This window comes from Miscanthus floridulus, chromosome 10, assembly GCF_019320115.1.
Source record: "Miscanthus floridulus cultivar M001 chromosome 10, ASM1932011v1, whole genome shotgun sequence".
Taxonomy (NCBI): Eukaryota; Viridiplantae; Streptophyta; class Magnoliopsida; order Poales; family Poaceae; genus Miscanthus; species Miscanthus floridulus.
Genome location: NC_089589.1, coordinates 17,971,944 through 18,029,997, shown reverse-complemented (window position 1 = coordinate 18,029,997; position 58,054 = coordinate 17,971,944). Strand labels below are relative to the sequence as shown.

Here is a 58,054-nt window from a genome sequence, read left to right as displayed (position 1 = left end):
GCGCGGCGACGGCGAAGCCCGGTCCAGCATACATGGCCCGCGGCTTCCATAGTATCTCCTCCTCCTCCGCGCCCATGTCGTTGCTGCCACTGCCAGTACTGCTGCTCTCGCCATCGTCGAGCAACTCGGCCTGCTGCTGGCAGCGCTTCTTGTGCACGTCCCAGCGCTCTCCAGACGATGATGAGTGGCTGATCGGCCACTTGCTGCTACTTACGAGGGAAGAGGTGCCTGAAGACGACGACGCTGGGATTGCCGCCTTTTTGTGCGCGTCCCATCGCTCAGCGGAGTCGGCCCGGCCGGGCTTGGGCGGCGAGATCTCGCTATTGCGGGAGGATCCACGTCCGGCGCTGCTCCCGCTGTCGGCGGAACGAAGGCTTGATGGGGCTGAGGATTCTGTGCTGGCCGGTTTGGCCTTGTGGGCGTCCCACCTCTCGTCGGAGTCGGCGCGGCTGGGCTTGGTGAACGGCTTTAGGATTGGGAGGATGGCGACGAGGCACGGCATCGGGAGTAGCGGTAGCATCTTCCACTTGGGCGGGGTCGGGTGCAGCGTCGGGAGAGCTGCGTGTACCAGCTTGAGGTGCACGCGGGCAACCGGTACGGCCATGGTGGATCCAAGACGTACGGAGACGCACACGATCGGGAAGCGCCTCAAGTGAAAAGAGGAGACGAAGCGAAGAGGCGATGATGAGATGATCGCCGGTAGCAGCAGCAGCAGATATATATAGGCTAGGCCCCAGGGACGACGGACGCTAGTCGGTGGTATCATCAGGTGAGTCCGATCGGAGTCATACGAATTCGATCATGTACCAACATGCATGCCGCGTGGGCGCGACGCCATCTCTGTTCGACTCGGTTTCGGTGCTCGATCCGACGCTGTGGCGCTGTGCACAGGAGATGGCGGCAGCGCTAGCGGCCTGTTCGAGAATCAAGCAAGCCTCCGCGGCGCCGCCGACTGTGCCGTGGTCCGCGAGTGTGCGCGGTTGCTCCAAGCGCGGACGCCACTCTCTCCCCTTACGATCACGAAGTGTTCGACGCCGCGCTCCGTCCGCGACAACAGTGTGGCATCAGCTTCCAAACACGCGGCCGCCGCCCGTGTGCTGTGTGCAGGACGCCAACTTGCTGGCTCATCCACATCACCTACTGCCTTCATGGCTCCATGCTTGAGATGGCAAAATCTTAACACGTGCGTGGAAAAAAATTGGTAATGTGCCCCGTAGGGCGTCCGTCTGTCCTGCCGACTCACCCCGCCCGCGCGCGCCCACGCTCATACGGATTCGCCCCGCCCGCCGTGCGTCCCGCCCACGTCACCCGTGCGGAGTTGCCCCGCCCACCGCGATCGTCTCCATCCGCTTGCCGCCCGCTTGCCCGGACTTGTTCCGTGGGGCCGCCTCCATGCGGATTCGCCTAGACTCATCCCGCCTGCCGTGGGCACACTACGACAGTATTAGTTTTCCTAGGCGGGTGTTTTACATTTGTGTAGGTGGGTATTGTGCCCGCTTGCTTCCAAAGGACCACGTAAATAAAAAACTATGCAGGCGGTCAAATAGTCCGCCTCCGTAAATGACTGCTCCTAAGGGGGGGCACGGTACAACGCGCCTGCCTCCGTAAATGCCTACTCTTGAGGCGGGCAGAGTAAAAAGTGGTCACCTGCCGTGCTAGTTTGCCTGCTCCGTAAATGCTTACCTCCATCCGCCTGCTGCGGTCGCCTCCACCACACCAGTTTGTTGCGCCGCCGGACCGTACTCGTCCTGCCTATCACGGGGCACCTCCATCCGCCTGCCGCGGTCATCTCCACCATGCTAGTTCTCCGTGCCGCCCGCCTAGGTTACGCTGAAAGCACATGTTGCAAACGTATGTTCAAGTGTTTCAAAACTTTTAGAGGTATATATGTCACAAGTGTTTCATATGGATGTTGCAAAAGTAGGTCCAGATGTTGCATATGTTGCAATGGCTATACACGTATGTTTCACGTGGCCGATCAAAATGTGTTTCATCTGTTTCAGACGTATGTTGCAAGTGTTTTATCTGGATGTTGCATATGTTTCACACATATATTGTAGTGGCTACACACATGATTCATGTGTATGTTCTAAATATTTCAGCTATTTCAGATGTATGTTGCAGCAAGTGTTTCATGTTTTCAAGCGTATACTGTTGGATGGGATGCCAGAGTCATGCGACGCCCATCCGCAGGCGAGGCGCGTGGATTCACGTGTGCGGGCGCCATACGGAGTAGGCGCGGGCAGTCCTCGTGTGCGCACGAAAACGATGCGCGGGAAACGAAGTGGACGTAGGCGGTCCCCACATTCACGAGTGAAACAGAGCAGGCGCGATGGTTCCCACGTGCATGCGTGAAACAGAGCAGGCACGGGCATCCGGACACGGGCATCGGTCCGGACATCTGGGCGCTAGCTCTACCGAAGTACAATATTCTATACAGTCTCCTGTATCCTTTTAACCCATAGCAATCAGAAACATAATAAACCACCGTTCCTTGCAGAAATAGATTATAGTTTTGGAACCACCTGAACAGGAATCTATTCTTTAAGATGTGCCATAGTGCCTGGATACTGGTCGACGTTATGTGATCGCTACTAAAGATAGAGTTTCATTGGAAAAAAGCTACTAAAGATAGAGTTTCATTGGAAAAAGCAAGGCGAGTTCAAAGAAGTCTTTCTGTGATATGCACAACATCCCTGCGTGCAGCACCACTCAGGAGCAATCGATTGATGTGTTGATGGGCTGTGCTGCGTGCCGTGAAAACACTGGCCTAGAAGATGGGCCAAGGCCTGCGTGTTGCTTGCAAGGATTAGGAAACATCAATGAGGATGAATCGACGGAAATAGAGCCGGCTATGCATCACGAGTGCATAGAAAAAATTTTCCCACGTTTGTAGTGACTGCAAGAGGTGCATAGCGACATGTGTCAACGCACGATTGGACCAAACTTTCGTCCACGTCTTCTTCTTTCTCCCATTTGGGTTAAGGATTTAGAGGACCTCCATGCCCAACGGCCTTAGAAGGGGAAGGGGCATTGTAGCGGTGCCCGGACTGGTGGTAAAGACGGTTCGACGAGCGGTGAGCGGCAAGGTGGAGGGGGCTAACCGACCACAACATTTTGGATGGACAGAGGCTACGTCGGGGTAGTAGGATGTGGACGGTGTGGACATCGGTGACCTGAGCGGCGATCGAGGTGGCGACGGTAGAGCATCATGGTGGGAAGAGAGAAAGGAGCATACGTTAGGGAAGTGCAAGCTGAGGCGGCGGTGGGAGGTGAGTGATGGAGATGTGGATGGGCCATCGTGTGACTTTGAACACTACGGGAGAGGCAAAATTCCCCGAGTGTCTCTGGCTTCCCCGAGTGTCAAAAATCGGGCACTCGGGAAAGAGAATCTTCCCCGAGTGTTGCACTCGGGGAATAATTACACTCGGGGAAGAGAGGTTTTTCCGAGTGCCAAAGAGGTCCTGGCACTCGGTAAGAGAAGCACTCGGCAAAGGTCATCTTCCCCGAGTGCAACACTCGGGGAAGATCGGCACTCGGCAAAGAAACATGTTACTTGACGGTTCACCCCGCCCACGCCGTTAAAACTTAAAAAAAAATTTCTTCCCCGAGTGCCCTATCCTGGCACTCGGGAAAGGGCCTCTTCCCCGAGTGCCAGGGAAGGCACTCGGGGAAGAATTTTTGTTTTTTTGGGTTTTTTTTGCCTCATTTTTTTTTGTGAGGCCTTCCCACATTATTTAAAACTCCCCGTTCAAATTTGGGACAATTTTGACTTTTTTTGTTATATTTCGTTAGTTTTTTACGTTTCGTTGAATTTTTTTGCATACTTCGAATTTGAACTGCAGGTGAATGAAATAATGGAATTTGGTGATTCCAAAAATTATATTAATGATATTTGGTGTATGTTGAGGCCTTATCTAGTAACTCGCATGAAATGTCGAGCATCTTGTTGACGTAACATGACGAAGAACTTGCGGGAAAAGTGTTTTTAAATTATATAAAATCCGAACGAAGTCCGAAAATCACGAAACTTGTCTGGGCATCGTGTTATCGCATGTAGAGGCTATGATAAAAAATCGAGAAGGTTTCGAGCAAGTTGCGATGTCGGATGCCTAAAATCCAGACATCTCTGCATGCCTCTACAAGTGATCACATGCGGAGATGTCTGGGTTTTAGGCATCCGACGTCGCAACTTGCTCGAAACCTTCTCAATTTTTTATCATAGCCTCTACATGCGATAACACGACGCCCAGACATGTTTCATGATTTTCGGACTTCGTTCGGATTTTATATAATTTAAATACACTTTTCCCGCAAGTTGTTCGTCATGTTACGTCAACAAGATGCTCGACATTTCATGCGAGTTACTGGATAAGGCCTCAACATACACCAAATATCATTAATATAATTTTTTGAATCACCAAATTCCATTATTTCATGCACCTGCAGTTCAAATTCGAAGTATGCAAAAAAAATTCAACGAAACGAAAAAAACTAACGAAATATAAAAAAAAAGTCAAAATTGTCCCAAATTTGAACAGAGAGTTTTAAATAATGTGGAAAGTCCTCACAAAAAAAATGAGGCAAAAAAACAAAAAAAAAAACAAAAATTCTTCCCCGAGTGCCTTCTCTGACACTCGGGGAAGAGGCCCTTTCCCGAGTGCCAGGACAGGGCACTCGGGGAAGACTTAAAAAAAAGGCCCACCAGGCCTTATCTAAACCTAACCGGCCACCCCACACCCGCCAGCCCGCCCGCCCGTGCGCTACCTCGCCGCCGCCAGCCCTCTTCGCCGCTGCCGCTCGCCGCGCCCGCGCCACCGCCACGCCGCTCGCCGGCCCAGCGCCACCGCGCCCCCGCAGCCCTCGCCGCGCGCCCCCAGCCCCCGCGCCGCGCGCCCCCACAGGCCCCGCCGGCGCGCCCCCGCAGCCCGAGACGGCGGCGCGGCCCCGCCAGCGCGCCCCTGTCCCTGCGCGTCGGGGCCCGTCCGGCCGGCGCGCCCCCTCCGCGGCCCTTGCGGCCTGCCCCCGCCGCCTCTCCCGACCTCGCCTCCCGCCCCGCGATGCCTCCGCCTCCCCCACGCCAGTTCCTCCTCTTCAGATCTCTCTTGCTCCTCTCGCATGGCGCATCGGCGGAGGAGCCACCGGCGCAGCAGGGCAGCAGCGCGGGCGGCCCTCATCGCGGCTTCTCGGGTGCAGGGGTCCCCGGCACAGCTTCCCAACCACGGGCGGCCCTGACGCGAGCAGCCGTCCCGGTGGCGGGCTTGGCCATGGACGTCCCGTCGGCGACCACCACGGCCCCAGCACGAGCAGGCCTCCGCCGCGGATGCCCCGGCGACGAGCGCGGGTGTGGGGCCAGTGCCCTCCGTCGGCGACCACATCAGCCGTTCTCGGCGTTCCTTCGGACATTGTCGCCTTCGATGTTGGAATATCGATGTCGGCCGCCCACCCTGGGTTAAGTTTTCTCCGTTTCCCGTCTTTTCATCTTCCTTACCTGCAGATCCTGGATTACATTTTTATTTACTAATAAAATGCCTGATGTTTTCATTCAGTCGTGCTTCGTCAGCTGCAGATCCGTGATTCGATTTACTAATGCCATCTTAGTCTTGCTTACTCAGCTGCAGATCCGTGCTTCGATTTACCAATTCATTTTACTTTCTATAATAGTTTGTTACATGATTATGAGGTGCTATGTCTGCATCTTGGCCTATGCTTACAATCCTGATATTGTGTGGGTTCCATAATTGATATATGATGGACACTGCAAATTAACATTAATCGTCTAAGTTATATTGAAAAATTATGCCTGTGTTATATTTGTTAAAATTAGCCTCATCACCTCTTCCTGTTAAGTACAGAAATGGATGCAACCTGAGAGAGTACTGCATGTTTTTTCTTCTAAAAACTAAATGTCACTGCATTGTTTGAAAATGGATGCAGCCTGTCATTTTACTTGTCTGAATGTCATTGTGCAACCTGTGAGAGAAAGAGAGAGCTCTGCACAGTTTTTCTTTAACAATTTAACTGAGTCAGAGTTGTCCTTTCTTTCATTCCAGAACAAAGATGGAATCACTGTAGCAGAGAGTAGAATATGATACTGTGAGATTTGTGTGCCTGCAGTCAGTGCAATAATTGATAAGTATGCTTTGCAAGCTATTTTTTGTTAAGTTGATATGCATTATATTTGCTAGCAGGAACATTGGAGATGTGCCTTCGTAAGATGATTAGAGCAGATGATTTGAGGCTTAATGGAGATTGGTCCACTCAAAGTTGATAGGTTGGATTTCAGTGATCATCATTTCTTCAGTGCTCATGTAAGTGCAGCCATCTCTTCTTTTTTTCTCACCACTGTTTTGCTGAGTGCTAGTTTGCTGTTTGGCTGAGAATATATGAATCTGGAACATAGGAGTAGGTCACAAGCTTTTGTAATGTTGAATCAGCATGGTGAATTTTGAAACATATGCAAATATATGAATGTGAAATTAAGGTAACTGTTTGGCTGAGTGCAAGTGTTTGGCTAAGAATATATATATCTGGAACATAGGAGCATGGTGAATTTTGTAACTATGAATCAGTTTTCACATTGCTAATCAACTCTTGTTCACATGTAGGTGTTCTTCTCAAGTGGCTCGGATTTGACTCTTCTTCACATTGCTAAATGTGATTTTGGTCATCTTTTGAATAGTGACTCACAAAATGTTGTGAAACTTTGATCTATTTATTTTTATCTTTATAACTTTGACTTTGATATTGGTACTGTGGAGTCGTTTTTATGTATTGAACTTGTGAACTTGGAATAGTATGTACTTTTGAACGTGTGGTTTGTAATATATTGTGGATTTCGGACAAATTTGGTTGTTTGTGATATATAAATGTGGTTTGTGACATATTGATGTTGATTTGTGGTTTGTGATATATATATGTGCTTTGTTGTTTACATGAAAAAGCAAAAAAAAAAGAATTTTAGATGTGGCTTCCCCGAGTGCCTGTGCTGTGGCACTCGGGAAAGAGGGATTTTTTTTAAAAAAAAACAAATTTCTTTGCCGAGTGCCTGAGCTGCGGCACTCGGCAAAGAGTATTTTAAAAAAAAATTCAAAAATCTTTCCCGAGTGTTGCACTCGGGGAAGAAAATAAAAAAAAAACGACGTCGGCCAACGGCGTAAGTCTTCCCCGAGTGCCAGCACGGCACTCGGCAAAGCCTTCCCCGAGTGCACGATTTTCGACACTCGGGGAAGGCGCCTTTCCCGTGAGAGGATTAGCCGGAGGCTCTTCCCCGAGTGTTGCACTCGGGGAAGGCTTCCCCGAGTGTTGCACTCGGGGAAGGCTTCCCCGAGTGCAACTGGGCCTTCCCCGAGTGCAACTGGCACTCGGGGAAGCCAGCAGTTCCTGTAGTGGAAGCTCTTTTTACCTTCAACTATCGTCATGATCTAATCTTCCTACTCGAACTCTAAAATCGAATATCTCCCCATCAACTCCAAATTGTTTAAATTTCCTCTCTACCATTTAGATGTCATAAGGCGGTTCCATCCTTTTTAGTTAAAAAATGGGTAAATACCGTTTTAAATTAAAATATATGTATATATGAGCTTCTAAAATTTTGAGAAAAATCTTATATGTATTAGAACACGACAAACCCAAATAATAAAATATTTAGAGTTCATGAAAAATATCTCTACAAGCTTCCAAACATCATATTCTGCTCTAGAAAAAATCTAAAAAGTTCCCAAAATGTTCTAATCGATGTTCAAATGCATTTTCAAAAATTTCTACAACAAAAACACGAGACCAACATGAATGCGCTTAACATCAAATGTGTGTTGCATTCATGCTAGTTGCATCTCATATTTTTTATGGAATATTTTTAAAACACATTAAGACATCAATTAGAATAATGTTCTAAGAATTTTCTAGATACTAGTGGAAATGCACGTGCGACACGCACGTGTTTATAAAAATATTTGTTTTGAAAAGTTAGAGATGTTTTATATCAAAGGATAAAATTGGTAAATAGTTGCTCTACAGTACAAATTAAATACACTAATTTATTGAGTTGAACATATCCATCAGTAACTATATCTCATGCTAACAAGCCTCCAAGGGTATCAGATCTGAATTCATGAAAGCCATCATACCGACAAGGTTAGGATGTGCTCCATATCCAGAAGGTCATCATACAAAAGGACCAAGGTCCATTGCTCTGCTCTCTAGGTTTCGAGCCTCAAGTAAATTCTGCATGTGTCAATTGTCAAATGAGAAGAATGCCATGTCAATATGTGCTTCCATGATATATCAAGATTCATGAATGAATTTATTTTTTTTTATCACGAGGAATTTATCTAGTCCACACTGAACCAATCTAACCACATATGTACATTCTCAAAAAACTGAACTGCTTGTCTTCATCCTATCTTTGCTCCGTAAAATGAGCTGAGCTTCATATGTAATGTAAGACTGAACCTAGATTGCACAGGGCCATACCCAAGATACAGACAACATGTCAGTAACAATATCATTATACTGAGCATAATAATTTATTCAATGTTTTGAACTCTCTAGGTGATTACTATTTTCATAGTTGCTTTGGCATCTATTTGCGCTCAACATCTATCAATGTCAACAGTTGACTCATCCTGAAGAGTTTACAAATGTAAACCATGTCAACAATACTACTGCTTCCTGCATCAATAATCTTTTTACAAGATATTAGAGCAACTCCATCCCAAGGTTCCATAAGTGTATTAAACAATCACTGCATAAGAGGCTATGACAATCACTGCATAAATATCATAAGAGCTTTCAGTTTTTGTTGCATAACAAACAAACACTAACCAGATCATGCGTGTGAACCTTGACAGATTGCTACCTGAAAATCTCATCAATTTTTTCTTTGTTATGCTTGCTCTTCTAAAACCCATTTTTTCCCAAATGAAGCCATTTAAATAATCACAGTGCATGCAAAATAGCATAAAGGTTTCAGTTTTCCCAATGTTGCATAGCAAACAAACACTAACCAGATCGTGCATGTGGACCGAAACCATTTCCCCCCCCAAATGAAGCCATTTCAATAATTGCAGTCATGCAAATATAATATTGATGTCTATTGATTTGAGAGAAGATAATCCAAACATTTGTAGAGAACACACCAATCGATCTGCTGTGATTTCATCATCCCTGTGAATCTGATGGCTTTCCTCTGACACGTTGCCATCCTGGCACCATTATTCAGAAGGTTTTTCAGAGAGATAAGGTCACTACAACGACAGAACACACACAGGTAATACCCCAATGAAATAAGTATGCATACAGAGCAGAAGCACTAACCAATGTACCGGATCCAATATCCGTGTGCTGCCTGCGCTCTAAGTTCTCATCGGACTGATTAAGCTTCTGCACCAATGAGCTACCCTGAACCTCTAAATTTGAACAGATTTTGCATGTAAAATTTCACCTGAAAAGGGAAGAATCTAAGAACTCACTTTCCATCAATGAATGCGATAGATGACAACTCACCTCCCCATCCTCTAAAACTTTGCCATCCAAACCCTCTTCTTTCCTGCAAATAATTCTTTTCAGCTCCAACGCCCAGGAAACTTTACAGATCATATTCAATTTAATAAATTATAATCGATAAAACTTAACACATTTCAAAGCGGATCTGAACAGATGTGAGACGTACGCTGGCAGCCGGCGATCAGGCTTGTCCACGGCATCCTTCTTGTCCAGGCAACCACCTGAGATGTAACTTTCAAAAGATCATCTTAACACTCATGTTTTGTTAGATAAGGTAACGCCCTGAGAATCATGGGCAGTTGCAAAGCGACGCTAAGATAGATATACTACAAAGTATAAAAATGAAACTATTTTCGAGATAATAATGTGTGGCTTCATATTACTATATGAATGGATACCATGCCTAAAAATGACAAGAACTGGTTCAAGAAAAAAAAAAGTAGACCATAGGAATCAGATTAATCTGTAGTGTAAAACACTGGCAAGTGATGGAGACAAAGAGCCATGCATTGTTTACCTGAAAAGGGCAGGGAACCAGATCGCCCAACAATGAACAATTCATCCCTTGCATCCGCTGCATCAATGGAATAGTACACTGACAATTCAAAGATTAATTTATCTAGCAGTTCACTAAACATTTATCGATCTCTAGTCCAAACTTAGCAGCCAGCCATAAACAAACACGAGACGATGAGATCAAACCGTGATTGAATCCCATTCACAAACACAAAACGGAAATTCATGCTGCCATGAGGCAGGCGACTTGGGCAGTGGCGGTGGCGCCATGACCTACGTGAGGTTAACTGACCTTGATCTGGAAGATGGCGTCACGGAGACAACCCTCCGGCTTCAGCCTTCGCGGCAGTCGGACGCTCGGTGATTGCGGCAGTCGTACGCTAGCACGGGATGGGGATGGAGCCAGCCATCGGCGGCGCTGCAACTGCCGGTGATGACCGTCGTGTCGCGCCCTCGCCGACCAGGCCGACGTTCCGGAACCTCCACGTTCTCCTAAAAAAAAAGCACTCACGTTTAGGTTTCCTGGTGACGGTGGAAGCGGCGGCGGGGGCAGTACCAGTCGCCGGCGGGGACGCGCGGCAGAAGATGTGGAACCCGCGGTCGCACCAGTCGCACAGCATCAGCTCCGTGGCCGCATCCCCGGACCAGCATGCCGCCGCGCCATGGCCCAATGGCCCATGCCTCGATCTGTGTCCGCGCCGCCTCAGAGCCGCGGACGGGCGATCACCGTCGCGGCGGCGTCGCCTCGCCGGTCGGGTGGACGAAGCCGCGGCAGGCCCCACCGGGTTAATTCGCTGTCCACGTCGCATTGCTGTCTCCGTCTCCGTGACTGGTGACCGGTGTGCGGCGTGATACGGTGCCGCCGACGCGTGGGGGAGGGAGGGAAGCGGTTGCAGTGGCGTCGCAGATCAGGAGAGGGAGCGCGCTTTCGGGACGGGCGCCCGCCCGAGTTCGCAGATGGGGAGGCCGAGGCGGCGTCTGCGTCCCGGCGATTCGGGAAGAGGGGTGGGTGTGGGTACGCGGCGGGTATGGAATCATCGTCGGTGATAAAAAATCGAGGGAAGTCCGGCACAGGAAGAGAGAAACATTTATCATTATTTCTAGAGGTGTGAGTACAATTTTTTGAAGCTTCTAAAGATATTTTCATGAGATATTTTAGTTCGATTTATATATCTCTGTGATTCTTTAAATTTTTAGAAGCCTAGATACAATTTTTGTGGTTTAAAAACTTAACTAGGTATTTTCTAGACTTTTTTAACTAAAGAAGGATGAGTTCAAAACTATTTCTATGTAAGGCATTTATGTAATTTAACAGGTTATGAGAGTTGAGGGAGATGTCCAGTTTTAGAGTTGGTGAAGAAAATCAGACCACAGTGATAGTTCAAGAGGTAAATGGAACTTTTTCCGTGCGACCATTTGGTAGAAATATTTGGTCTCATTTTTTTTTTAAATGGTCTTATGGGTTTACGTTTTGTACAACTTGTGAACTTGTTTATGTTTATGTGGTGGTAGCAGCGTGCAACCTCTCCCATGTAACAGCCTCGTTCGGATCAGAAAGTGTTCTTCTTTGTCATGCTTCTATCCATTCTTCTCCACCGGCCGTGTACGTCAGTACTTGTGCCAATGTTCCTCTTTAAGTAGGCAAAGACGCGAGTAATTCATTTTGAACAGGACACACGAGTGGAGTGCTGAAATTGAAGCATAATCAATCAAGAATTCAAGATGACACTTGCAGATGGATGCATCCATTTACAGTTTGAGCTTGCAAAAGGCACCAAATTCAGATGAAATCTAAGACTTACACAAACACACAAAGGATTCAAATTCTAACGCCATAAGCAATTAGTCGAAGTTGCACCCCTACATGATCACACATGCTTAGGTAGCTGAAGGAACCAGCAGCGACCTGAGTCCTGACTCCTGAACCGATCGATGAGTTCGTGCAGTACAGCGCTATGCAACGGGAACCAAGAACGATGTCGGCATGGGAAGCATGCTGGGTTCCGGCGCGGCGACGACGAAGCCCGGTCCAGCGTACATGGTCCGCGGCTTCCATACTATCTCCTCCTCCTCCATGTCGATGTCGTTGCTGCAAGTACTGCTGCTCTCGCCGTCGTCGAGCAACTCGTCCTGCGGCGGGCAGCGCTTCTTGTGCACGTCCCAGCGCTCGGCGGATGATGCGCGGCTGATCGAGCACTTGCTGCTTACGAGGGAAGGCATGCCTGACGACGACGACGAAGAAGCTAGGATCGTCGCCGCCTTCTTGTGCGCGTCCCATCGCTCAGCGGAGTCGGGCCGGCCGGGCTTGGGCGGCGGCGATGTCGCGATCTTGTGGGACGAGGGCTTGATGAAGCTGAGGTAGCTGACTTGTCTTGTGCGCGTCCCATCTCTCGTCGGAGTCGGCGCGGCTGGGCTTGGCGAGCGGCTTTGGGAGGATGGCGACGATGCATTGCGTGGATCGAAGACGAGACGTACGGAGGCGCACACGATAGAGAAGCGCCTCAGGTGAGCCGAGGAGATGATGCAGAGAGGCGATGGCGAGACGATCGCCGGTGGCAACATCTAATATAAATAGGCCCCAGCTGGGGCGCCGGACGAGTCAATCGGAATCGACAGATCAGAAATCATTCACCGACGTGCCTGCCGCGTGGGCGCCACGCCACGCCATGTTTGTTTTGTTCGATTCGGTTTCGGTGCTGGTTCCGACACAGTGCACACGCACCGCACAGGAGTCAGGAGATGGCGGCGGCAGCCTGTTCGAGAATCAAGCAAGCCCAAGCCTCCGCGGGCACCTGGTCCTCCAGCTTCGGTGACACCGCTACCTGATGATCAAGCTCTGCAATGGAGTATTCCAGAGAAAATTCTTCAGCGTCGCCCGGTGCCACGAGCCACGAGGTACGTCGTCCATTCAACAGGGGTTGATTAAGTGGTCTCTGTTGCTAGATTCGTTGTCTTCTTGGGAAGATCTGTCTACTCTTCGTCAGAGGATCCCCCGTGCTGCTGAATCCTGTCCTCCTCGCTACTATCTCTGTTCTTCCCGTTCGATTCTATCGTCTTCTTCGTTCGATTCTCTCTCTCCCGACTCGAGTGCTAACTAACACAGCGTTCTTGGTTCCCGTTGCATAGCTGCACGCCAGCAAAGCACGCACTCATGGGTTTCCGGCTGCTTGTTTCTTCAGTCAGCAAATTAATGTCCCGTTTGCTTGGCTGATAAGTCATGACTGAAAGTACTGTTGGCTGATTTGTTGTAAGAGAAAAATAATGTTCGTTGACTGAAAAGGTACGGTTATAAGCCAAACGAACAGGGCGTAAAAGTTGTGATCTTGTAGCAGACTACAGTACTACACTCATGGACTACAGTACAGTGCTATGATATGATTTATGTTCTGTGCTGCTAGTGCAGGCCCGTAGCTATGTCCCTAGCGATGCTGTACTGGGTGTGCCATTGCCAAAGAATTGTGTCGTCTTCTTGTTGCTGCCTGCAGGGTTGCAGGTGCTGCACCTTCTGAAAAGATGCTGATCCAAGCCCACCTTTGTTGTAGGACCAGCCTGAAAGTTGTGCACAACATAATCTGAGATTTCCTTGTACAAAATACTATAATCTCGTTAAAGGTGTATTCTGAAGTTGTATGCTTTTTAGCATCACTGACTTCATTCCTACAGGGTATCTCATCTATAGCTACATGAATAAAAATCTAGTGGGGTTTGCCATAAATAAAAATCACTAAAAATTTGAATTTGCTTACATATCTGCTCCCTCCATCACTAATATTTACGACATTAAATTAGCACACTGGATACATCATAAAATATATTTCATAATTTACCTTTTTGGTGTAGTAGATGCTATTTTTTTTATAAACTTGTCAATGACGAGTACCCTGCCATCGGTAACCTTACTGACCAGGAAACTGGACCATAGTTGCACCGAGTCCCCGCGCCGATTGCCCTTGGTTGGAGGGCAACTTGGAGGTCGTACCAGCAGAGCGCTTGCGCATGACCCTAAACTCAGGACATGGGGCCCAATGACCCACTGAGAGGCGCTCTGCCTGGTAGCCCGACCCCCTCCGATTGACACTCGAGTAAATCTGGGACCAGGCAATGTCTCGACCTCTGACTTAAGAGCCGGAGGCCTCGCCTCCAAGTTCACCTATACCACTCAGGGCCTCTTGGAGGGCTCGACCGGGTGGCTCTGATGTCGAGAGGGAAGGAGGGGGATGGACCCTTCCATCACAAGTCAAAATAACGATCGACACAGTGCCTCCTATGAGACCTCTATGCCTTGGGGTATGGCAAAACTGCCCAAACATGGCACATGACACATCTACTCCGCACTATGATGATCCTTTGCGAAATAGGCGACTAAGACAGCCCTTTCGAACAACTGTGTAGGGCTGTTCATGTTGCATGGTGAATGATCTCCCCCATCCAAGGATCAAAAGGGACTTCTCCACACAATCGTGGCCACGATTCAGGTACGAATGCCAATAATGGTCAAGATGGACAAGATAACGCCAACGAGGGCCCCTATCAATAAGGTCGACTGACGTGTAGGATCCCACCATCTTTTTTAAACTCAGCCCCCTCCCCATATATAGGGGGGGCTTCTTTCTCACACAGGAGACATCCTAGACACTCCCACACACTTCGCACCCTCACTTCAAGAACCACGCTCACCCGTTTGTAACCCTACTAGAGACATGAGTGCTTCAATAATCATGCTTACTTTCGCCATGAGCTTGGAGCGCCGGCTCCTAGTCTTCCTCGTCAGCTTGGGTGAGATGTGTCTGCATCTTCTTTGGCTTGCGAAAATTCTTCAAACGACTTCGGATGGAGAAATGACCAAAACCAAAGTTGTAGATCTCGAAAAGTTATGAAACTTTGTAGTTGACAACTCTTTGATTTGAAATCATCTATCCAAAGAAAATTACGTTTGAATTTCTCATATTTGAAATTTGAATTTTTCAAACGACTTCGGATGGCAAAATAACAAAACCAAAGCTGTAGATCTCAAAAAGTTATAAAAGTTTGTAGCCGATAACTTTTTCATTTGAATTCATTAAGGGTTCCAAATACTCATTTTAATAGGAGATGAAGATCGAGTATCCCAAATAAACATAATTGTCTTATGGATGGAGTGGTTAGTGAAGAACCGCTTAAGGGTAGAGGTTGCGGGTTCGAAACCCCTGGCCACACAACGCATTTCTTGCAAGATTCTATTTTGGCCTATTTTTCGGTCTACACAAGATTTGCGACTTCTGAATTAAGGTCATGTTTGGTTTCCCATGACTAAAATTTAGCTATTAAAATCAATGACTAAACTTTAGTCACCCCTGTTTGGTTTTAGTGACTAAAAGTGACTAAAGGCCATTAAAATAGTTCAACCAAGACCAAACTACCCCTAATGAATGCACAAATCAGGGTGGGGGGCTAGCAATATAATGAGGGGTAGACCCTGTCCACTGGGCACTTTAGCCCACTTTAGCACCTCCTTAGGGTACTAATGTGACTAAACTACTTTAATTCATTTTTAGTCAGTTTGTTTGACAGTTTAGTAGCTACAAGATTTGCGACTTCTGAATTAAGGTCATGTTTGGTTTCCCATGACTAAAATTTAGCTATTAAAATCAATGACTAAACTTTAGTCACCCCTGTTTGGTTTTAGTGACTAAAAGTGACTAAAGGCCATTAAAATAGTTCAACCAAGACCAAACTACCCCTAATGAATGCACAAATCAGGGTGGGGGGCTAGCAATATAATGAGGGGTAGACCCTGTCCACTGGGCACTTTAGCCCACTTTAGCACCTCCTTAGGGTACTAATGTGACTAAACTACTTTAATTCATTTTTAGTCAGTTTGTTTGACAGTTTAGTAGCTACTGTGACTATTTAGCATGGGGAAACCAAACAGGCCCTAAGAACGATTTGTAGAGACGATTCATTTTTCAGCCGTTCCTAATAATGTGTAGCCATCTCTAAAAATCATTGATTTTTAGCGACGGGTGGCTAGGGGCGGCTGGCCAGACTGCCCCTGAGGGTCAGCAGCCGCCCCTAATAATGCTGGTTGGCGTAGTGTCTGTGCCCCTGATCCCTTGGCGGATTGGGAGCATCAGTGGACCTCTTTGTGAGGCGTAATCCATGGTCGTGGCATGAGCCATGAATAATGATGATTGAACTCTAGCTCGTGCCTTTGTTCCTAAGCTCCACCAGGGCCGATGACGCAATTATGTTTGTATTTGTGTCTGTGTGGTTCCCACTTGACGGGAGCGGCGCATGCTGAACTAGGAGGTCGGGGGCCACATGTCAGGTGAGGCAAGAACGCGACGAATGAAGAATTCCTCGTGTTTTTAATGTTTGATTTGAATAGAGATTGACAAATACAGTTCGATTGCAAGGTGTTCTAGTCTTGACATGAAAAATAAATCTGTTGAAACGTACAAAAGTAGCATATAGTATAGTAGCAACAAAGGTCTTCCGGAAGGTGAGACCTGTCAGCCGGATCACCTCCGGCCAAGACTCAATAAACTCAAGAACATATGAACACGAGAGAATTTTTGGTGCTGTGCAACTGCCACAGCTTTTCGTTTATAGCTTCCTCCTATTTATATGATTACATTACATGGAGAAAACTTGAAAGAAGAAACAAGCGGCCACAACCTGCAGCATGCGCCATCCCACATGCCCAGATCATGCCGCGCCAACTACACACGACGCACGACGCCACAAACTCAACACCAGACCGATTCAAATAAAAGGTTTGAGCGGGAACTCAGGATTACAAATATGCCAACAAGACCCAATGTAAAAGACATGAAGCATGCATGGCACATGCGAATTCAAAGCAACTGACAAATGACAAATAATTGATAATGCAACGACTCATCAGGACCTGTTGATACGACACGGCAAACCAAATTGAAACAACACCTACACGACTTATAAGTATACTCTTGATCAGATGCGCAGCTCCAGACCATGAGGCATCTTCTGGTTCATTTTGTTCTTCTCCCAGTCAGCTATGAAGTCATTATGTAAATCGAGCAGAAATAGCTTCTTCAGAGAGCTAAGAGATTCAATGCCCTGAGGTACCTTATCTAGGTTGGGCAGTGCCGTGATGTATATACCTTCAATGCACTGGAGGGCGCCATCTCCAACCTCCATCTGGCAGACATCAGGCATGCGCTCCAACACAAAATTCTTGAGGTCCCGAAAGCATCCTTTCGGAAGAACCAAGGAGATTGCGCTCTGCACCCTATGGAGACACAAGTATTGGAGATGTCGACAGTGTGACCCAAGGAAATGGAGTGGATCTCCCCCAACGTCACACCAGCTAAGGGATAGATATGAGAGATTTCGCCCATGCTCCTTAAAAATTGGGTAATCCAGTGTCTTCCCGGACCAGCTTCCTCTTACAGTTAACCTGCTTAGATAGCTTGACTTTGGCATGAGATTCTGGAAACTGAGTACCTCGTTCTCATCTGTTGCAGAGAGAAGTAGGCTGGTAAGGAACTGCAACTCTGAGAGGGAAGCAAAAAGCTCTGCACAAAGGTTAGAGCTTATGTTGTCAATTGATACACTTCTCAGTTGCAGCATCCTCACCAGCTTCCCTGCTATGTCCTTGTTAGCCTGCACAGTCTCGAGAGTTTGCAATTCTCCAAACTCTGTTAGACCTTTTGGGGGCTCTAATGCAATGAAGCTTCGAAAGTCTGATTGATTGCCATCGGGAGAACTGTCTGCCAAAATGTGCCGTAGCTTCCTGGCCTTTCTAATACCTTGTGGTAGCTTCTGTATTTTAGTTTGCCTGACGTCCAGCGTGTGAAGATGTGAGAGCTTCTGAATAGATTCCGGGAGGGATTTGACTTGGGTACACCGTAAGCTGATGTAGCGCAGATTGAACAAATTCCCGATAGATGCGGGCACTTCAGTGACATCAGAGTCTTGTAGCACAAGAACAGTAAGGAAGTTCGATCCAGAGAAAATTGCGGGTAGCAATTTGGTCAAGCATGAATTTGCTCCAAGTGCCACTAGACGTCGAAGACGTTGGAATTTGACTTGTGGTGTATTTGTGTCTTTCCACCCATGCAATGACAGGTGACGAACATCCTTAGCAGTGTATGACAGTGTGCTGTAATTGATTGCAGAAGCAAACTTCTCCTCTTCGGCTACCAAAAGGATCATTTTACGCACGATGTCATGCATTTTGCAGGTACTCACCCTGCCAAGCATGTCATTGTCTACTACTTGCAGCATGTTCCGGCGGATCAGTTCCATAAAATATTCTTCAGCAATGGTTTCTGGTGTGGCACTGTTGGCTGCCAGCACAGAGCCTTCTGCAATCCACATCCGCACAAGGCTCTCCCGTGACATGTGGTAATCTTCAGGGAACATGCTGCAATACAGTAAACAGTTCCTGAGATGTCCTGGCATGTCATGGTAGCTCAGGTTCAGGATTACTTGGACATGATCCGTATTCCACTTCAGCCCATCTTGAAGCCGATCACACATTTGATTCCATATCTGCTCTAATGGTGGCTTCGAGGACATCATGCCTCCTATAGTTACAATTGCTAGGGGCAGGCCCTTACACTTCTCTACTATAGAAGTAGCGAAGTCTTCGAGCTTAGGGGGGCACTTGCTGTCATTCGTCTTGAAAAAGGCCTTCCTGCAGAACAGATTTAATGCATCGGTGGGGCTCAACGGCTGGAGTTCCAGGAAACGTGATGAGAGATCACGAGCAGCTGCGACTTGTGTCTTCCGAGTCGTCACGATGATACGAATTCCTGGGAGATTGCTCATCACATCACGTATTTCAATGTAAATTTTTTTGTCGCGGACATTGTCCAAGACAATCAAACAACTTCCATCTTTGAGCTTGCTGATCCTCCTCTTCACTTCTTCCTTCAATTCGTTGGCAGGAATATTGTCAGTGCTTGCCAAGAGCGGTTGTTCCATGCTGCTTCCAATATTGAACAGTATCTTCCTCAACAAAGAATCCATGGTGGAGTCCCTCTCCACAACAATGAAACCATGGCCACGGAATTTGGTCTTCTCGCACTTGTACACGTCCATGGCAAGGGTGGTACTTCCCAAACCTCCGTCGCCCAACAATGTAATGAACGTGCTGTGAGAATCACTAGAGCGCAGCCATTCAGTCATCAATCTTCTATTATGGTCCATCCTGACAAAATCTTGGTCCCAATTTGGCTCAGCAGGGATGTAGTCCAAGGAAAGCACACCTTGCCCTATTTGCTGGGGAAGGTGGCCGTACTTTTCCAACCATTCTTGTTTCAGTTTTGTGGCATACTCGAAATTCTCCTCTATCTTCATAATCTCTTCATAGATACTTCTGAAAGGTCCGAGGTATTCTTGAGTCAGCTTCCACCAAAACCCTCTGTTCTCCAGTTGATGAGCATGATATGAATATGTATCGATCATATCCTCCACTTGGTAGGCCAGATCCCTCATGTACGAGATCCATTCCATGTAGGCTTTGTCGTTGAGATAGGCTAAATCTTGCTGCTGTAAGGCACCATTTATTACTGACAGCTTTGCTTCTATTCGCCGCACCTTCCCTGGAAGTTCCTTGATTATAGAAGCCTGTTCCCTGAGACTGGAAATGGCAGACCCTGCCAAGGATATGCTTATCTTTCCAAGAGCAAGCACCACGGCTTCTGCCATCTTTTATGCCCCTTCGAAATTTAGTGTGCTCGCAGCGATCCTCCTCGCGTGCACTATCCTGTCTTCTTTTTTTTCATTACTTTACATTCTGCACCAAGAACTCCGTGTTAAATTTTTACTACCCGTGTATGTAGATACTATATATATAGCAAAAATCCCAAATACCATAACTTTACACAAAATACAACGATGAGAAAAACATAAAAATGCCTTTGGCTGGCTCTTGTTGCAACACAACTTATGACGTTACGAATCTAAGTTTTAATTTTTAAATATTGGTCTTAGATTGCTACATATATTTTTATCCTTAAATTAACTTTGAGAGCCTTGTGCTTACTGTATTTTTTTGTTAACACTCCTTTAATACTTTTTGGGTCTTGTACTTACTGTATTTTTTATTAACACTCCTTTTATACTTTTTAAAAATGAGGCTTTAGGTCATAGACTACACTAGCTCTTAAGTACTATAATATCATAAACAGTCATTTAAAAATCTACACCACGTTGCTTAATTAAGGTCAGTTGTAGAGCTTAAAGGGAGATCTCGGATGGATAGCGGTGCTAACATCTAAAGGGTATTAATATTTTAGTCTTGTAATGATGATTACCCAAAGGAATCCCAAAGGCTAGGAAGAAAGCCGCTAAAGACACCAGGATTTTGCATGGATATATGGCGTTCAAGCCAACATTGGAGCATTCACAATTCCCATGTCCGATCATTTGTAGATAGACCAATATTATGTTCCATCTTTGGTAGACCATGTGCTCATCAGACTTGTGAATCAAAAGAGAGTGTACTACTATAATAGCTTCATCACCTCAGGGGCTTGAACCCCCATCGCCACCGGTTTTGCTCGGCAGTGGTGAAAGTAGGCGATCAAGAGGATTTTCATCACCATCAGCGAGGGAAACCGACAGTGAAAATCGAATAAAATATTAACCAAGCTGGCCATCAACCATGGCATCCAGTTATCTGCATCTTCAAGCTTGCTGCGTTGTCTTTGAATCAGGGCAGATCAAGACTGCCATCAGCACCCTCGTGTAGATCCGCCGACACCACATCATCACCTGACTAAAATCGTGCCGCCCAGATCTACCACATCTTGCTGCCACCCTAGCCTAGGTCCATGGCTCCTCGCCATCTCCCTAGGCTGCACGTGCATTGCTTGGATGGGGGAGGAGGAGTGCCGCAGGCAGGGGAGGCAGGAGGGGGTGGAAACGGCAACGGCGGTGGACTAGTGGTTCTAATGACTGTGTTGATTTACTTAAATGATGTGCTTGTGTCGCGGGTTCATAACCGCGGCAAGCATCGTTGTTCATCGTATGTCAGAAGTGTGGGTCTCTGGTGGCTCGAGTACTCAAGAACACGAGAGACACGGCGATGTATCCCGGTTCGGGCTATTGAGGCCCTACATCTAGCAGTGAGATATGTTAGATTTGTGAATAAATTTACTTTCACTTTGTCATATGAAGAAAAGACCAAAACAAACATTGTACATCTTGATGAGTTATACAACTTTGTAGTTGAAAACTTTTTCATTTGAATTAATTTACTACTTCAAAATGTGCTTTGAAATTTTCTTTGCCTTGTGTAAAAAAAAACACTCGGCAAAGAGCTTCTTTGCCGAGTATCAAAAAAAAAAACACTCGGCAAAGAAGCTTCTTTGCCGAGTGTCAAAAAAAACACTCAACAAAGAGCTTCTTTGCCGAGTGTCAAAAAAAACACTCGGCAAAGAAGCTTCTTTGTCGAGTGTCAAAAAAACACTTGGCAAAGAACTTTTTTGCCGAGTGTTTTTTTTTTGCCGAGTGTTTTTTTTCCGCACTTGGCAAAGAAGCTCTTTGCCGAGTGCCCAAAAAAAAAACACTCGGCAAAGAGCCGGTCTCCGGTAGTGGGTGGTCCTCGTGTGCGGGGATCTAGGAGGATGTTGTTGCACCGTGGATGGACCCTGGCGTTGTCATGGAGTCGGGGGAGCTGCGAGCACCGCCTGACGTCGCTAAGGACGCTGACAGTTGACCGTAGGGGCTGTCTACTGCAGTTTGGCCTCCACCGGGTGAACCCTCTGGAGGTTTCCTTAGCGGTGAAGGCACCTCGGCTCGGGGGGCTGATGAGCAGGCCTAGGAACCCTCCACTCCTGGAGCCAGTGAAGCTGTTTGTCTTGTTGTGTCACACCATCGGTGTGACCCTATCGAGAGAGTGGTTGACAACGTCTCATGCCCGTTGAATGGGCTGGCGCCATGGAATCCCCGTACCTGCCGGGGCCTTGAACACCCGGTGGGTTGGCAGATGCTTGGGATGTCGGGCTGCCATCGTTCGTGAGCCCAGGACCTTGGTGAGCCCCGAGCAGTGGCCATGGGCATGCTCGGGCTCTGCCCAACTCTGACCGAAGGGTGCGCGCGAGCGTACCGAATGGCTATAGCCCTCGAGCGATCCTAGGGCGATTGGTCAGGGGATCTGACGATCGAGAGCCGTTCTCCCGGGAAGTTAACATAGCCCTATGTTTGACTCTTTTCACTCAGTTACACAATCAGAGATGTTCACTACATGGGCAATGCCATGAAATGTAACAACCAATAGTAGTGGGTGTGCCCCACATGTTTTTTATTAACAAGAATATCTTGCCTAATTACATTTTTAAGGATTTTGATTATACTTTATTAAGCATCTTCGAAGTGATTTAATTGTAATATATACATTATCATAGCATGTGATGAAGATTTGAACTCGTTGTAATCGTAGTATAATCCTGATGACAATGGGATATATAATGCATTGCTAATATCAAATGTAAGATATTAGACAATAAGATCAATTTAAATATAATAATAAAATATATCAGTAAAAAAATTGGAAAATGAAGGCCACTGGCCAAATGCCAGATTCAAGTCACTGACCCAGCAGCGATTATCATACGCTGATGTGGCAGTGACTATCATTGCCAGGTCTAGCTTTGATGACATTCTGATTTTCAGCAAGCCCTTTGGGGATCATTTGCTCCATCTTCAGCGGGTGTTTGAGTTGCTGGCTCGTGATCAGTGGGTGCTGAAGCGCTCCAAGTGTGTCTTTGCTCAGCGGAGGCTTAAGTATCTTGGTCATATTGTCTCTGAAGAAGGTGTTGCCACTGATACGATAAGGTGTCGTGTCATACACCTAATGAAGGGTTCAGGAGGGGGGCCAGCCCACCCAGGACAGCCACGCGGTGGCTAGCCGCGCCACCCAGGTGGGGGCGCGCACGCACAGCAAGGGCGGGCTCCAGCCACGCCGCCGACACCCTATCCGGAGGATCCCAAATAGAAGAAATGAAATAAATAAAATAGGAACAATGTCGGTTTAGATTAGATAGGATTTAGAGGAGTCCAAATCTATAAGGACCTTCCTCATTAGATTACTTGAGATGCAAGTCTATTAGGGACTATAAATATAGGGTCATTGTAATCATCTGGAATCAAGAAAAGAATAGCCTCAGGCTTCCCCTATCTTCCTCCCTCTCCCCCTGCGCCTCCCTCCTCTCCCTGCCACCCTCCCCTCCCTAGTCGACGCCCACAGCCCCCTCCCTAACCCTAGACACCACCCCCCAAGTCACCCCTCCCTGCCAGGCTCTTACATTGGTATCCGGAGACTAGACGGTCCATGGCTTCCACCACCTCCTCCAGACCTTTGCCGACAATCTCTGCAAGAACTTTGATGAGATGCATCAACAGCTTGTCAACCTAGACACGCGTCTCCACGCCATAGAGTAGGGATGCACCCATGGCAACGCCGTCATTACTAGCGTCCAAACTAGATTGGATCGGAGGGATGCCATAAGTAGTCTTGAAGCGGAGACCAAGCGAGCCATGATCACCGCTGGCAAATCCTTCCTCAACAACAAGATGGAGGAACCTCACTCCTCCAACACCCGGGAGATCATCATGGACGGAGGTGTTGAATGCCTTGTTCGTAGCACCGCCAGCACCGCAGCAGCCACTGCCGCCATGCCTCCCCCTGCTTGGCCAGCCCCACGGCTTCACAACCAGCCCCAACCAGCCGCCATCCACCTCAGCTAACCACCTAGCCACCAGCACAGCAGATGCTTGCACTACTACCACCGCATGCTCCTATCTCATCAACATCGCCAGCTCCACCTCCATGATAGCCACCCATCATGGCCTGGTTGACAACCCCGACGTACGATGGCTCCACTATCATGGGTCTATAGGATGCAGCTTCTCTTTGACCTGCTGAAAGGTCCTTGTTTGGTTTTGGTAATTGAGTGACAACCTAGGTGGACTAATTGTGTTTATGTGAGATACACAGGTGATTAGTCCACAGATACATGTATGTGAGCAACATGTGCCACGGAGGTGAAGATGGCTCGGAGATGTTACAAAGCTCACACATGTGATTATGAAGGAGCTCATTGCACATGAGACATGACATTGAGTCATGTGATCAAGGTGGAGAAGATCAAGACATGACTTGGCTTGATGGACCAGTTGCAAGCATGAAGGGCAAGTTGGAGGCTTTGGAGAGATGGACCACATGGCGGTGAAGCTTGAGCAAGACTTGGCGCTGATGGACGAAGGCAACGATGAAAAGCAAGTGAAGTCAAGATCGATGAACCAATACGGTCATGTGATGATATGAAGTACATCATATCATTGTTGATCATGTTGGTGCATGTGCTGCATCAATAATGGAGATGGAATGGAATGCGCAAGGCAAAGGTATAACCGAGGGCATTTTATTTCACCGGTCATAGGTGTGTAGAGAAGTTTATGACTGGGTTTAGGATAGATGGCCGTACTATCAAGAGGGGCAAACTTGTTTGCATATCGGTCATCTAGTGCCACTCGAGTGATATAACTTTGCATCGTTGCTAGGATCAAGTGGCTTGACAAGTTGAATGGCTAATCCTTTGAAAAATGTTTGTGAAAACCTAACACACGTACACATGGTGGTACACATGGTGGTGTTGGCACATTTGCAAAGGAGAAAGAAGTTGGAGTCGAAACGGATCAACTCGGTGAAGAAACGGAGGCGAAACAGGTCACTGGAAGTGACCGGACTCTGCGCAGCGCAGCGACCGGACGCTGGCTGGCGAGTCCGGTCATGTGTTCCAGTGAAGGCGTAGGCGTCGGTCTTTGACCGAACACTGGGCGAAGAAGTAATCGGACTCGGGCTTTGCGTGCGGTCAACTATGATCGGACGCGTCCGGTCGCGAAAAAGCGTCTCTCGAACATTACTGGAAATGATCGGACTCAGGCGGTGGCGCGTCCGGTCTTAGCACTGTGCTGCGTCCGGTCATCACTTGACCGTTGGCGCGTGGTAGCCGACCGTTGAGATTAAGCGACTGAGGTTGAACGGAGGTGACACGTGGCGTGCATCCATTGAACGGACGCTGGACCGGGTGCGTCCGGTGGATCTGACCAGCGCGTCCGGTCACCCCGAGCAGTGCCCAGTGAAGGGGTACAACGACTCTATTTTCGTGGGGGCTATAAATAGAAGGGGTCTCGGCCATGGCTGCGGTGGAGCACCTTGGGGGACTTTTGTGTCCTTGTGTCCATGCTTGAGAGTGCTTGGGAGCCCTCTAACTCACTTGAGCTTGATAGTGTTCATCCAATCAAGTGAGTGAGCGATTCTAGTGCGATTGCAAGCTGGTGGTGCTTGTTACTCTTGGTGGTTGCCACCTCCTAGACGGCTTGGTGGCTTGTGACTCCGTTGAAGCACGCAAGAAGATTGTGCGGTGCTCTGGAGGAGGATTTGTGAGGGGGATTGTGCTCAACCCGTGGGGATCACGAAGAGCTACTCTAGTAAAGCATGTCATTGAGCTACCATCTCTTGTGGGTAGGTTATTGTGGTGCCCAATGTGCGGGCTTGGTGGGTGATGCTAATTAGCCGCCGAACCACCAGGTGAGTGGTCGACACAACGGGGACGTAGCTTGGTGGCAACCAAGTGAACCTCAGGAGAAAATCACCGTGTCAACATTGTCTTCATCATCTTCTTGGTGGTTTGCATTCCGCGAAACACAAGCTTGTATTACTTTCATATACATTGTGCTTGTGTAGTTGCTCTTGTGACTAGTTTAGCTTCAGTAGCTTGCTAGTTACCTTCTTGCTTGTGTAGCATAGAAGTAGCTCCATTGCGTGACTAATTTGATTTGTGTAACCTTGTTAGTCAGATTGCTTAGTTTGTGTAGCTAAGTATTTGCGCTATCTAATTTGGCATTGGTTGTCTTGTTATTGAGCATTGCTAATGAGCTTAGGTGGCTTTGTGCTTTTGCTTACTAGCATGTGTAGGAGCTCCCCCGTTGCATGAAGTACTAGTGGCATAGGTTTGTGTGACCTTGCTTCTAAAATTGATTAGGTGAGCTCTAGCTAGCCCGTCACCTTAGTTGCTTAATTAGGATCTTTGCAAGGTGCTAGAGAATATAGATAGAGGGGTGTAGTCTTGGCTAGACCGATAGTTTTAATTCCTCACTTGTTTTGGTAAGCCGGCACGATTAAATTTAGAAATGAATATTCACCCCTTTAGTCCACCATCTCAACCTTACAACTGCACCACATGCCAGAAGATCAACAAGTTTGGTATGTAGGTTTCCATCTCACAGGCGTAGTGCAGCTTTGGTTCATCCGTTCGACAAAGGATGCACCGATGATCGAGTGGGTGCTCTTTGTCTGATGCATCCTCCATGACTTCGGCCCGCAGATTTGTTAGGAAACGATCGGTGACCTCGCACCGCCAAAGCACCCCGGCACATTGTACGACTACATCAACAACTTCATTGCATACATGCTACATGTCGGCATCAGCAGCGAGCTTCATCAAGTCAACCTCTTCAGCACCGGCCTACAAGATACACTCTGGATGACAGTCGCCCAACATCGCCCCCGAGAGATGGAGACGGCCATCGCCCTGGCACGTGCAAGGGAGCATCTCGTGCCTACCACCTTCGATGCCGTGCGAGCCATCCCCGACTTTAACAGCGACTTCGACCACACAGCAGAGCAGGACGTTGAAGCCCCATCAGGCAAGATGGAGCACGATTCAGCACCACCTCCTGTAGCAGCTTCGACACCCCACAACACCCTGGCAAAGGCGTTCCTTCCACAGGTCGGCTACAACACCAGAGCGGCCGCGCACCCCGACAGCACCCTCGACATCACCATCCTCACACAGCTTCGTCTGGCCACCATAGACAAGCGCGAACTCCAGATCATCTCCGCCACCATTGAAGTCAAGGCAGCGGCACCAGCATGGTTGCTCCAACACGGCATCATTCGCTACAACGACCGCTACTACATACTGGCGGCTTCTCCATTGCTGCAGGAACTGCTGGAATCTCTGGGGACAACGTCTCCCCCACCTCCTAGTGGTCAGCATCCATACGGCAACATCTACACTGACAACTCAAGCATTCCCCTCGAGCATCCTGCTAATAGAGGACTAGCCACAACACATACTATCGTCGGCAACGGTCGTCTTCTTCGATAGCAACGGCCAACAATTCCTCTCCATCGAGGACATCAACATGAGGAGGCAGCACGATCACGGCCACCCACTCATCTCTCCGGCCGACTACAACATGGGCGACCTCCTCTTCGGCTCCCTGCAATACTTCACCACAACACCACCGACCACGGTCATGACAACACTGTGCAGGCGCATCACAGGGCAAGTCAATGCAGGGCAGGTATACATGTTTCCATGACCTCCAAGGGTCATGCAGGTGCTACACTTCATCGCAATCCTCCCTGGCGCCACCCTCTCAGCCACACGCCGTGCCCATGGACCAATAATGGGCTCGGGAACCGACAACTATGTCTGCGGCTACTTTGGCTCCTGCCACAACTGCTTCCAGTTCTCCGCCAATGACATCAACGCCGAGCAGATACACGACACTCTAGGGCGTCTCCTTATCCAGATCGAGGAGATAACTTGGGGCAGCAGGCTCCCAGCAGATGGCGTCAATAACTGGACAATGATTGAGCGCGAGGGTGCACTGATCGGAGAAGGGGGGAGTGATGTCATATGCCTAATGGAGGGTCCAGGAGGGGGCATGGCCCACCGAGGCCAGCCACGTGGTGGCCAGCCGTGCCACCCAGGAGGGGGCACGCATGCGCAGCAAGGGCGGGCTCCATCCATGCCGCCGACGCCGTAACCGGAGGATCCCAAATAGAGGAAAGGAAATAAATATAATAATAGAGTCGGTTTAGATTAGATAGGATTTAGAGGAGTCCAAATCTATAAGGACCTTCCTTGTTAGATTACTTGAGATGCAAGTCTATTAGGGACTATAAATGTAGGAGCATTGTAATCATCTGGAATCAAGAAAAGAATAGCCTCAGGCTTCCCCTATCTTCCTCCCTCTCTCCCTGCGCCTCCCTCCTCTCCCGGCAGCCCTCCCCTCCCTAGCCGACACCCACAACCCCCTCCCTAACCCTAGCCGCCACCCCCAGGTCACCCCTCCCTGCCAGGCTCTTACATGTCAGCTGTCTCCAATTGGCCTCCTCCCAGTTCTCTGAAGGAGCTATGCATTTTCTTAGGCTTGGCAAGCTATTATCAGCGCTTTGTCCGTCATTTCGGTCTTCTGGCCAGACCTCTGGTTTGGTAGTGCTCATTCGTCAATTGTTCCACATTAGGCAAACGGGTCCAGTTTCAGAGTGTGGACAAGTTTGTGGGCTTAGTGGACCTGATGATGGCTTATGTTCGCAATACCGATTCTCTTTACTATGCCATGCGGTTATGGATGAGTTTTTGAGGGAAACAGGAGGGGCCTACTGGAAATTAAATAAAAGCAGCAAAGTGCAAGAAAAAGAACAAATACAGATCAGGGAGGGGGGAGCTCAGGAAACAAAGAAAGAGAGAGAGAAAAAAAGAAGAAGAGCTACTACAAGCCGGATCCAAGCTAAATAAGATTGGCTATCCAATGATTTATCCTTGGAGAGTAGCTTTTCTGGGCTCGCAGAAGTAGCTTCTGCAGCTCTTGACTGAAATGTTCTTTGGATTGCTGAAGAGATGGATTAATCTGACGAAAGATGAAGTCATTTCTTGCCCTCCAAATTGTCTAACTCATCAAAATGATTATCTCCATGAAGAAAGGAACTTGGAGCTGATCCTTGAAATTCTGAAGATTCTAGAAGGGATCCAAACTCGGGTCAACCTGAATGTTCAACCAGGCCCAACATTGTATAGCAAAAGGCCCAACATTGTATATTGCCTTGACAAAAGATGCAACTGTAATCCTGCAGCGTCATGTTCTTTCTCTTTAGTAGCTCTCTTGTACTTAGCCTGTCCTTGATCAACAACCAGAAGAAAACTTTATGTTTATTCTGACAAGAGCTCCTCCAAATCCATTTGTAGACTGGATGTAACACCAGATGCTCACTCATGTGCTTATAAGCCTTACTTATTGAAAACTGGTCCGAGTTCCATATGTATGTCCATTTATCTGGCAAGTCAGACAGCTGTACTATCTCTAGTTCCTCCTGAAGTTGCAACTGCTGTAGATGAGCTTGTTGGGACAGAGGTAAATGGAACAAGCCATGAAGAGGTATTTGCATTGAGTTATGGGATGATATTCGTACTGCTATTCAATTGCAGCGCCCTACCACAGTCGATTGTATTTGTGTGCTCGCCCTTTTGCAGGATGAGTTGGTGGATCCCAACAAAAAGCGTGAGTTGAGGAAATGGGATTCTCCGTTTGCAGCGAAATCGGTTCCTAAGTGTCCTCTGCCACTACCTCTTCCACTCGGGGCAAGTCCGGAGGAGCGTCGTGGGCGAGGTGTCAATGACAAACTGGCGGCATTGCGTGGATATTGCCGTGCTCGGGGCCTCTGTATTCATTGTTTTGAGAATTAGTCTCGTGACCATGGTTGTCCGAAAATCATTCAGGCTCATGTTCTACAGGAACTTTGGGAGTTATGCTATGTCGAACTGGAGGATTCACTGGTTTCCAGCTCTGAACCTGTACTACAGGACCAACAACTATTACTGATGGTTTCTGCTTCTGCTCTCAAGGGATCACCATGGCCACGTACAATACAGTTACAAGGCTTGGCATCCAGCTCTCTGATATTAGTTGATTCAGGCAGTTCTCATTGCTTTATCCGTTCTGAGTTGGCCAATGTATGACTGGTTCTTCAGTTCTTAGCCCAGCAAATGGCTATCTCTAGAAATCAATTTCTACTTTTATTCCTTCTACTTTTATCTTTCATCATCAAAACACTAATTTTTCACTCCTTTTCTATCTCGACGTGGCGATTGGAGATGTTCTAGATGATTTTAGTGGTCCTAGAACAACCATAGGCACCTCCTGTGCAGGCATCAATAGGTCTTCACATGAAACCACTGCAAGCCAGACTTTATTGAGACGCCGCGAGGTAACTCGCATGGAACTAAGCCTGAATTTTTGTCAAATGGAGGATAGATATGGCTTTTTAATCGCTCTTATTGTACTGTGAACTAATGCATATGTTGAGTAAAATCATAATTGCAAAACGAATATGAATGAACAGTGATTCCTTCTGTACAGTGTACAGATCCTAAGAAAACCCACAAAAGATTGCCTGCTGCGAGTCAAACAGAACTGTCGAGAAACAGAATCACTTGAGGTATTCGATACATCTACACAGCGAGGCTCTGGCAGGCACAGGAGGGCTTTCAGAGAATCAGAGGTAAAGGATCCGATCCAACGCTCATCTCAGAGCAACATCACAGTGAAACTTAGAGGATCCACAACTATTTTGCTTGAAAAAAAGTCAAAAATCTGGAACAGCTCATAGGAGCAAACTAAATCACCCCACAGCTGCAGCTTGAAAAAAGAACGATGTTTTGAGCAGAAGCATGTACGCACTTACTTGTGGCAACGGAGCTTGAGCCCGCTGGAGAGGATGATGGTTGGGACTTGGGAGATCTTGGCTGGAGAGGAGGGGATACAATGATCCCAGTCCAAGCTATGCTAATGGCTCCTTCCTGCCTTCCGTCTTCTGTATTTTTCTCTTTGCTTTGTTGGGTACAGTTAAGTATGGTTTCCTTGTCGCTTTCCCTCTTAAAAGATGTGAAGATACTGATTGCGAAGGCTTGGCCACGAGCGGTAGTGGCAACAGGTCAAGGTCCAGATCGCCAGGCTAGCCATCAGCTGGCCACGTTCTCTAGGCACAGACCACGCAAAAACAAGGTTTAGTTACAAACCATCAACGGTACTCCCTCCCTCCTATAAAAAAATATCGCCATCAAATCGTTGCTAATCAAACTTTTTTTAAAACTAGGTAGCGTGTCCGTGCGTTGCTACGGGACAACTAAATCTTTTATACTAAAAATACACGGATCGCACAATACGATAACAATACTGTTAAATTAAATACCGACGTCAAAGTGACATTTAATTCAAAAAGCAAAGTTCGTGAAATTAACGCTGTCACGGAGAGCGTGACGTCGCAGGCTCACAAACTCTACTGTATAGACTTTTTCGTGATACGGCTAAGATAATATTTTATATCGGCAGAAAGAATTCTACGATATCCATTTCTTTCATGCGTCTATAAATCCATGAATAATTTCCACTGCATCTCCATATAATCATGTACACACAGGTTTGAGTATATATATGTAAATAGGTTCGTGCCCGTGCGTTGCTACGGGACAGCTAAACTTTTGTACTAAAAACACACGGATCGCACGATAAGATAACAATAATGTAAAAATATATGACCGACGTTAAAGTGACATTTAATCCAAAAAGCTAAGTTCGTGAAATTTACACAGTCACAGAGAGCATGGCGTCGCAGGCTCACAAATTATACTGTGTAGATCTTTTCGTGATGCGGCTAAGATCATTTTTTATACCGGCAGGAAGAGATTTCCGATATCCATTTTTTTCATGTGCCAACAAATCCATAAATAAGTTCCACCACATCTCCATAACATCCTGTACACGGCGCTGGCAAGCGAATTAGCCACAACTTATGTAATTAGTTTTATAATTAGCTCATGTTTAGTCCTTATATCTAAAAATTCAATGTGACATGGACTAAAGTTTAGTCCTATGATCCAAACACCCCCTAACTCTCGACTCCTGCTGGCTGCTCACTTGCATCACCATGCCTATGTGTCTCCACGTATATACTCTAATGCCAGAACGTCTAAGATGGTCTTTTAAGGTTGCCATTTGTGTATGCTGTAGGATTTGGATGCTTTGCACTGATCCATGAGGGTGTCCATGAGAGTCGAATTTTTTGATGCCATTATGCTGTCTAAGCTTACCAATCAGACAGAGATGAACTTGATTGTTAAAATATTTTCAACACTGCTTTCATATACTCTCTCTCTGTCCTAAAATAGAATTCATTCTCGCTTCCCGAGAAGTCAACTTTTTTTTAACTTCGACCAATTATAATACATGTATTTTTTACATGCATGTGGCCTCAGGAGTCGACCAATTGATTGTTAAATGTTGCACATATTTTTTACAAACCTAGTTAAAGTTGAGAAAGTTTGACCTGCACACATCCCATAACGACTTATATTTTGGGACAGAGGATGTATATGCTAATGAGAATAGTCAACTGGAAGTCGTGATGAACACAACAATACTTTCATATTATATGCTAATTAGAGCACGAAGAAAGGCGGAGAATGGACCTATATACGAATGGTGGGAATATTCGTTTAGAAAATTGCAGAAGGTTCACCAGTCTCACCATGTATAACTTGCACATATTTTATTTGGCACCACTGATGTTCTCAAGGAGCAGCCACTTTTTAATTCCAGGTCTGTATGCTGGAAACACTAAAATTAAGGGCCAACCTCATTGAGACGTCTTGCTTGATCTTTGCCAATTGTTTCCTTCCATGCATGATTATTGTTTTCTTCCATGCATATGGCCTTATGTGATCGATTTGTTTCCTTCAAAGCAGACGAGGATCGTAAGGATGATAGTTTCTTTTTCTATCGCGTGAGATATCGCATGGCCGGAAGGGAGGAGTCTTGCTTGATCTTTGCCAATTGTTTCCTTCCATGCATGATTATTGTTTCCTTCCATACATGTGGCCTCAGGTGATCGATTTGTTTCCTTCAAAGCAGACGGGGATCGCAGGGATGGCAGTTTTTTTTCTATCGCGCGGGGTATCGCATGGCCAGAAGGGAGGAGCGACCAAAAAAAAAGTCGCACCAAAAAATAGTCTTACTTTTAGTCTTTTTAGTTGTAGTAGAAGATTAACTAAATGTGGCGTCACTTCTAGCCTCCCACCCTTGCAAGAGGGTAGAAAGGGGGAGGACGAGGGTTTCCCATGAGTGAAAGATAACAGAGGTTGGAAAACAATGCAATGAGAGACAGCGTAGCAATAGATTTCGGAATAAGTGGCTATTCAATCGTGTTATGAATACAGTGTCACCCACCGGGTATTTATAGGCTATACTGGAGCGGAATGAAATTACATATTAGCTGGTTGCCTTGGGCACCCTGATTACATATGAGTGAGGGTACGACAACAGCTTCCGCAACGGTGCCGACAACGCCGTCCTCAGAACCACCGTCTTCCTTCAGTCCTTGGTCGGGGCGCCCCAAGACCTTCGCTCCAGGCGAGTCTTCGTGTGTAGACTCGTTGGCAGACCGGCAGTTTCACATTATGAGGATGCCCCCGACCTTCGTCCTGGTCATCTTCCCTATTACTCCCTCCGTCCCACTATATAAGGCATAACAACCTCTGGTTCAAATACCAAAGAACGTATTTAATTCTCTCTCAACACTAGTATCACTACATTGATGTACGTGTGTCTAGATAGAGCACGCCTTATATTATGGGATTAGAATAAAAAGTGGTTACGCCTTATATATTAGGATGGAGGGAGTAAAACAACGCTCAAGGGTCTGGTTAGCAGACGAGGGTTTGCCAGGGCAGCTGACCGGAGGTGCTCCTCCCAACACTAATTTTCTAAAAAATGCTAATATCATTTATATCTTCTAATGAGTTAATTTTAAAATTATACTCAATCATTTATAAAATGATACTTATTATATATAATAAATATTAATACTTTCTTACGTATATTTGATCAAATTTGACTTCTCCGAGAGTGCTAATACACTTTTTTTAGACCAATGAAGTATGTTGCCGTAAAAAATGGCCTGCGAGGGTAGGTAGGTACACCTACCGCCCCAAAGGCCAAAACTGCTTTATTAGGATACTAGCGTATGCCCGTGCGTTGCTACGGAAATCTTATAATTTTCAATGCAATTCAACACAGTAAAAGTAAGAAAAAATAGTAGGTTAGAAGCCTCAAATTTTCAACATAGTAGGAGAATAAAAAAAAGTGGGTCGAAATCAAGACAAATAAATTTTAACTTAGCTCAGCAACATATAGTTTCGAGCCACATTCATCAAATGAATAAGCGTCAACTTTACCACAGGATCGGTCAAAATAAGTGCATCATAGATAAGTCCTCCACAACTATTTTGTCGTTTGAAATTTCGGCTCCCTGCAATCGGCGTGCCTCCCCCGAGCAGCTCCCCTTTGCTCTACCTTGCCCTGACGTCCTGCCACCACCATTTTCTCTTAGAATTGACATTTAGAAAATAAAACATTAAATAAATGTAATAAATGTGGGACACTACCTTAGTTATGGAGTTAACACCTCTTTGTAGACAATATTTTTCGTGTATGTACCATTTTCCGTTGTGATCTTTTTCTTTCCTTTCTTCACATCCTTCTCAACCGCTGGAACAGCCAAGATCTTGATGTTCGATCTTGCTGTGGCTCTAGAAAGCGCTACATACAACTGGCCATGTGAGAACACTGGTTCAGGCAAGTACAGTCCGACATTTGGGATAGTTTGCCCCTGTGCTTTGTTGACAGTCATGGCGAAGCTAAGTCGAATGGGAAACTGCTTTCTTTTAAAATGAAAAGGGAACATCTCGTCATCAGACGAGCATAAGGGCATGCGAGGCAAGAAAACACGCTTTCCAGCATGTTGCCCCAAAACAATTTATGCGTCGATTGTATTCTTTTAGAACCCACGTACGATCAACCTCGTACCATTGCAAAGTCCGTTTGCAGGGTCAATGTTTCTAAGCAATATGACTGGGCAACAAATCTTCAGCTTTAACACATGTGGTGGTAGACCGTTTGGGGTCAAAGTGTTAAGGAACTCCGGAGGGTAGTAGTTGTTTGGATCGTCTACCGCACAGTCAAAGCTATGGTACACCATCTCGTCCCCGTGAAAACGACTTATCATCCTCATGTTAATCATATCCACACAGTCATTCCATGTAGACAATATCGCTCGCGAAGTGATGTAATTTCTCTTTGTCATGTTCTCGTTGAGCCCCGGGAAAATGCAATCTATTAGAGTATCGAGATCACCATCCTCCCCGGTATGTGGCATGCATATCCCATCTGGAAGACGGATGTCACCATCACCATTGGACTCCTTAGAGCCACCACCGACACGTAAAAGGTATTCCGCAAACCACGGGTCGCTTTGTGCCCTCATGTTGCGCACCAGTTTGAGGTGTCGCATGGATTTCCAAAGGTATGACATCCGCAACGAGGCACCGACGATCTGAGCCCTTGACCCCCTTCGAACAACATGGAGGACTTGCCTGAAATCTCCACCAAACACTACGGTCTTCCCCCAAATGGTAGGTCGGGTTGGTCCATTATATCATGGTGGCTGTTGTCTAGCGCCTCGACAACCTATCTCTTTGTCATGGAAGCCTCATCCCAAATAATAAGAGATGCAGTCCGAAGAAGCTTGGCAGTGCCACTTTGTTTAGTGAAACAGCAAAAGGCCCCATCATCGATGGTAAGAGGAATCTTGAAGCGCGAGTGGGCGGTTCTGCCACCGGGCATTATGGATGCTGCAACACCAGATGTAGCTGTTGCCACAACAATCTTGTTCTGACTGCGTATAGCTGCAAGAAGGGCCTTGTACAAATAAGTTTTCCCCATGCCACTAGGTCCATCAACGAAGCACAACCTCCCAAGTTTGGTATTAATAGCAGACATAATCTCATCATAGGCAGCCCACTGCTCCTCATTAAGGGTGTCCGAAAGAGCGACATCATCAATGCTAGCCTCAATGCTTGCCTCCTCGGAAATCTCCCTAGGAATATCGTTGGAGGTGTCATATGTGTCATCGATATCAGGAAGTGAGAATGTCTTTATGTCCTTCTGCATTGACTGTAATATTTTCCTAATATCTACAAGGACCATCTGCTCCACTGCAAAGTTGGATTGATTATTGCATTGGTAGTCCTCTGACATTGCCTCCTTGTGTTTATCCCAGAGTCCAGACACATCGCTCGGCTCACAGAATACCAATATTGTAGCAAACAGTCATCACAGTGCATATGGCATCATCCACCGAGTAGCTTCAGCAAGGCTCTTGTCCAGTGTGCTATCTGCTTCGATCAGACCCCTTCTTTTCTGCTGCTTCATGGAAGGTTGGAAGGGTCACTCCATCAACGGTTTTTAGATCATCAAAGGATGTAGCGCCAGCCACATGGTTTAGAAAAACCCTAAGATAATAGCCGCTAGCCACATGGTTTAGAAGAACCCTAAGATAATAGCATTCCCCCTCGGCTGGATTGGCAGAGACGATTCTTTCGACCTATCCTTCCCTATTTGTTGTCCTCTCATTCCATTCTTTGCCCATTGAAACCCATGTATAGAACTCAGGAAAGTCTCGATACAAGATACCATGGGCTTTCTCATCCATCATGTTCTTTTCGAAATACGCTGTAAGCATTGACCTTTCAACACCTGGACGATTGAGCACTCGTCGAACACCCTCTCACTGGTGAAATGATACCATGTGCATGTCCATAAGATGGAGTTGCAAGGACAGCACAGAAGGGGACCTGTCGCTCAAATCAAATCCATATATACTCCACAAGGCTTCTGGAGGGGTCACCCACCAAGCATCTCTATACTGTTTTATCTCATAAATGTTTCCTTCATTGTCCACCTTGTCTGCCTCTCTCACGGCCATAGACACTCGATCATGACCCTTGTAAATGTACTTAAACAGGTACTTAACAGCCTTGATGCTCCCACACGCCTCAACATTGATGTGGCAGTTGAACAACCGCAAGAGATAAGGGTTGTAAGGCATGACCCATCTATTGTCTAGCTCGTGATTGCAAATTTTTTCTTTCCTCCCATCTTCACGTCGCCTATAAACCGGGTAGGAATCCTTACCCTGTACGGTGACCTCGCTGAAAGGTCGCGGGTATCGATTCTTACATGAATCATGACCCTTTGTGCATGGACAATTGTGATTAAGCATTCCGCAAGGCCCATGCATCATATGTTTGGTGACCATCTTGTATAATTATGGGTACTTCTTGTTTGGAAGCTCAGCTGAGATAAGGAGGTCATACTGCTCCGAGCACGTGATCTTGTACTTCCCTTGCATGATCAGCAAAAAATGTGCATGCGGTAGACCCCTCTTCTGGAACTCTACAACATACACATGGGCCCGAACCTTTCCAAGAATATCCTTTTTCAACAACCTCCTATTCAACTCTTCGAGCTTCGCCTTTAAGACCCGCACGACGAGATCTGGCCGATCCTGTGGTGTCTGACCAGGGTAGAGTTCACTCTTGATCTCATCCCAATTTGAATTACAGGTCATAGTCAGGAAGATCTCTGGTTTCCCAAACTTGCGCACCAGAGCCATGGCATCCATATACCGACGTCTTATGTCTCGTGGGCCTCCGATAAATGATGAAGGCATGACAGTCCTCTTTCCAATTGCTTCAGGTCTACCCTCACCAGCATGCAGACTATCCACCAACCTTGGTATAGGTCAGCCCTAATCTCCCTCTGATGGTTGCGTATATAATCCAATCGCAAGCTCTCAATCTTGATGTAAGTGTCAACAGCAAAATGTTGAAAAAGACGCCCTCCGAAAAGTATTGGATTAAAAATTCTAGGCCTCATCTGGAACTTGTAGCAGTAGTAGTCACGGACAAACACACATAGGTTACCAGGAGATACTACACATATAAGAACCATGGATTAGAGTTGTTTATAGCACAAATGTAGAAGTCTATGTGAAAAGAAGAAGAAAAAACTAACCTAATTCTTCTTCTGTACCACTACAAGCTTTACGAAGGGCACGCGCCGTATTGACTTCCTCTATACTAACACCTTTTTTTTGGAATATCCATATGCCATCCAAGCTCACCCCTAGGGAAGAATAGAGGGTATGAAAGAGTATCGTAGCATCCATGATATGATCGTATGCCTTGTATGCCTCTATCCTTCCCATGTAGTACTACACTGTTCTTGAACTGACACAAGCGTTCGCTCCCCTCGATCCAAACAACAGCCACCTCTGAAGTCAAAGACACGTTGTACGTTCTTTGGTCAAGCTGTTGATCAAGGTTCAGTGTGACACAGTAGTCCTCAAGGTGTGCAGCCTGCCCCATACTCCTGAGATGTTGTGAGTACGGGTTATCACGAAGGATAGCCACCAACCTTTGAATGACTTCCTTATCTTTTTGGCACTGCTCTTCGCGGCACTTTCGGTACCAGTGCTCAAGGCTCGGATCATCATCATAGAAGTAAAGCTCTAGATGCCTAGGCTCCTTACCATCTTCTATACCAAATGACCTTATGTTGTGATAGATTTGACCATGTGCACAGAAGGTGTAAATGCCAGTGTTTTCATGTTAGCAGTAGCACTATCAAGGTGACAATATAGAGAAGTGAATGAGAAATGGCCATTGAAGAACCTAATGTTGTTAAGGAAGTGTCTAGCATCAGCATCTACACTTGACCAAAGCCTCACAAGTTCATCAGGAGTGTCCGGTGCATTTAGATGCACCTTTCCGCTACGGCAACAGAACCTAGGTGGCTCGGACTCAAACTTCTTCGCACCACAATGCTTACAATCTTTGACAGGTTTGAGAATATGTGTATTTGTTGGCATGTTACTGTACACCTTTTCATATGGATCGAGTGTGTCAGGGATAGAAGAGTTATCTTCATCTGAGTCATTGATCTGGACACCCTCCTCATCTTCTTCTTCTGCAAGGGTATTTAAACGACAATATTTTAGACACACTTGTGCAACATTTGAATGTGATTCAAAAGTTGTGACAAGTACCTTGCCCAGCGAATAGGTATCCCTCATCCTCTTCCTCGTCCTCCTCAAATATATCACCGTCGTGATCATCTGTTTCCATCATAGGGGCTTGATTTATTTGAACATGGGTTTTAGAGAACATACTCAAAGGATTATTAACAACATTGTAAATTACCACTATCATCAATGGATGGTTGCGTGTGTAGCTGAGGTAGGATGGACGCTTGGTCCGACGCTTTCTGTCAAGCATAGCATGAGCACGATTGGTACAAGTAAAACATTGAATCATATCAACTATGGGATACGGAAAGCCTTAGTATTTACTGTTGTTGACAACGGTCGATTGAGTTACAGGCTGCGTCTCATTCGCGTTATCTAGCTCACTTTGTTTAGCAGTTTGTTTTTGTTTACCACCAATGCATTCTTCAAACAACATGTTTTGACGTGCCAACAATATTTGTCTTTCCCCACATGGCACATGTCGTCTATGTGTCACTTGGCAAGGTAGTATATCATTGCAGCCGTCTTTATCCATCTCCATCATCTCCACTGAATCTGGTGGGATGTAAAGGGGTGTTTCCATGACCTTGGGGATCAACGATTCACCAATGGTTGGTGTGGTTCCATGAGGCTCAGATACTTCTATAGTGGGCCACACGAGCTCTGGAACATAGATTGGGTTCTCCATGGCAATGGATTCCTGGTGAAGAGTGTTTTTTCGGACCTCTTTTAACCTTTCTTTAGAGATTTTCTTTGCCTGCTTACGGCCAGGAAGAGTATTGGGCAGCCTTTGGCGTTCAAGCCTTGCTTCCCTCTGCTCAGGCGTCATATTTTTGTACCACTCACTGAGGTACTGACTTCTTGATGAAATTGGTGTACATGGTTTAACAGCATAGGGTGTAGGGGTAACACAATCAACTTTATGCATGTCGTTCGATGAAAATGATGTTCCTACTATTTGCACTGGTCTTGTAACACCTGGACTGGGTTGAGGTGTTTTATTAGTTAAGTCAACAACACTCCCGTCCTCTACAATATTGTTTATGGGTTGACCTACACAAAAAAAACATTGGCATTCATTATTACGGCACCATATTGTCTTTGCAAACCATCAAATTATCAATAAAACCACATGTCCGAGCTCAAACAAACGTAACCATACATGTTGTCAGTGCATCATCTTCGGATTCTCTTAGCAGCATAGCTTGCGCTTTTCTTTTATGATAGTTTTCACGTTGCTTTCTATTTATTTCAACCTTTTGTTCCTTAGTCATTGCCGCCCGTCGTGCTCTTTCTCTCTGCCTTTTACGCTCCATAGGGTCATCGACTTGTATCCTTCAATTGGATACACTTTGACTTCCTGATTTATCATAAATAGATGTACTTATTGTGACAGCAAATATATATATCGAATCATTAATATATGTGTCTCGCTATTTACCAGCATTGGTAGTGTTAGTCAGGTCTCCAAATGGAGTGCGTGCACTGCTATTTTTTTCTGGGTCCATGAAGCAAAGATCGACCACAAAGAATCAAAGCAAAAATAATGAAGACATTGTATGTAGCCCGAGTAATTTGATTAAATTAAAATATTGAGAACCATGTACCAAAGGAAAAACAAAACAAAATCGTTTGTATAAACAAATCTCAACCACGTTCAAATTATTAAAATGACGTGCCGCCTAATGTGTGAAATTATCAATGTACAAATCATTGTGAACCCCAAAAATATTTTAAGCTTTGAGCATTTATTTGGCCTCAAGCATTGTTCACCCATTGTGATTCCTAATAAGATAATCAAACCTTTTTTTTTCTTTCTCAAAAGTTCCAAGTTTGTCAATCTCGACGGAGGATACTGGACTGCATCCACTCAGTCTGTTATCAGGCTCGAGCACTACACAAAGACGGCAAAATTCTGTTACTTAACATACAGTTATAGACAGAAAACAGAAAACGTGAAAAAATGACATCGGTGAATTCATTTCTGCTTCAACTCTTTTTTCCAGGACAACATAAAACCGACTTCGTGGATTCAGTTTTGCAACTGATATATTCCTTGAACACAGGCATAATCATACATAAAGAATTTTGATCCCTTTTTTAGAATGCATATAGGAACATATGGATGAAACTGAAAAAAGCCTCTGTGCATGCCTAATTGGCTATGCATATAGAATTAATCACAAGGCTAGCATATTGAACCTGACTTCTTAGAGGAAAATAATCAAGCACGTAGTATAGTTTGATTGGGCCACTGGCTCATAAAAGTTTGTATAAACAACCACTTAAAATTAAGAAATGCATACCAAATCATTGTACAACCTGAACCAGAATTTATTGGTTTTTTTACTGTATAGCTTTTGTCCTATGCACTAACAAATCAAGTGCCAACAATGAATTTCTTTGCTCTATCAGGTAAAGAGCAATTCATCCAGGAACACTAACACCTATCTATCCATCTGAAATCTGTAAATGCATGCAACAATGATGGTTTCTCACTTCCTGATGGGGTACAGCACACAAATGATTGGAATAATAGGAAATCTCTCAACATCTGAGCTATAGCCTACAACACGCAATAGTCTTTGCCTAAAATCAGTTGAACGATCAGGCAAATATGTTGGTTTACTGATTCACCTGTGCAGCAAGCATGATGTCCGCCAATTGAAGCAGGTGGCGGGCAAATATGTTGGTTTACTGAATCACCTATGCAGCCAGCACGTTTTCCGTCAATTGAAGCAGCTGGCGCTGACGTTGGGCGTCGTGCATCAGATTATATTCCTTGACATTGAAATAGGGAAATTTGCAAGGTACCGATTCAGTTCAGATTGAATAATGACTGTGTTCAGGTAAAAGGAATGAACAATTGACTGATTTGATTTGAGGAAAAAGTACAGATAAGGGATTTATGGTGAGCTCTGTGCACTAATGTTTTATTCCTTTCTCTTTAATGAAGGTAGCAGTAACAATTATGAAGGATTACAAGCCAGACAAAAAAAGAAAAACAATTAAACATGCAGTACTGGACACTGTAGAGAGTACCTTTTAAGGAGACAACCTGCTGCTGAAAGGAAACACACATCTAGAAAGGTCAACCAGGAACCCTCTGTCAAGCGATAAACAGAAACGATCCTCTTGAGAAGCAGTGCAAAGAAACGTATACTATAATTGAATCACAAATCCTCTTAAGTTCAGCAGTATATAACAACAACAACAAAGCCTTTAAGTCCCAAACAAGTTGGGGTAGGCTAGAGTTGAAACCCAGCAGAAGCAATCAAGGTTCAGGCATGTGAATAGCTGTTTTTCAAGCACTCATATATAAGGCTAAGTCTTTGGGTATATTCCATCTTTTCAAGTCTCCTTTTATTGCCTCTACCCAAGTCAACTTCGGTCTTCCTCTGCCTCTCTTCACGTTACTCCTGGCTTAGGATTCCACTACGCACCGGTGCCTCTGGAGGTCTCCGTTGGACATGTCCAAACCATCTCAACCGGTGTTGGACAAGCTTTTCTTCAATTAGTGTTACCCCTAATCTATCACGTATATCATCGTTTCGAAATCGATCCCTTCTTGTATGACCGCAAATCCAACGCAACATACGCATTTCGCGACACTTATCTGTTGAACATGTTGTCTTTTCGTAGGCCAACATTCTGCACCATACAACATAGCAGGTCTAATCGCCGTCCTATAAAACTTGCCTTTTAGCTTCCGTGGTATGCATTTTAGCAGTATATAACAAATCTTTAAATTATGGATATGCAGCACAACCATGAGATATCCTTGAAAGGAAAGCATGGGCCCTCTTTTACATGATAATAACTGTAATCCAATGCAAAAAAAAATTTAGCCACATCCAAGTCCTTTGCAGCCCTGAGACCTTGACCCTTCTATTTTAATGGCATAAACCCAAGTCGTCAACCAAATAAAATCAATTTAGTTCAAATTCTGTATTAATTTTAGTCATCTGAGCAATACCTATTGTTTGACAAATATCTAAGTGTCCAATGTCACAGCATCATTGGTTTAGTAATCAGTTGTTGAGTCCTTACTGGGGTGCTGAGTAATAAGTCTTGTATTATCCTATTGTGATGAACTCCAAGGGAATATTAGGATGAACGACCTTGGCCATAGTTCTGCTCAGCCACGTACAAAAATACTGGCAGCAATCTTCATTTTATAGAGTATATTTGTTAGTTGTTAACTCTCATAGGATGTATTCCAATCCTTATTTTCTGCTATTTGTTGCAGTGAAATCAAATTGCCTGTGGTCTTGCAGAAACTTTTGTGTGTGGCCAGATGTAAATCTATCTTACTTCAATTTGTTCATTAGTTTCATTTGGACTTGAATTTGATACCTTAGCGCATCACTAAGTGTTATTTCTCTGATTCACATAAGAAATGCAATACAAATGATTAGTTCAATCAATGCAGAAAAGTTCAACCTAATAAAAAGGGCCCACTGTAGTCAATTAACAGGCAATCAGTAGCATTCACATTCCTGGGACTCTATATGAGAAAGTTTGCATAGAAATTTTGGAAATAGAACAGAATAGAAATTGTTTCCATTTAATGCAAGTTAATACTTGTTTGTAACAGGTAAGGTGCTAAACATGTCTAGGAGAACAGAACTTTAGGCAAGCCATATTCTGTAGCAGTTGGGTGGCATTTGTACTCTATTATGTACTTGATAGACAGAATCCTGGTTTTGGATTTTGATTATCCTGCTTGTGGTTACACCTCTACAGTCGAATACTTGCAGTCAAATAATATTTGAGTTACGGCTTAAGGTTCAGAGAGGAAATCCCTATATACTTGCTTCTAATGATATGATCTTTTTTTCAAGGTAACATTTTCTACCATCTTCAGTTGTCTGGCAATATAATAGGGTGTTTGCTTTCAGGGGTGTGTTAGTTATGCACCATCGTACCACTACTACAGGATGTCCTTTTTTGTCCCGGGCGGTAACGGCCTTTAGTCCCGGTTACCACGCCGGGACAATGATCCCGGGATTAAAGGTGGAACCTTCAGTCCCGGGTCATCGAGCCGGGATCAAAGAGGGACCTTTAGTCCCGGTTGGTGTTACCAACCGGGACTAAAGGCCCTCCAGCCGAGCAAACGTGGCCGCACCCTTTAGTCCAGGTTCCTTTTCTTTTTCTTTTTTTTTGTTTAATTTGTTTTCAGTTCAGTTACACATATTTATTTAATATATAATATGTTTTTATGTACGTATTCTACGCTGCTAATATAAATACACGCACGCATATAATTACATCTAATTCTCATCTCGAGCATTATTATATTCGAATAAAGTATGAAACTATATATATTATAGATATATATGTATATATACAACACTTTCATAATCTTGTTCTCGAAAATAACGATATCAATAAACATTTAATTTACATCATTTATTCCTTAGGATCAAAGTAGAACTCGCCGTTGGGATTTAACACTTTTTCTAGAAGAAATCCTGCTATTGACTCTTGAACTGCTTTCAGATAGTCTTTTTGCATGACCCTTTATTTCAACCATTCAGTCTTGCATTTGAAATAAAAGGAAAAGTATTAATACATATATATATATATTCATTTAAAAATAAATAAAAAATTGATATATACGTACTCTGAGGACATCTTCAGGAGTTCTTCTTATGTGTGCAGTGATAAATTCACAAACGTAGTATCCACACAAGTTATTACCTGGTTGCTGCCGCAAACACCACTGTACGAGAAGAAGATTATTCTCATCATCTCACACATAAATTGAAGTACGATATAGTAATTAAACACGTGGGAAAAGTATATATAGTACAACTTACTGGTATTTCAACTACGTTAAGTGGTGCCTTGCAATCCTTGCGGTGTTGCCGAATAAACTCTTTCCAAACCCTGTGCGACCAATAATGTACGATCGTTAATAAATTATGGCAAAGTCTATTCAATAATAGTTGTGCGCGAGAGATCGAAATTACCCCTGGATAATGTCTATCGTATCTTGGTATAGTGCCAGCTCTTTTCTCAACGAGTCCAAGATTACTAACCGACTTGAGTTTAACTCAATGACAATGAGTATCCAGTGAAACCTGCATTGGTTTATCCACACACGTACATGCATATAAGTTGTATTGATATTACATAAAATGTGTAGACTACATTATTATTAACACTTACTGAAAGTTGTACGGGAAAAGTATTGTTGTCTTGTCGTGCTGCTTCACGAAGAACCTCATGATATTCTTCTGTGCTTCAGATACCCACTGCTCCTTGACAATAATATCGGTTTTGAATACGATATAAGGATCAATGAAGCCAACACTGGTGTCTTGTATTCTTTAGAGCTCTGACATCTGGAATCTGTATATAAATATAAGTTACATGTGAGGATAATTATATACACGTACGCATGGAAGTGAGTTTATTAAATAAAAGTAAGAATCACTTACAAACAAAAGCAGCTAATGATTGATTTGTCTAGAGCGTCCATATGGTATAGTTGATGCAATTCTTCGAAACTAATATGTAAGATGTCATCGCCACGGAAGTAATGATGGTCTCTAATTCTGACAAATATCCACTCCTCACCCCTGCCACATGCCTGCATGTACCACTTGTTGAGCAAGTACATTTGTGTACCCAATTTATTCAGAGCCGCAGGGTTGTACATACTTTTGCTAAATTTATAAGTCTTCTAGGTATCAACTTCTAGGTTCTAGATTGGAGCTTTGCCCATCAATTGATCCAATGTTAAACCAGTTAGTTCAAAAAAAGCATTAAGGTCTTGAACCGACACTTCTCCAGAGTTGTCTGGTCGATAGACTTCTATGTTGGAACCATATTCATTAGCAACAACAAGATTTGGCATTGGTTGTTTTTGTTGTCCGAGCTGTGGGACATCCTTCCCTGATGCTCTTTTCCTTTTCTTATCTGCATCATGTGACTTCACGAGGGAGCGGTCATAGTCTGATAGTGGCGGAGGCTTACGAACTTCACGCATCTTTTTCTTGTGAGCTTCGACCTTCTGCCTCAGCAGATCTCATGGTATGTAAAAGTATGGCTTCTCCTTAAGCTTCGCTTGTCTCTGCTTTTGGATATCTATAAAAAAATCTTTCACTTTTTTTGTCTTCTTCAGCTGCTATTTGCTTATCAGTCTTTTCAGGAAGTATTTCTTGAGAAATAACTCTTTTTTTCGGGGTCTTCTTTGCCGCCGGGACCTTAGACGTCTCTGTAGTGCGTCGCTGTGGAGGGGGTGGGGGCGGTGTTGGAGACCGGCGTGGAGGCGATGAGGCCGGTGTTGGAGACCGGCGTGGAGGCGTTGGAGATCGTTGTGGAGGCGGTGGGGCCGGTGTAGGAGTTGGAGATCATTGTGGAGGCGATGGGGCCGGTGTAGGAGTTGGAGATCTCCGTGGGGATGAAGTCGTCTCGCCCCCCGCGACACTGTGATGAGATGGGGAATGAATGATTGGGCTAGGCTGGGGGGAGACCCTGCTACAAAAACAAGTTGTGAGTCAATTATTTTTGAAGCCAATATAAAATTAATGGAAAATAATATTTCATTCACTTTTATTCATACCTAGGGTGAGGTAGGGGAAGTGGTGGCGCCCTAGGAATGATGATGAAGTGTTTGCGCCTTTGAATAAATGTCTTCTCTGCTTCTCCTAGTGTCTTCTCCCCATCACCGCCTTCAATGTCAAGAGGAACATTGCTGTAACCTTTGAGCACTCTATCGACCGAGACGCTAGCATATCTAGGTTGAATAACTAACCCATGGATTCTTGGTGTCTTCGTTCGATCTATTGGAGATACAACCCCGACAACCACCATGATTTATGCATTATTACCATCTGGAATGTGCATCTCACATGTTGTTAGAGGCTCGGTAATGTCATCAATAGGGAAGCGCAACCTAGCGTCATCTTGAATAACTGGCAGCTCCATGGAAGCACAACTGCTTTTCATCTGACCAACGGGGCTAATGGTGACTCCTGGCGTTGATTGCGATTGCATTTGACTCATTGCTAGCTGCACTTGCCTCTTGATCTCCTCCTGCATTCTTGCCTCAAGAGATTTTTCTCGTTCACGTGATTCAAGCAATGCTTGTCGTGACTCATTAACAAATTGCTCCAATACACGGATTCTTTCTGCCTCCTTATCCTTCTTTCTCTGGCGGCTTCTGTAGGTATCCTTGTCTGTTGGGAATGCTTGTAGCCAAGGAACCACCCCATAGCCTCTTGTTCGACCACCGTGTTCGGGATTCTCTAGGGCATATGTCAATTCATCCTTCTCTCTGTTGGGCTTGAAAACACCACTATCAGCTTCTTCTCTAGCACGAGCTAGTCTCTGTGTTGCTCTCTCAATTTTTTGGCTGAAAATTAGCTTACCAGTGTCTGGGTCTAGGCTTCCCCCATGAGCGTAGAACCAATTCTTCACGCATTGAGGCCAGTTCTTCTCTATTGTTTCAGGTATGATTCCCTTGGCAGTAATCTCTGCTTCTAGGTTCTGCCACTTGGGAATAGCACTCCTATAATCACCTGATCCCATGCGATGATGGTATTGCTTCTGTCGGGCATTCTGCTGATTTCTCATCACACGTTCCTCACTCTCTTGAGATGTCTTGTATTGTACGAAGTCATCCCAATGGGACTCTAACTTGACAAATGCCATAGCATTGAAATTCGGCGTATCATTCTTCAAGATAAACTTTTTATACAATGTCTTCTTCCAACTCTGGAATAATGTTGACATCTTCTTCATTGTCCAATCCCTCACTAGCTCCTTCAAAGCATCATCTGCTTGTAATGTGAAATGCTGAGTGATATCTCTCCAAGCTAGGTTCTTGTCATGATCAGATACAAAACTAATATTAGGAGCGGATATCTTCTGCTTCCATTCACGAGCACTAACTGGGATCCTATCCCTTACAATGAACCCACATTGATTGACATATGTCTGAGCATGTGGTCCCAATGGTTTGCCGGTGTCGGTGTCGAATTCTGATATTATGAAACGGCCCTCTAATGGCTTTTTTGGCCCTCGGACTTTCCTACTCTTGCCGGTGGTTGATGTAGATCTAGAGACCGGCTACATGAGTAGAAACACAATGATTAACAACAAATATACGTACGCATGCATCTATAAGAGATGATAGATAATCGAATATACCTCGCCAGTATTTTCTTGCGCGACAATTTATTGATCTTCAACCACCGGGATATTCAGGATATCCTCATAATCAGCAAAGTACTGACTCGTGTCATCTACATCCGCATTGGTGCTGGCATTGATAATATCCGCCATTATGTCATCATTCAAGTTATCATCTGGAGCAGCCATTTGTATCTTCAAGATAACACATAGATAGAATTACTATGGCACATAACATAAGTACATGTGATAACACATATAGAATTACTAAATCCAATTAAATATAATAACACATAATATTTCATAAGAATAAACAATAATAAGGTATAGGCTTTGGAATCGAATCAAAAACACTTTCGATCCAAAAACATGGAAATAAGTACATGTATATATACACATAGAATGATATAATTTTCTCTCTCTCTCTCTCTCAACACATAGAAATAAGTGCATATGTATATATCTCTAGATATGCATGTGATAACACATAGAATGTCTCTCTAGATACAATTTTCTCTCTCTCTCAACACATGGAAATAAGTACATATGTATACATATAGAATCTCTCTCTAGATATGCATGTGATATAGATAGAATTACTAATAAAATATCCAAGTGATATATAGATAGAATTACTAAAATAAAAAATGCATGTGATATAGAGATAGAATTACTAATAAAATATGCATGTGTCAATTACTAAAAAGAATTAAATCTAACACATATATAGAGAGAGATAGAATAATAATTACTAAATATATCAAAAACTATAATAAAAAACTACCTAAAAAACTATCTAAATAAAGTACTAATTAAATTTTAATACATTTAAATCTAATTAACATATATCAAAAACTATCTAAAAACTAACTAAAAAACTAAGAATAAACTACTAATTAAATTTTAATACATTTTAATCTAACATATATATCAAAAACTATATAAAAAATTATCTAAAAAACTATCTAAATAAACTAGCTGGGGCGGATGGCGGGCCGGGCATGGGCGTGCTGGCCGGCCACGGGGCCGAGCTGCACCTCGCGCGAGGCGTACGACTACGGCGGAGACGCCGAGATCGCGCGGTCGGGCGAGACGACGACGGCGCGGCGCGGCAGACGAGAGCTCGACGTACGGCCGCCGGGCGGGGCTCGACGACGAGGCCGGGCGTGAAGCGATGTGGGCGGATTGGCGTGGCCGGGCGGGGGTAGACGACGACGGCAGCGCGGCAGAGACGAGCTCGACACGGCCGGGCGCGGCAGAGACGAGATCGACGTGTAGATCAAAAAGTAGAAGATGAACAGGCAGGAACCGTTCGATATATATAGGCCAGGACCCTTTAGTCCCGGCTGGTAACACCAGCCGGGACTAAACGCCATTTAGTCCTGGCTGGTAAGCCGAACTGGGACTAAAGGTCCAACCCTTTAGTCCCGGCTCGGCTTACCAGCCGGGACTAAAGGAGCTTTAGTCCCGGTTGGTGTTACCAGCCGGGACTAAAGGTATTTTTGGGCGAGCAACTCCGCCCACCCTTTAGTCCCGGTTCCTGGCCTGGGCCGGGACTGAAGGCCTGAAAATTTTGGCAGCCCGCCAGAGTAATTGGAAAGGCCTGTGATTTTGATTTTATTCTCCTTGTTTAATACTAGGTTAATCAATTAATTCTATAGCAACTTCAATACTTTGCAATATTTATTTTAAAAAATACTATTGATTAACTAATTATTTATTGTAAATAGGAAAATTTTGTAACCTAAAGTTTTTAATTTCTTTTATGAATATAGAATATAAATGTTACTAATACTAAGTATTTTGTTAATGCAAAAATAAATTTGTAACTTAAAATTAATAAAACTAATATTATTCGATAGGAAATTTATTATCACATTATTGTAACATCAATGTTTCAATTTTTTCTCGGTTTTTGACCAAAATGACACGAGATTTTTGTTGAACCTATAAAAATAAAGAAAATATAGTATTTTTGTTCTACAATTTTTTCAAATGAAAAAATGGCCTATATAAGGATTGTAGATCTTGATGAGCTGAACAAACTTGGTATTCAAAATATTTCAATTTGAGACAATCTAGGATTCCGAAAACTAGTTTGTAGGTGTCGAAATTCAAAAATCACAAATTTGAACTATCTAAACTTTCTCAAATGGAAAGTTGACCAAAACAACAATTGTATATATTGATGAGCTGAACAAACTTGGTATTCAAAACTTTTCAATTTGAGACAATCTAGGGTTCCGAAAACTAGTTTGTAGGCGTCGAAATTTAAAAATCACAAATTTGAACCGTCCAAACTATCTCAAATGGAAAGTTGACCAAAACAACAATTGTATATCTTGATGAGTTTAACAAACTTGTTATTCAAAACTTTTCAATTTGAAGTCATTTAGAGTTCATAATACTAGAGTCAAAGTGTTGGTTTTTCATTTGACCAAATTTGACTTGGTCAAACTTGCTAAAATAAGACACTAAATGACCTCAGATGAAAAAACTCTGAATACCAAGTTTGATCATCTCAGCAATATCTACAATTGTTACATAGCTCATTTTCTCATTTGAGAAAGTTTTATCAAACACTAGTCTCAAATTCTTGAATCTCATATAGACTTTCTAAAACTATGTCACACACTTGTGAATTTTGAACTACATTTTATTCAAACTTTCTCAAATGAAAAAATGGCCTATATAAGGATTGTAGATCTTGATGAGCTGAACAAACTTGGTATTCAAAACATTTCAATTTGAGACAATCTAGGGTTCCGAAAACTAGTTTGTAGGCGTCAAAATTTAAAAATCATAAATTTGAACCGTCCAAACTATCTCAAATGGAAAGTTGACCAAAACAACAATTGTAGATCTTGATGATTTTAACAAACTTGGTATTCAAAACTTTTCAATTTGAAGTCATTTAGAGTTCATAATACTAGAGTCAAAGTGTTGTTTTTTCATTTGACCAAATTTGACTTGGTCAAACTTGCTCAAATGAGACACTAAATTACCTCAGATGAAAAAACTCTGAATACCAAGTTTGATCATCTCATCAAGATCTACAATTTTTACATAGCTCATTTTCCCATTTGAGAAAGTTTTATCAAACACTAGTCACAAATTCTTGAATCTCATATAGACTTTCTAAAACTATGTCACACACTTGTGAAATTTGAAACATATATTAAACATATTACAATGTGAAGTCATAACATATTACATAATATCCGTATCTAAAACGTAATATATTAAACATGCATCGTTGTATCATGCGAGCACAACAGTGAATTTCTTCTTGACGTATGACCCTTGGTTATGATCTTGTCGTAACCATGGAGTGTCTTCATCATTTAACATGATGCTCGGATCTTTCTTCACTATGAAGGGTGGAATTCGGACATTTCTTGCATAATCTTCTGACATGTCTGACTTGTCTTCAATTCCGACTATATTTATTTTCCTAGAAAGAACTATGTGGCGCTTTGGCTCATTGATCATTGAGTTGATGTCTTCATTTTTTCCTCTCTTTGATTTTGTAGACATGTCTTTCACATAGAACACCTGACTCACATCGGCAGCAAGGACGAATGGTTTGTCTTTGTACCCAATATTGTTGAGGTCCACTGTTGTCATTCCATACTTTTTGTCGACTGTTACCCCTCCTCCGGTCAGCTTCACCCATTGGCACCGGAACAAAGGGACTTTAAAATTAGGTGCATAGTCTAGTTCCCATATCTCTTCTATGCGGCCATAATATGTTTGTATATTCTCATTTGGATCTGTGCCATCTATGCGAACACCACTATTTTGATTGGTGCTCCTTTTATCTTGGGAAACTGTGTAAAATGTATTCCCATTTATCTTGTACCCTTGGTACGTGAGGATATGCCACGATGGTTGCCTAGCCAACAAATACAGTTGCTCATCAATATTGTCATCGCATTGACATTCTTTTCGCAACCAACCACTAAAACTTTCCATATGCTGACGCCTAATCCAAGCTTCAGTCTTCCCTAGAAACTTGGATCATAAGAACTCCTTATGTATCTCGATGTACGGATGCACCAATGACGAGTTCTGAAGAACTGTGTAGTGTGCTTTATTGAAATAATCGTCTTCCATGCCAATATATGTTTTCTTCCCTAAAGTTCCTTTACCACTGAGTCTCCCCTCGTGTCGCGATTCGGGAACGCCAATCAGGGCAAGGTCAGGAATAAAGTCAACACGGAACTCAATGACCTCCTCTGTTCCATAGCCCTGGGCGATGCTTCCTTCAGGCTTAGAATGGACTTTCACATATTTCTTCAAGACTCCTATAAACCTCTCGAAGGGGAACATGTTATGTAAGAACACAGGTCCAAGAATACTAATCTCCTTCACCAAATGAACTAGGAGGTGTGTCATGATATTAAAGAAGGATGGAGGGAACACCAACTCAAAGCTAACAAGACATTGAACCACATCATTCTGTAGAGTAGCTAGTTCCACTGGATTGATTGCCTTCTGAGAAATTGCATTGAGGAATGCACATAGCTTCACGGTGGCTAGACGTACATGTGGAGGTAGAATTCCTCTTAAAGCAACTGGAAGCAATTGCGTCATAAGCACGTGGCAGTCGTGGGACTTTAAGTTTAGGAATTTCTTCTCTGGCACATTTATTATACCCTTTATATTGGAGGAGAATCCCGATGGGACCTTGATGCTGCTTAGACATTCGAACATGCTGTCCCTCTCTTCTTTGCTAAGCGTGTAGCTAGCAGGACTTAAGTAATGCCGTCCATCATCTGTCTTCTCTGGATGAAGGTTGTCTCGTTCTTTCATACCCTGTAAGTCCTGGCGTGCTTCAAGTGAATCCTTTGGCTTCCCGTACACACCCATGAATCCTAATAGGTTCACACAAAGATTCTTTGTCAGGTGCATCACGTCGATTGCGTTGCGGACCTCTAGGACTTGCCAATAGGGTAGCTCCCAAAAGATGGACTTCTTCTTCCACATGGGTGCGTGTCTCTTAGCATCTTTGGGAACAGATTCACTGCCTTGTCCCTTTCCAAATACTACTTTCACATCCTTGAACATTGCGAGTACATCTTCCCCGGTTCAGTTATGAGGCTTCTTCCGGTGGTCGGGCTTACCTTTAAAATGCTTCCCTTTCTTTCTTACTTGGTGATTCAAATGAAGGAATCAACGATGGCCAAGGTACATGACCTTTCGACATCTTTTCAAATATATACTGTCAAGGTCATCAAAACAATGTGTGCATGCATTATATCCTTTGTTTGTCTGACCTGAAAGATTACTTAAAGCAGACCAATCATTGATTGTTACAAACAACATTGCTCGTAGGTCAAAGTGTTCTTGTTTGTACTCATCCCAGACATGTACACCTAGTTTGTTCCATAAAACTAGAAGTTCTTCAACTAATGGCTTCAGATAGACATCAATGTCGTTGCCAGGTTGCCTCGGACCTTGGATGAGGATCGGCATCATAATAAACTTCCGCTTCATGCATAACCATGGAGGAAGATTGTAGATACATAGAGTAACTGGCCAAGTGCTATGACTAGTGCTCTGCTCCCCAAAAGGATTCATACCATCTGTACTTAAGGCGAACCTTAAGTTTCTAGCCTTATTTGCAAACTCTGGAAATTCCCTGTCTATCGCTCTCCACTGGGACCCATCAGTTGGGTGTCTCAGCATATTGTCTACCTTACGGTCTTCTTTATGCCACCGCAACAACTTTGCATGGTCTTTATTTCTGAACAAACGTTTTAAGCGTGGTATTATAGGAGAATACCACATAACCTTGGCAGGGATTTTCTTTCTAGGACGTTGTTCACCCTTGACGTCACCAGGATCATCGCGCCTGATCTTATACCGCGATGCTTTACATACTGGGCATTCATCTAAATTCTCGTATTCATTGCCATGGTAGAGGATGCAGTCATTAGGACATGCATGTATCTTCTGGATTTTTAATCCCAAAGGGCAGACAACATTTTTTACTTCGTACGTAGTGGTGGGCAATTCATTTGGCTTCGGAAGCATCTTCTTTATGAGGTTCAATAAATTCCCAAATGCCTTGTCGGATACACCATTCTTTGCCTTCTACTGTAGCAATTCTAGTGTTGTACCCAGCTTTTTTTGCCCCTCTTCGGCCGTTGGGTATAGCAACTTCCTATGATCCTCAAGGATGCGCTGGAACTTAACTTTCTCTTTTTCACTTTCGCATTCTTGTTGTGCATCACGAATGGCATCGCTAAGAGCATCACCGAGATCATCTTCTGCCACTACCTCTTCTTCATCTCCCCCCATTGTAGTATCATCAAAGGCACCATACTAAGCAATAATGTCATCAATGTCTAAATCTTCTCCTTCACCTTCTTTCATCATGACCCCGCTTTCTCCATGCTTAGTCCAACATATATAGTTTGACATGAAACCTGACTTAAGCAAATATGAATGAGACTCATTGAGCTTGAATATTCCTTTAAATTCTTACATAGGGCACATGGACAGCACATGAAACCATCCCGCTTATTTGCCTCGGCCACACCTAAGAAATAGTGCACGCCCTCAATAAAGTCTTGGGAGCGGCGATCGGCATTGTACATCCAATGGCGTGACATAATCTGCATTACACGACAAATTATGAAAACCTTGAACATAATTAAGTATTTTATTGCACAACATAGATGACACACACATGGTTGATTAATTAACTAAGTCTGGCTACAACGTAAGCAATCCCAACTATCACTAAACAAACTAAAACTACAATGCACTTCAGTAACATAATTATTTCATGACCGTACGCAACTAAAACAGACAAATCATTTGTCTGTTGAATATCAATAAGCTTCTCCTGCTGGCTCACTACCTCATCATCAGCAGCCGCTACCTCAAGCGCACCCGAATTCTACACGTATGTAACATAATCTTCCTCCCAGTACCAACCATCGCATCCATTGCCCTCCCACTGAAATTAAAGCCAAAAAATATTTAGTAAAAAATATTCAAGAAAAGCAGGTCAATTAGCCAAAATAATCAAATGCATAAGAAACTCACATCGCGATCCGGACACTTGTAGAAAACACGACCCTTGTTGGGTCCCTGTCTCTTGACTCGGTACTCCATCATAATCTTCTGCTTACACTTGCCGCAGATAATGAGAGGGAGTTCTGGCCTCAGTCGTTTCGCAACCGAACGAGAGGCCGAGGATCCGGTACCAGTTGTCATCTACTTTTCTATACTTATTTTTGCAAACTAGTGTAAATTTCACATTTTCTAAAATAATATATTTAAACAAAACTAAAATTATTTATTTATCTAACTAAACCATGAAATATGTACTATGTATAATAGTAACATACCAAACTATCTAGTGATTTTACTATTGTAAATCATCATGTGATTTTGAGCTAAAAATGACATAGAAATCATAATCAAATCCACCATATCAAGTTACTTTCTATACTTATTTTTGCAAACTATTGTAAATTTCTCATTTCTAAAGTAATATATTAAAAAAAATTATTTATCTAACTAAACCATGAAATGTACTACATATACTAGCAATACTAAACTATCAAGTGATTTTGATGAACTAATTTAACTTTTGTTTATCCAAACATATATGCAAATCATCATGTGATTTTGAGCTAAAAATGACATAAAATCATAATAAAGTCCAACATATAAAGTTACACATGCATCTACATCGCAAAATGAGATAAGCTACTGATAAAACATAAGAGGATTAAGTTTGTTACCTCCAAAATCGAAGAGCAACACCAATGGAGGGGGAGAGAGCAAGAAAGCAAGCTGAAGAACAGAGGCAGTGAGTTTGAATGGAATGGCTCGGGCTCGGGGAGGAAGAAATGAGCTGGTCTATAGGCCGGGATAATTAGTCCCGGTTAGAGGGCCAAACCGGGACTAAAGATTAATCTTTATTCCCGGGGCATCACCCAAACCGTGACTAAAGATCCCTACCCCGCGGACGACCGTTGGGCAGGAAGCTTTAGTCCCGGTTGGTATTACCAACCGGGACTAAAGGAACCTTTCGTCCCGGGGGCAAAAAATGCCGAGGCTAATGCCAAATTGGGACATCGTTCTAAAGTCTGTTCTCTAGTAGTGTACTGTTCCGAATCAAGCCAATTAATTCAGATCCGCACATCAGGAAAGGAGGGGAAGAGATATCATATGTTTTGGTGGCTCGACGTTGCTTGACTTGCTTCAGTCGTTGATGTGTGCGGCGGTGTCCAGGCTCAGGGCAGAGGCGAGTAGGTGAGGAGGACCGGTGGCCGCGCACCTCCGTCAGGAACTCGAGGGAGATGCAGAGGCTTTAGGAGGGTGGGGGCGGCTGCTGCTGCTGGTCGGCGAGAACCAGGAGCCGGGGGCGACGGCGGTCCGGCTCCCTGGTCACGTGGGGGTCGGCGTCGGCGTCGGCCCGGCGCTTTGACCCGGGCAGCAGGTGTTGGTGAGGGCAGTCGACAGAGGGGTGCTGCAGCGTCGGCGGCGGCCCGGCGCCCTGACCCCGGCAGCGGCCTTGATGAGGGCGGTCGGAGGCCGGTGGGTCGTTGGAGCAGGGTGGAGCGGAGAGGCGCGGGGCGGACGGGAGCTGCAGCTTCGGCGTCGTGCGGTCGGGGCACCGGGATAAGGGCGAGGCCGTCGCTGCCGAATGGGAACTGGGGTGGCACCGCCGCTGCCGATTGGGAAGGAGGGATGGGCCCCGCTGGCCTCGCGCGCCGCCGCGGGCCTTGCCCTTGGCCACCGGCCTCCCGCGCGCCCGTGACCATGCTAGATTCGCGCGTCGCCGGCGGCCTCCCACGCGTCGTCCCCGCTGGCCTCGCGCACCGCCGCTGGCCACCTCGAGCGTCGCCTCCATCCTCCCGCGACCCCGCTGGCCTCCGTGCCGCCGCCGGCCTCCTCGCTCGTCTTCGCCAGCCCGTGGTGCTGTCGCGCCGCCGTGGGAGACGAATCCCCTGCCGACCACTAAATCTCAGTAAGGGTTCCTTGTCACTGGTATTTACTGATGCAAAATAGAACGAAGTCATATACAAGAATGCTTCCAAATTTGAGATTTAGTGAACCAAGAAAGGTTAATGTGCCTGATTTCATTATAGGACTATTAGGCATTTTTGCTTTTTTGCACTGTTGTATTACAGAATTAGTGGAATTAGAATTTTCATGCACATATGTGCATTGTTTGGTTTACAGAACTAGCTGATGCCTGGGTTTTGTGAGTTGTGAAAGTTCAGAATCTGAGCTGTGGAAGTTTAGAATCTAAGTTATGGAAGGGAATGACAGAATCTGATAGGAAGATACCTGAAATTGGTTTGAGGTTCAGAAATCCTGACGAGGCATGGAAATTCTTGGTGCCCTTAGTGCTGCACAACTGAAGAAAAATGAAGTTTAATCAAAGAAATCAAAGAGACAGAGAACTTGGTTAAATAAGTTGCGTAAGGTGAAGCGCAAACCAACCAAATCTGTTGTACCAGCAAAGAAGAAAGCAAAATTATGTTGTTATTGCAATCTGAACATTTCTATATATTGTTATTGCAAAAGTATGTTGGCAGCAAAAAAAGAAAAAAGGTGGTGCAGAGCCTCAAGTAGAAGGAGAACATGATGGCAAGAACAAAGGAGAAGTTGAGTTTCAAGAGTACACTGTCATTGACAATTTTACTCAGCTCATAACAGTTCCAACTTTGGCAAATTTAGACCGTCAAGATCTATTCTAGCTTCTATCACCTAGTTAGATAGTATTTTGGACTGGTTAACTATAGTATTTTATGGGCTAACTATAGTATTTTGCGGGCTAACTATAGTATTTTGTGAAGTATGTCACAATACCCATCAAGTGGACACCTGAATGTCAGAATGTAGGAGCAGCAGCACTTGTAAGTAGTTGATGGAAGCTTTGTAAGCACTTGACCGAGTCCTCACTTAATTGATTAGCTGATGTATAAGCTGATGTATGAATGTGTCTGAACTTCTGTGTTTTACTGTACTTTGAAAATGCAGTGAGCTGCTATGTACATGTCCATCTGAATTATGGACCTGAATTATTGTCTTTTTTTTTGAAACTGTGAACTACTGTCTTTTGCTGCTATCTGCTACTTATGTCTGAGAAAAACAGCCAAG

At 44.6% G+C, this 58,054-nt stretch overlaps 2 protein-coding genes, 1 long non-coding RNA gene and 2 pseudogenes across 6 annotated transcripts; 1 reads left to right on the top strand and 4 right to left on the bottom strand.

The window, feature by feature from the left end:
• Positions 1-8,081: 8,081 nt before the first annotated feature.
• LOC136487775 (uncharacterized) lies at positions 8,082-11,013 on the bottom strand. Of its 4 annotated transcripts, XM_066484887.1 has the most exons (7): positions 10,580-11,013; positions 10,316-10,515; positions 10,025-10,102; positions 9,674-9,728; positions 9,508-9,550; positions 9,319-9,410; positions 8,082-9,206 (listed from the first exon to the last, which is right to left on the bottom strand). In XM_066484887.1, exons 1-5 carry the CDS (start codon positions 10,830-10,832, stop codon positions 9,519-9,521), a joined length of 618 nt encoding a protein of 205 aa, XP_066340984.1. In that variant the 5' UTR covers positions 10,833-11,013; the 3' UTR covers positions 8,082-9,206; positions 9,319-9,410; positions 9,508-9,518. The 4 variants fall into 4 exon arrangements, with proteins under 4 accessions (XP_066340984.1, XP_066340986.1, XP_066340987.1 ...); XM_066484889.1 differs by having other exon boundaries at positions 8,082-8,454; positions 9,141-9,206; positions 10,025-11,013; XM_066484890.1 differs by having other exon boundaries at positions 8,082-8,226; positions 9,141-9,206; positions 10,025-11,013.
• A 5,568-nt stretch (positions 11,014-16,581) lies between these two features.
• LOC136487774 (disease resistance protein RPM1-like) lies at positions 16,582-30,688 on the bottom strand. Its single transcript, XM_066484886.1, has 2 exons — positions 30,539-30,688; positions 16,582-19,789 (listed from the first exon to the last, which is right to left on the bottom strand). The coding sequence occupies exon 2, from the start codon at positions 19,699-19,701 to the stop codon at positions 16,978-16,980; it is 2,724 nt and encodes a 907-aa protein (XP_066340983.1). The 5' UTR covers positions 19,702-19,789; positions 30,539-30,688; the 3' UTR covers positions 16,582-16,977.
• Positions 30,689-34,199: 3,511 nt separating this feature from the next.
• LOC136488098 (uncharacterized) lies at positions 34,200-35,200 on the bottom strand (annotated as a pseudogene).
• Positions 35,201-37,015: 1,815 nt separating this feature from the next.
• On the bottom strand, positions 37,016-38,879 carry LOC136488097 (uncharacterized; annotated as a pseudogene).
• Positions 38,880-56,121: 17,242 nt separating this feature from the next.
• On the top strand, positions 56,122-58,012 carry LOC136487773 (uncharacterized). The gene is made up of 2 exons (XR_010767352.1): positions 56,122-56,915; positions 57,131-58,012. It is a non-coding gene; the product is annotated as an uncharacterized lncRNA (long non-coding RNA).
• Positions 58,013-58,054: the final 42 nt, after the last annotated feature.

Coding starts and splice junctions, on each gene's coding strand:
- LOC136487774 (XM_066484886.1), bottom strand. CDS start 19,701: ATGGCAGAAGCCGTGGTGCTTGCTCTTGGAAAGATAAGCATATCCTTG.
- LOC136487775 (XM_066484887.1), bottom strand. CDS start 10,832: ATGCGACGTGGACAGCGAATTAACCCGGTGGGGCCTGCCGCGGCTTCG. Junction 10,516..10,579: donor CGCGTCCCCGCCGGCGACTG/GTACTGCCCCCG, acceptor CTTTTTTTTTAG/GAGAACGTGGAGGTTCCGGA. Junction 9,729..10,024: donor TGGTTCCCTGCCCTTTTCAG/GTAAACAATGCA, acceptor GTTACATCTCAG/GTGGTTGCCTGGACAAGAAG.